Source organism: Mya arenaria, chromosome 6 (assembly GCF_026914265.1).
Source record: "Mya arenaria isolate MELC-2E11 chromosome 6, ASM2691426v1".
Lineage (NCBI taxonomy): Eukaryota > Metazoa > Mollusca > Bivalvia > Myida > Myidae > Mya > Mya arenaria.
In genome coordinates this window covers 82,277,739-82,349,827 of record NC_069127.1, presented here as the reverse complement: position 1 = coordinate 82,349,827, position 72,089 = coordinate 82,277,739, and the positions used below count along the sequence as shown (strand labels likewise).

The window sequence follows — 72,089 nt, the reverse complement described above, 5'->3', positions numbered from 1 at the left end:
GTATGAACGCAATAGGGCTGGTCAAAGTGCGCGTGACTTCTTCTTTGGACTCCACATATTTTGACCAGCCCAATTGCGTTCATACCCCCGATAATGAAATCAAACCCGAAATTAATTCCTTAATAAACCTACAAATGTATCATATCAAACCAAACAATATCGTACTGTGTAGTATCCATGCCCTTCAATCTCAATTTAATTTAATGTAAGCAATTTTTATTTTGAATAGTTGTTCTTTGTCCGACATAACAAAACTTAGTAAGTAATACATGAAAACTTACACAATGGAAGATGGTTTAAGAAATGCTTCACTGTTTTAAAGATATGTTTCATCATAATGATGATCGTGTTTGCCTACTGGGCTTGTCCCTGTGATTTTCATTGTATTATTATTGAAAAAAGTATAGATAATCTTGTAAATACTATAATGTTGTTTATTGTCGGCTGCGTACCATTGCAGATGTAAAGAGATACGTCAACTTAATAGGACCAAAGTTTAACTTATATTCGAAAGGGCCTACAAAGACACAATACATAATCCCGAGATTACACAAATATCGCTCGTTTATAGAAGCCCTCCACCATGGCTAGGCTATTAATTAACACCTTACTCCGTCTCTGTTGGGCTGAGAATTTAACAATGTCAACTATTGCAACACTCAAAAGTCTGAATATCAGTTCTACACATTGAACAACAGGAGTCGATTGTGCTGTGTAGTCGTCATCGCTGTCGTTGTCCGCGTTTGTAAAATGGTTTGTCTAGTTTTAACAAATTATTTCTTATTTAATCTTTACCAACTGGTCAACAATCTTAACTGGCATTACTTGTTTCGGTGAAGATCGATAAGGAGCCAGATCGCACTACGTTCTCTTGATTTGTGGTCCTTTAATTGGTCCTTTTATGAGTTCAACTAAGTTTGATTATCATGTTTTTTTCACAGTTTTATTGATAATGAACTCGGTAAAAACAAGTTCACTGATGTTTGTTTTTATCCTAATTACCGATTATCCAAGAGAAAGCTGATAATACAGAGGTTGTCAGGGAGGCATGTTGTGTTATGTAGAACGCAAGTTTGCAAACATCTATCTACGAGATCTGTAGAGCAGTGGAAAAATTGTCAATAGTTGATTACCCCAGATATACATATATTTCTTTTAGCCATGTATTGCTTAAGGTCTTGCAATTTCTGATTACACGGCTTAATTAATTTGTTTGCTTAGGTCACGGATGTACATGCATGAATACGAATCATGACGTTAAAATTTCAATTGATTGATATCATGTCTTATACTCAAAAGTTTAAACACCAAGTTAAATGTAAATAATGATAATAATGTGTATAGTATACAAATATAAAAGTAATAATATAATGTCAAGTCAAGTCGAATAAGTCAAGTCAAGTCATGTCAAATGCACATCCCTGAATCTTTAATGTCACTTTATGCTGCAACATGAGTAATGCATCTACACAAAACAGCAAACATGCAGATATAGTACACTGCAATTGAATTGACGTGATATGGCAATGTGAATAAGGTATATTATAGCACATAAACAACAACACAGTTAAGGTACGCCCTCCATCTACCATTGATGCAAAAATGCTATTGATAAAACTTCATTTGAAAATTGCATACGGATAGGTTTGACTATTTTTAAAGTTTGCACCGAGTACTGTTTTATATATACATTATGTAATTTAAGAAACACATCAAATAGTTGCTATTCAAACATTTAAAACTTTGATTAAACCCTCCTGTAATATATCATATCATAATAGTAGCTCCATTAAGGTGTAATTCAAAATACGAGACGAGAAAGAATACGAACAATAAAAAAATGTATCAAATATGTTTCTCTGTATAGTGTTTCTTTAAATTCAACCCATTAAAACTAATCTGTTGATAGGTTGACATCAATTTCTCACACTAACGTAAGCGTAGCAGGTTCGTTTAGCCAAGTAACTTGCGTACACTTGATTTTCCAAACAGAACGCGGTTTGTTGTAATTATCATTTTTGTTTTAAATAATTTCCTTTGACAGTCTCAAAACTCTTTAAAAGGAGAATATTTGACTATTATAATGATAAAAAAACAAAATATAATGAGCTTGGCTTAAAGCAAGATTGTTTAAGAATTTGTGTCGGGCCTTCAATGATTGCAATACTGTGAGAATCAACTACAAACTGTCCATTAAGGAAGTCGTCGTTTGCAATAAGATCAAAACCTAGCACACTCCTACTTTCCTGGAATATCTTACATAAAAATCTCAGTAGTACAATGACAATGCAAATGTTGCTACACCTGGTGCGGGTTTTCCCCGGATTGTCAATATATGTGATGTCAAAGTAAACATTTCACTGACTAACAATCATAACTTTTCATTACCAAATTTTGTGTTTAACATTTCAAATGATGAGTACAGCACGGGGAACATAATCATTATAATGAGGTTTCTCAAATATTTAATGGATGTTCCAGGAAAATATACCGCGAGTAATTAAAATGCAAAGGAGTATTTTATCTTACAGTTCTAAACAACGTCTTTCAGAAGGTCAATTTATGTATATACGAGGTTTCTAGTATCAGTAATTTCAAATGCATATAACCTCAAAATGTACCACATTGAAAACAATATCGTACTGTGTATTATTCACGCCATTTAGCCTCATTATAATTTAATGTCAACATATTAATTGTTTAACACCTTACTCCATCTCTGTTAGGCTGAGAATTTTAACAATATTAAATACAGCACAACTTATCATGGCCACAGCACGGCACTCAAAAATCTGAATATCAACACCATAATTCGAACAACAGGGATCGAGTGCGCTGTGGAGTTTTCCGCGGTTTTAAATTTGTTTGTCTGGTTTTATCTTTACCAAACTGGAAAACAATCTTAACTGGCATTATTTAATTCGATGAAGATCGATAAGTGGCCAGATCAGACTAAGTACTCTTGAGTTGTGGTCCTTTTATTGGCAATATAAAACGAATTTCCTTTGCCCACGCTCTTTTATTACTTTCCCAAAGTACATAATATCTTGTGGTGCAACTTCTTTAGCATGTTACAAGTGAAGTGTCATTACAACAGAGCTGATAAGTCTGACTACTCGTAAATAGCCAGTATCATATTTTAGCTTATACAACTATCGTCATATATATACATAAACGGAAATCATGACCGATTTAAATTAACAAGTTCTTTCATGACTGCTAGTTTAACCATGCTAAATTAACAGGTATTATAAGGGGTCTTATTAAGATGCTCCAAGGATAAAATGTGTCGGACACTGACCGAAGCATATGAATGTCCTGTTAAGTGTACTATTGTAAAGTTGTATCCCATATAAAAGGTAATGAATTTTTTGTTCAAAGCAAAACAAACTGCATCATCATCATCATCATCATCATCATCATTATTATCATTATAATTATTGACATTATTACCACCAAATGCCTTATGGCGATCCAAACATGAAATATGACAAAATAATACACTTTAATATAAAGAAAAAAACGCGCAGACTAATATTGACATTACATGAAAAAAAGCCGCCGCAATCAGGATCTAACTCATATCACCGGATTGCCGGTGTAGCATTAAATAATTACCCCGTCCATTGGTCAGTTTTAATGTTAAAAATTGACCCCGACTAGTTTTCAAATTAAAATTATGTTTTAACGGTGCAATAAGGTTAAGATAAATGTTACATATCGACTATCCGTCTAATATCAACACCTCGGAAGAACCAGCGACCTCTGCAAGCCGTTGAAAACTGAACATTGTGATTTTTGATCTGTTGTGGGTTGTGGGGTCATTTTAAACGGTGTAATAAGTTTATGATAAACGTTAGGTATAGACTTTTCGTATGAGATCAACACTCCACAGTTTCACAAGAAGGAAACTGCGACCTCTGCGAGCTTATGGGGTATGGCGGCTCTACAGAGAATCTCTCGATTCCTCGTTTTAAGCTTTGTTGAAAAGACGCCCCAATCCACATATATATCTGTAAAAATTTAATTCCTTTTACAAGAATGTATTCGATTTGAAAGAAACAAATATTTAAATAGTCACGTATTATTTAAACAAAAAATGACAGAAAAAGGAATACATTTCATGTAGCATCCGTTGATACTCAGGTTGTTTCTGTATAACATTGTAATATACAAGGGGGATCAGAAGTGTATGTTGAACTAATTTTGATTATCATTTATTTTTACAGTTTCATTAATAATGCACAGGTTAAAAACAAATTCACTGACGTTTGTTTTTAGCCTAATTAACGATTATCCAAGACAACGCTGATTATTCAAAGGTTGTCAGGGAGGCATGTTGAGTTGCGAGAAACGCGAGTTTGCAAACATCTATCTACGAGATCAGTAAAGCACTAGAAAATTGGCCTGTAAGTGATTACACAAGATAAGGCTTTCCAGCATAGCCAAATATTTGGATCTATTTATCAGTGGTGGAAGAAATACATAGATCAATTTTAGCAATATATTGCTTAAAGGCCTAGTTTAAGGAATGTTTGGCACGACAATCCCCTGCTGTGTATCTCCTGCTAATTGCACTGGTGTCACAGTAGGGGTCATTTTCCTGTGTATTTTTTTTTTTTGCTCGGGGCCATTTAGGGTCCATTTCTTTAATAAAACCTCAAAAACTGCTTAGCAGGTTACTCAGATCAAAGATCTGATACGACAATTATGCAATTAGATTAAGATCAATACACAGAAGTTGTGTACTATACACATTTTTATTATTATTATTTATTTATTGATTATTGTTTTTATGGCGGGGTCACTTATAGAAGGATAAAACTAGACCTTTATGTTCTCGCAACTTCGAATTATCAGGTTTAATTAAACTGTTGGCGTAGGTAACGGGTGTACATGCATGAACACAAATCATGATGTGAATAAGTAAACCGATTAATAGCATGTGTCATACTCTAATAAAGTGTAAACACCAGTTTTGAATTAAATAGGTAAGTCACGACTGTAGGTTTAATATTTAATATAAACTATAATATGTATGGTATACTGATATAATAATAATAATAATAATAATAATAATAATAATAATAATAATAATAATATAATATCCACTCAAGTCAAGTCAACTCATGACATAACAAGTGCACTTCATTGAATCTTTCATGTCACGTTATGCTGCAACAAAAGCAATGGATCTACACATATACAGTACACTACACTTGAATTTACGTGATATGGCAATGCAAATAAGGTATACATAGCAAATAAACACCAATACAGTTTAGATACGCCATCCATCATGAAAACGCTGCTACTGATGAAAACATGCTACTGGTACAGAAACAGCCAAAAGTTTAAACATAAACCCTGTTCTATGGCGTAAAACACATAAACAAAAAATCACAAACAAGAAGCATGGAACAACAGTATAAAACTCCACAAACTGCCCAAGTTACAAAATGTTATGTTTGACTATTTCTAAAGATTGCACAGACATTTTTTTTCTTTACATAATGTTACTTACGCAATAAGTAAATAAAATTGCTATATACTCATTGTAAAACTTTATTTTAAACCTCCCTTTAATATATCATATCATAATAGTTGCGCCATTCAGGTGTTATTCAAAATGTAATCTATGCAAAAATAATTCTGTGGTCAATCACTACAAATTATATATATAAATAATCTCAGTGTTAATATCTATAACGCACAAATACATCTTTGCATGCTTATGCTGGATGGCTTTCCTAAAACGGGGAAAATAAATGTTCGTAACTTGTTGTTAATAATTATGTAAACAGATTTGTTTACATGCTGTTCCAGTAGTTTCATTCAGCTCGGCCCTTTTCCATCGTTAACAACCTTGAATGTATATGGACTATAAAAATGTATAAACTATTTTTCTCTGTATCGTTTTCTATAAAATAATGTTTTTGAAATTTAACCTTTAAGTTCTGATTTGTTGACAGTTTAACCCCAATTTATCATCCTATCGTAAGCGTAGTAGGTTCAATAAGCCAAGTTGCACTTAATTTGCCAAAGAACGTTTTTTTGTTGTAATTATCATTATTAATATTTTTCAAATAATTACCTACCACATCAAACATTATGAGCTTAGCTTGAAGCAAATATTATTTGAGAAGTTTTCGCCTGACCTTCAATGATTGCAATACTGTGGGGATCAACAGCAAACTGTCCATTTAGGGTATCATCGTTTATAAACAGATGAAAACCTAGCACACTCCTACTTTCATGGAATATCTTATATAAAAACCTCAATAATACAATGACAATGCAAATTAGGCTACACCTGGTGCATGTTTTCCCAGGATTATCAATATATGTGATGTCAAAGTAAACATTTCACTGACTAACATTCATAACTTCTCATCATCAAATCTTGTGTTTAACATTTCAACTGATGAGTACAGCTTGTGGCACTTTACCATTATAATGAGGTTTCTCAAATACTTAATGGATATTCCAGAAAAATATTCCGCGAGTAATAAAGATGCAAAGGAGTATTTTTTCTTACAGTTCTAAACAACGTCTTTCAGAAGGTCAATATATGTTTCTAGTATCAGTCATTTCAAATGCTCATAACCTCAAAATGTAACACATTTAAAACAATATCGTACTGTGTATTATTCACGCCATTTAGCCTCATTATAATTTAATGTCAACCAAATAATTGATTAACACCTTACTCCATCTCTGTTAGGCTGAGAATTTTAACAATATCAAATACAGCACAACTTTTAATGGCCACAGCACGGCACTCAAAAATTTGAATATCAACACCATAATTCGAACAACAGGGATCGAATGCACTGTGGAGTTTTCCGCGGTTTTAAAATTGTTTGTCTGGTTTTATTAGAATTATTTCTGCTTTTATCTTTACCAAACTGGAAAACAATCTTAACTGGCATAATTTAATTCGATGAATTATGTTTTAACGGTGAAATAAGGTTAAGATAAACGTTACATATCGACTATTGGGAAGAACAAGCGACCCCTGCAAGCCATTGAAAACTGAACATTGTGAATTTCGATCTGTTGTGGGTTGTTGGGTCATTTTAAACGGTGCAATAAGTTTATGATAAACGTAAGACTACTTGTGTAAGATCAACAACCCACAGTGTCACAAGAAAGAAACAGCAACCTCTGCAAGCTTAGGGGATATGGCTTCTGTACAGAGAACCTCTAGTTACATCGTTTTAAGCCTTGTTAAAAAAAACATCTCAATCCACATAACTATAAGGACTTATTTCGTTTTACAAGAATTTATTTGATTTGAAAGATACAATTATTTAAATAGTCACGTTTTTCTAAAACAAAAATGACAGAAAAAAATCCATGTTGTATCCGTTGACACCCAGGTTGTTTCTGTAAAGCATTGTAATATACAAGCGAGATAAGATATATGTTCAACTAAGTTTGATGATCATGTGTGTTTTAACAGTTTTATTAATAATGAACAGGGTGAAAACAAGTTCACCGATGTTTGTTTTTATCCTAATTACCGATTATCCAATACAAAGATGAGGATACAAAGGTGTCAGGGAGGCATGTTCAGTTGCGAGAAACGCGAGTTGGCAAACATCTATCTACGAGATCAGTAAAGCACTGGAAAATTGGTCTGTAAGTGATTACCCAAGATAATAAGTATCTACCATGGCAACTCGTGTAGGACATGTTAATCCAAACTCGGACGAAGGGTGTATTACGGAAACGATGTTTACCAACATACTGTTTTATACTATTTTTCTGCAATCATATAGTAAAATAATGATAATAAATACACACGAGGTGATGATATTCATCTTCTATGTCCCTACTATTACAACATAAACAATATCGTTCGTTACGAGGTATATTATTTCGTGCATAACAACCTGTTTTTATTTAACGGGTGTGCAGAAACTCTCTATCTAAAGTATAAACGTATATTCTTTTGAACTAAATCTAAATATAGTTCATAATCAATGGAAGTTTAAAAAAATCTTTACATATCCAAAACAGAACTGTTACTAATATTACCATACCATTCCTGTTTAAATGTATCTATAATTCTATATTAAAATTCGTTTATAAATACATGATCAATATGTTGGTTATTAAATACAAATGCAAAACCATAATCATTTAACAGTCTTTTAACCTTAGAAACCAAGTTAATACAACCCTTATTACAGTCATCAATGGCCTGTTTATACACGGACTTTATTATAATGTTATTACTGTTGTAAATCTTAAACCAGTATCTTATAATTCTAACGTATATATTAATGTATAGAGGATATCTACCTAGTTCTACATACACTTTAGCATTACATGTGTTTATTTTAACCTGTAACAATCGCTTACCAAATCTAAAATGCATACATTCTATTTCTTTTGACTTACTAAAACCCCAAATTTCACAGGCATGATTCAATATTGAGCCAACAAAAGAATCAAATAATTGACAAAATATTTTACGTTTAAGTTCGTATTGTTTTCATTTATATAATAAAGTATTCATAGCCTTAAGGCTTTTCCAACCAAATGCTCTTGATTCAATGTAAACTTCCAGTGTAATTTATCACAGTACCTAAATAATTAAAATTATCAACAACATCGATATTATGGCCATTATATGTCCAATGCTCATTACGACGTATTCCACCCCGTTTACGAAAAACCATTATTTTTGTCTTTGATGTATTTACATTTAATTCCCATGCTTTGCTATACGAGTAAAGAGTGTTAAAATAGTTTTGAACTTCCTCGGTCAAAGTCAAAGTCAAACACTGTTCATATCAGAAAAAAATGGCAAATGAGGTCAAATACAAAACATATATACATGACGCCAGATACATTGTTAAATTCAAACTACAATTCATATGATACCCAATACGGGTATCGGAGAGTCATTCACATGAAATCAGAAAACATGATTGGCAAATCACAATGAATAAGGTTGTATCAACAGTATATATATAACCTTTAAATCACTTGTACATAATAAAAAGATTCTCTCATAATTGTGTGGCTAATTTGAACATTCGTTTGGAAAAATAATATATGTTCCATATGGGTACAGTTTTATCTTAAGGCTATCCAGCATAGCCAAATATTTGGATCTATTTTTCTCCCACCTCAGATAAGTAGATCCAAGAATTTGACCATGCTAGAAATTCTTTTCTCCCACCTTGGATAAGTTGATCTAGTAATTTAACGATGCTAGAAATTCTTATCTTGCCCACGGGCGAAGATAAAATACCCGTATGGAACTCCTTTTTAATGGTGTCTGTAGCATCATGGAAACCTAGTCTTGTGGCAATATTTAGAACGCTAATTAATTATTTCTCGCTTCAAATGTCACCATAAAACAGTTTTCACGCACTTTTCAAGAAAAAATGCTTCACTCTCCTTAGAACTATTTAAAGACCGATTAGACTATTAACATAATCTGAATCACTGCGCGCATATCCATGACAACCACGAATTATCGCATATCCTTACGCAATTATTTTCACTTAGCACAAAAGAGTTCCAGCAAAAAATACATTTTTACTTATTTTTTTTTTTAACTGAGGTGGGAGAAAACGCATCTACCATAGCCGTTCGTGTTAGATAGGTTAATCCCGACCCTCGCGCAAAACAGCCTACGCTCGGGTCGGAATGAACCTATCTTACACTCTCGGCCATTGAAGATACTTATAATTTTGCCCACAGGCAAAGATAAAAACAAGTACCCGTATGGAACTCCTTTTTTCTTGTCATCACACAACTACCTTCCTTGTTGAGGGCCTTCTTCTGTAGATATATTGAAACCTTGTATTGTGGCAATATTTAAAGTCTAAATTAATTATTTCTCGCTTCAAATGGAACCATAAGGAAGTTTTCTTGCTGCATTAAAAGTCATAATGCTGCTCAAAACTATTTAAAAACTTACAAAAACTGACTACTTACATATATTCTGAATCACTGCGCGCATACCCATGACAACCACGAATTATCACAAATGTATACGCACATTATTTTCACTACGCACAAAAAAGTTCAAGCGAATATATAATTTTTAATACATTTAATCTTTACTTTGTTTAACTGAGGTGGGAGAAAAAGCATCTCCCATAGCCGCTCGTGTAAGATAGGTTCAACCCAACCCTCGCGCAAGGTGTTTTGCGGAAACTCGGAAAACCTCGTTTCCGCAAAACACCCTACGCTCGGGTTGAGATGTACCTATCTTACGCTGTCGACCATGGAAGATACTTATAATCAGGGGTGGGAGAAATACATAGATCAATTTTAGCCATATATTGCTTAAGTTCTCGCAACTTCGGATTTTCAGGTTTAATTAAACTGTTGGCGTAGGTAACGGGTGTACATGCATGAGTACGAATCATGATGTCCAGTCAAGTCAAGTCGAATAAGTCAAGTCAACACATTTCATAACAATTGCACTTCATTGAATCTTTCATGCCACGTTATGCTGCAAAATAAGCAATGCATCTACACATATACAGTACACTACACTTGAATTGACGTGATATGGCAATGCAAATAAGGTATACATAGCAAATAAACAACAATACAGTTAATGTACGCTATCCAACATGAAAACAACAAAAAATGCTACTGGTAAAGAATCATCTTAAATTTACAAAACGTTAAAGGAGCTGTACTCCGTATGATAAAATAGCGAACAAAAAGAAGAAAAGTGTCGAAAACTGACATAAACTTGGCATCGATGTGTACAATGCATTGAAACTTACTAACATTTACATAGTTTACAATTTATTTAAGTTTAGCAGTTATTTCGTATTTTTCCATTAAAAAAAAACTAGGTATGTCGACAGGTAGAATTTATTCCTTATGCGTGATTGGCTAGTCGGTGTTATCGAGTGATATTACCGAAGTAGGTGTATAGCTTAATTATGTCACCAAATTAGAATAAGCTGTCGTAGCTCAGTCGATACGACGCTGGACTGCAATTTTGGCGACATGGGTTCGAACCCGGTCTCCGACACATTTTTTTTTACATTTTGGTACTTTTTTTTACAATTATGATATCAAAGCATTCTATTAGATAATTGTCCTGAGATTCGTTACAGCAAAAAAACTTTTTTGGTGCCAATCTGGTGTACAGTCCCTTTAAGTTTGAATATTTTTCAAGTTTGGAGCAAAAGCTTTTGATGTTTATATGTACATTATGTTATTCAAGAAACGAATATAATTGCTATATGATTGTAGTAAATATTTGCTTTTAACCTCCCTTTAACATATCATATCATAATAGTTGCGTCATAAAGCTGTATTCAAAATTGTAATCCATGCAAAAATAATAATTATAATGGTTAATCATTATAAATTATTCATAAAAATAATCTCAATGTTAATATCTAAAATCTTTGCATCATTATAATGGATATCTTTCCTAAAACGGGGAAAAGGAACATTCGTAGCTTGTTCTTAATAATGTTATGATAAAGACAGATATGTATATATTTTGTCACAGTATTTTTCAGCCTTCAACATATTTATTACATGTTATGAGTCTAAACATTTTGCTATCCAAAAAGTCAAGTCAAATATGAAAAAGTATACGAACAATAAAAAATGTATCAAACAATTTTCTCTGTATCATTTTTTTTTATCAATTATGTCTTTAAAATAAACCTTTAAATTCTGACTAGATGACAGTTTGTCCCATATTTATCGAACCATCTGAAGTGAAGCAAGTCCATTTAGCCATGAAACTTGCTTACGCGTGATTGTTTTTCAAACAAAACGTGGTTTGTTGTAATTATCACTATTACTCTTATTATTATTTTAGATAATTTCCTTTGACGTGCTCAAAACTCTTAAAAATGAGAAGATTTCACAGTTGATATCAAAGCAAACATAACGAGCTTAGCTTAAAGCTAAGATTGTTTGAGAAGTTTGTGCCTGGCCTTCAATGATTGCAATACTGTGAGAATCAACTACAAACTCTCCATTTAGGGAACCATCATTTGCAAACAGATCAAATCCTAGCACACTCCTACTTTCCTGGAATATCTCAAGTCTCAATAGTACAATGACAATGCAAATCATGCTACACCTGGTGCGTGTTTTCCCCGGATTGTCAATTTGTGTGATGTCATTGTAAACATTTCACTGACTAGATATCATAACTTCTCATAACCAAATCTTGTAATTAGCATTTCGACTGATGTGTACAGCATAGGGAACATAATCATTATAATGAGATTCCATGAAAGCTTAATGGATATTCCAGGAAAATGTTTTGCGAGTAATTAAGTTGCAAAGAAGTATTTGTTTCTTTTTACAATTCTACATAACTTCTTTCTAAACGTCAATATATGTTTCTAGTACGAGTTACTAATTTCAACTGCACATAACCTCAGATTGAAACATTAAAAACAATATCGTTCTGTGTATGATTCATACACTTCAGTTTTATCATAATTTAATATCAACATATTTATTGGAGGAATATCGGTGCTTTGTCCCGCATAACAACACTAACATGGTACAGATTGAAACTTGGATAACAACGGAAGACGGTGTACGAAATGTTTCCATTTTTGTTTAAAGATATGTTTCATCATCTTAATGAATGTGCTTGACTACTTGGATTTTTGCTGTAGTTTCCATTGCATTATTTTTGAAAAAGTATAGATAATCCTGTATGTGCAATGATTTAGTTTTGTTTTATGTCGTCAGCGTAAGAATTGCATACGTATAGAAAATTTACAATGGAATTAACTAGACGACAACTTTACTGAACAGAGACCAAAGTTTAACAAGCTCTCAAGGGATCATGCAAGGACGCAACACATCAGGCTGTGATTTCACAAATATCCAAAATCGCTTGTTTGAAAAGCACTCCAACATGGCTAGTGTGTGATTCAACACCTTACGTTGTCTCTATTAGGCTAGGAAATTTAACAATAGCAAGTAACAAAGTGATTTGTTTACATAGATTGTTTTCACGCATTCTTAGAATATTCTTATCACATTGGATATAAATACGATGAGGAGCAGTTAGAAAGTACAATACATCCAAAGAAATCTCGTGTCACCTGCCTTTGTTAAGCAGTTCTTTGTAATACAGACAACTGATTATATAAGACTATTCACAAAGCTACCTTACTTGTTGTCTGGTCAAATTCTATAGATACCTGGTACCATTCCTCGTACAGTGGTTCTGGAAGCATTAGATAACGTCATTCTGCTCCAATACTGACAATATGCGACAATTATGGCATTTATGGCGGATTGGCACTAATACGGATCATGGGTGCGAAAAAATGCAAACATATATACTTTTCAGTACTTGGTTTTACTTATATGACAAGTTTGTCAACATTTGATTTGGATTTAATTCAATAGAATAGTTATATGTGAAAGAACTATCCATTTGATAATTGTCATCGGACACGCATTCCCAATTTCTAACAGTACTTACGCGAAAAAATACAGAAACAAGCTCAGTAGCCAAAAGTTTAAACATAAACCCCATTTAATGACACAGGGTAAACGCCAAAGCAAAGAACACACACAAAAAATACAAACAAGAAACATGGAACAACAGCACAGAAATCCACAAACAAAACAGTGCATATACTTATACTATAACAAAATAGGTATGTTTTTCAAGGATTGTTAGGTACCGCCTTGGAACGGTGGGTAAACTGTAAATTTACTGGGGTTTTAACCAGTTCACGGGCACGAACCTCACTCTTATCCCATACGAAAGCAGAAGTGCAGTTCTTTAACCGAGTAACATAACAATAAAACAATGGAACCTACAGGGACAAGCCAAGAAGCTAACTAAACCAAGATCTTGTTTAAAGTTATCAATGCAAAACAATAAGAAAGAAAAGGCACAAAGCTTCAAACACAACAAACATTAAAACCATATTTGCTCACGGTCAGTGGAAAAAAACTCACGGTCCGTGGAAAACAACTCACGGTCCATGGAAAACAACTCACGATCAGTGGAAAACAACTCACGGTCCGTGGAAAACAAATCACGGTTAGTGGAATACAAATCACGGTTAGTGGAATACAATTTTGCAAACTTATGACCGTCGATCAAACATTATTCACTATGTAAAGTTACAGCCCAATGTAATGGTTACAAAACATTATCAAATTTCCCATACATTATATAGTGAACTGACCCATTTGCACCCGAAATGAAACTGATATCGAGTGTCAGCATATATGTTAAGTATATTCACTTTTGTACTTAAAATATAACTACGTTAAAACAAATTACGTTTCTTATAAGACAAATACAATTGGTTGAATGTTACCCATTTGATGAAGTGACAAAACAATGCGGTAAAAAAGAGATCAAATTGATCTATCAAATGACAGACCATCTACTATCAAAACCTATAATGATGGAAAGAAGCTAACGGTTTGAGATGGCATAACCATGCTTTGATTCACTGTCAGACACTTCCTAACAACTCTGAGTTAAATGAATCTCAAAGCTAGATAGTATAGAAGGGCAAAAATATTTAGTCGCCTCGAAGATTAACCCTCTCTCTCTCTCTCTCTCTCTCTCTCTCTCTCTCTCTCTTCCTGATTTTAACTTGAATAAGGTGAAGCATTGTTTGAATGTACCTAAATTCATTATAATATATGCTTATTCAAATTTATTCTAACTTATTATCTTACTTTTATAAGACATTTTAGGCAGCTCTAACAAAAACATATGTTTAAATGAAAATGGCTGCCATAGGACTAAACCGTCTGCGAGTTTGAGCTTCTATTTCAAAGGAACCACCAAACCTGTCCCATCGAGAAAAAGTAGTTTCACCGTGGAATGTTTACTGCGGCCTAACTTTAAACAGTGTGTCAAAACATAATAATGTTGACAAGTTGCAGATAACGGTGTATTTCATTTATAATTTAAGTTATATTTACACAATTATGTAGAAACCAACAAAAACACAGAATCAGTGCAATGTTACATAGCTAACGTTCATAAAAGACATGCAAAGTGTTTCTTTGTGATTGTGTTAGTATGATGATAAACAGTATTTGCTTCTCGTGCAAATATTATCTGCATAAATCGTATTAAACTATCCTTACAGGTAAAAACAAATGTGATAAAATGTCCTTGAAAGATGCTTATGAATTATTGACGACAGAAGCAAAACTATCACTGAGTCCTTGTCTTTCCTTATGTAGAATTGACAAACACTAGTACCATCGGTCAAAACATTCTGTCAATCATCAGTATTAAATCATTTTTCGCGTCCTTGTATCATTGACAACGAAACATTGCTATTATGCTGCCAATAGATGTAAAGAAAACATATAAAAGCAAAACATTCTTTCAATTTCAATTATGCATGTAACTTTTGAAATTATTAAACAATGTTAACTTCAGGAAAAGAAGCTACGGAGGAGTAAATAAAGTAAAATGTATTATTTCTATTGTGATCATATGGTATCGGGGGCATAAGTGTGTCAACATGTCATGTCATGCACAACTCAACAAGCCTACATCATGACTTCGTCCGTACGATTTACTATTCTCCTAGTACAGTGTGTCAATACTACGTGATACATTGCGTCATAAATGCTACTTGGGAAGGTAAAGATCTGCGTAATGACATTACTAGTAATAAAACACTTTCTCAATGTAGTTTGGACGACTTTAAATTTCAAATCTACTTCCTATGAACTATCTGTATAAAACTCAGTGAAAAAGAATTAAGATCTATCACGTTATGATCTGTCCCAGTGTTGTGAATAAATGTCAGGAGGTAATGTCGCAATTGAAACATTGCAAAGGTACGAAGGAAGCTCGTTAAACCGAGGGCTCTTGATTGGTCTGCAATTAGTTTAAAACGTTTCCGCATACTGGTTGTTTGTAAGATGACGTCATCATAATTGGTTAGTTTCTGAAGATGTTTACCTTTCAATGTAGCAAAAGTTTACGGACATTCACTGTTATGCAGTTGTATGATATTTTCATATTTATTGTGAGGTAGTTTCAGATTGTTTCTGTTTTTTTTTTTCTTATTTCATTTTAGAAAGGGTTTTTATTAAGCATCGGGACAGACTTTTGCCGGATGATAACTTATACATGTGAACGACTTGTTCTCTGACACGTTATTCTAAGCACCTGTGTTATAGCATTTTCGATACTTTTTCATTAACTCAATACATCAGAAACATTCCTTGTTACTGAACAAATTTATCAAATATTGGGTTGAAAAGAGTTATAATTGCTCAATTAACTTCTGCGAGTGTTTAAGCTATTCTGATGGAGCCCAATTAATTATTTGAAATGAGAGAGAACATATTTCTTGGTTTTCATTATTCAACTGTCTGCCTTATTATGCAAAACATTCATTATTATCATTCAATTACTCAGAAAACATTACTACGTAAATTAATAATGTCATAAATGTCTAGAATCTCGAAAAGACAAAAATTCAAATTAACAACGATATAAAAAACAATTTGTTATGCAGAAACGCAATTATCAAACGTACTCGATTTTCCAAAGCATTCTGTGTTTCGTCAACAATAAGTAATCTTTTCAATTCAATAATTGGCCTACACTATTTAAAAGAACGGCGTTTTTTCCAACACTAGTTTGAGACATTTCCCTGGTTTATTTCTGTAGTCAGCGGCTGAGGATTTGCTCCAAATGTGAGTATATTTGTAGTTGGAGTGATCACCAGAATTAGCTACACAGACCAACTGTTGGTCTCCGACAGCACTAGCCAAAATAATGCGCGTATAGCGAACGTTTAGATTTTAATTTTCTTCCCTAAACGCCAAAACAAAGATCGCCAAAAAATGAAGCGGCTGTTTATATGGACTACTACAGCACGTGTTATTATCTAAGGGTTTCTTGAGCCATGTGGATACTGTACTGGTCATATGAGCTCTTCTCTTTCAATCTGCGGACAATTTGGAAAGTGTATATGCCAGGTATTACAGATGTGCGAGATAAACGTGTACCTAATGCCTCTTTCTTGATGAAGACTAGCATGATGAGAAATAGTGTGGTTTCGTCCGAAGTCTTCAAACATTTACATGGTGTGGTATATCTCTTGAATGTGATGTTGCAGATTCTGCCAACTGTCCATTTTCATGTTTAACGCAGTACCGCTATAACACCGTGTTATATGAAGTGCACTGTATCAATATATAATCTATCACATATTGACCAAGTTTCCGCAAAACACCGTGCGCGAGGGTCGTGATGAACCTATCTTACACGAGCGGCTATGGTAGATGCTTTTTCTCCCACCTCAGTTAAACAAAATTAAGTAAAAAATATTTTTTTGCTGGAACTCTTTTGTGCTTAGTGAAACTAATTGCGTATGGATATGCGAGTATTCATGGTTGTCATGGAATGTGCGCACTGATAAAAATATGTTAATAGTCAAATCGGTCTTTAAATAGTTCTAAATAGAGTGAAGCATTATTTCTTGAAAGGTGCGTAAAAACTGTTATATGGTGACATCTGAAGCGATAAATAACTTATTAGCCTTCTAAATATTGCCACAAGACAAGGTTTCCTTGATGCTACAGACGACAGTCTTCAACAATGGAGGTAATTACAATGTGGTTACCATTAAAAAGGAGTTCCATACGCGCATTTTATCTTCGCCCGTTGGCTAACTTAATTTTGTTTAACTGAGGTGGGAGAAAAAAGCATCTACCATAGCCGCTCGTGTAAGATAGGTTCATCCCAACCCTCTCCCATGGAAGATTCTTATAATCTTTTTAAAGGCATTAGGATCATGTCCGAACAAATATAAAATATCATCATCGGTTAAAATTGGGGGTAACTGCCATAGCATGGTTATAAGAAACTAAGTAAGAACGATGTCTAAGTTGATTGATTTCATTAACTTGTAATCAAAACATAAACACTTTAAAAATAAAGCTTAAACAATAAATACATACATAATCATACAAAATTGTACAAGCTAAAGAACTATTTGTACTAGAATGGTTCATATTCAAGAAAACTACACATAAGGCGGTAGTTGGGATTAAGTACAGAAGTCATTTGTGATGTTGTTTTCACTGTTTGGCACGTTCTGGTTTTTTTGTAATTAAGTAACACCCTATATTATTTCTTTTCAAAATATGATCTTGCATTTTAAAAAGTTTAAATCCTTAAGATGTAACCCATTTTCTCTGACATATTCGATACACATCTAATGTTTGAACATTATAGTTATATGCTAGTAAATTCGTGACTTTAATCACGTTTCTCGATTATTATTACCTTGCATCATTTTTATTTTGTCTACAAGAATGACTTAAACAAACGGTACATTTCGCTATATTATATTCTAAACAGTTTTTGTATTTATATATACACTGCCTTGTAAAATCTATTTTTGCCCCAGGTATGCCTCGACGCTGTCGTCCATGTTTTCCATAAAGGGGATGTTTGAAGGAGGGGTCATTTTCCCCGTGTACACGCTCTTGTAAGAATGGTCCCGAAACGTGGTCAGGTCCAGGTGACCTTGCCGAACATCGATTCACTCCAAAAGCAGCGGTTCCATCTGACATATCTCCGGATACGGGTAGTCGGCTGCCTCCACAAGATGTTTGATTACTCTCGCCTGGAAGCGAACAATATCATGCTCATTCTTGCACTCATTGGCTAACTGGTGCCACTCGTCTGCGCTCTTCTGCATTTCCTCTCGTGAAACTGGCTCCTGCTTAAAATCGCCCCGAATAAACCTGAAACAATTATGTTAATTTACAAAGACATACACTTGTATTTTCCTTGCATAGTAAAAGGAAATATAAAGAGACTATCTCTGAATTGGCAAATCAATTCATTATGAATGCGCATATTTAAATAAAAACGTATAGGACTCTCATCCATTAACCAAGCCGAAATTGATTTAGTGTTCATAATTTAGTGATACTGTTGAGATTATTTGCAAGAATACTACAATAATCTTCGTTATGTCATGGTACCTGCAAGTCCAGTAAGCAAGGGCCTCACAATACGTGAAAGTATGGAACTGCTCAAGTACTCCAATGTAAAACAAATTGTTGTTTCCCTCCTTATGGAAGAGCGTTCCATTGTACAGTCCTGCTGGGTAAGGATGGGTCTCATCGTCAATTCGGAATCGGCTTTCCAAAAACGGAAAGTGGTTGCGGTATCCTGTTGCAAAAATAACGGCGTCAATCTCAACTGAGCTCCTATCTACGAAATGAGCCGTGTTGTTCCAAAGTGTTCAACCATTGGTTTTTCAACGATGCTGTTTGGGATATTGCATGACGCACTTTTTGGCTGCCGTCTAAAGGCGAGAGTTACGTTCTGGGCTCCAAATTTGATTAGCTGGGTAGGAATGTCTTCACCGGAATAAGCAGCACCAATGACCAGAACCCTCTGCCCATGGAAGTGCCGAGCACTCCGTAAATCGTGAGAATGAATAACCCGGCCACCAAAGCTTTCAATTCCTGGAAACGTTGGTGTATTAGGGAAGCTGTAGATTCCCGAAGCTACAATGACGTGGGTAAAGGTTTCTTCTCTTGTTTCCTTTTTGGCCACGTCTTCCACTGTGACAATGGACGTCTTCGTTTCATTTTCATACTTCACGTATCTTACTGCAGTATTGAACTTGATGTAGTCCTTTAATTTACCACCTGCACCCTTGGACCATTTACCTGCAATGCAGAAGTAACTATATACTCAGCTTATGTGATGAACCTATTGTTTGCAATAGAAACCTAAATAAATGAGAACAGTATTTCTTAAGTCCAATGGTTATTAACATCTATCACGCTCAAATTACATTGTAAGTTTGTAAGTTGATGTTATTTCGCGATGGTTGTAACCAATACCATTTCATATTAAATGAAGTTATAACAGTTTTTTTCAGACCGATTTGATTTTTTTTTCTACTATTAATGATCTAATAATCATAAATGCGTTGGAGTGACTCCCCCCCCCCCCCCACTAAAATCGAGGAATGAATCGGAAAGGGTTTAAACGAAAGTAAATATAAACAGATACAATTTTCACCCATAAACGACCTTCTTGTTGCATGTACGAGCAAAATGACTTTGTTCTTAGGTGCAAATTCAAAGGCATGTTATTGTTGTGTACATATGCAAAGTGACTTTGTTGTTGTGTACATATGCAAAGTGACCTTGTTGTTGTGTACATATGCAAAGTGACTTTGTTGTGTACATATGCAAAGTGACCTTGTTGTTGTGTACATATGCAAAGTGACCTTGTTGTGTGCATATGTAAAGTGACGTTGTTGTGTGCATATGCTAAGTGACCTTGTTGTTGTGTACATATACAAAGTGACATTGTTGTGTACATATGCAAAGTGACCTTGTTGTTGTGTACATATGCAAAGTGACCTTGTTGTTGTGTACATATGCAAAGTGACCTTGTTGTTGTGTACATATGCAAAGTGACCTTGTTGTTGTGTGCATATGCAAAGTGACCTTGTTGTTGTGTACATATGCAAAGTGACCTTGTTGTGTACATATGCAAAGTGACCTTGTCGTTGTGTGCATATGCAAAGTGACCTTGTTGTTGTGTACATACGCAAAGTGACCTTGTTGTTGTGTACATATGCAAAGTGACCTTGTTGTTGTGTGCATATGCAAAGTGACCTTGTTGTTGTTTACATATGCAAAGTGACCTTGTTGTTGTGTACATATGCAAAGTGACCTTGTTGTGTGCATATGCAAAGTGACCTTGTTGTGTGCATATGCAAAGTGACCTTGTTGTTGTGTACATATGCAAAGTGACCTTGTTGTTGTGTACATATGCAAAGTGACCTTGTTGTTGTGTACATATACAAAGTGACCTTGTTGTTGTGTACATATACAAAGTGACCTTGTTGTTGTGTACATATGCAAAGTGACCTTGTTGTTGTGTACATATACAAAGTAACCTTGTTGTTGTGTACATATGTAAAGTGACCTTGTTGTTGTGTATATATGCAAAGTGACCTTGTTGTTGTGTACATATGCAAAGTGACCTTGTTGTTGTGTACATATACAAAGTAACCTTGTTGTTGTGTACATATACAAAGTAACCTTGTTGTTGTGTACATATGCAAAGTGACCTTGTTGTTGTGTACATATACAAAGTAACCTTGTTGTTGTGTACATATACAAAGTAACCTTGTTGTTGTGTACATATGTAAAGTAACCTTGTTGTTGTGTACATATACAAAGTAACCTTGTTGTTGTGTACATATGCAAAGTGACCTTGTTGTTGTGTACATATACAAAGTAACCTTGTTGTTGTGTACATATACAAATTGACCTTGTTGTTGTGTACATATACAAAGTGACCTTGTTGTTGTGTACGTATACAAAGTAACCTTGTTGTTGTGTACATATACAAAGTGACCTTGTTGTGTACATATGCAAAGTGACCTTGTTGTGTGCATATGCAAAGTGACCTTGTTGTGTGCATATGCAAAGTGACCTTGTTGTTTGCATATGCAAAGTGACCTTGTTGTGTACATATGCAAAGTGACCTTGTTGTGTACATATGCAAAGTGACCTTGTTGTGTGCATATGCAAATTGACCTTGTTGTTGTGTGCATGTGCAATGTAACCTTGCTGTCGCGTAGATGTTCAAAATTTTATATACTTGAGAAACCACATTTAGAATGTTGTTTTACAACTTCTTTCTGAATGTCAAAACTGCTTCTAGTAAATAGGTCAGAAATTGTTCACATAAACTATATCTATAGCTATACTTATGTAAACCAAAACTGTCGACAGTATCACAGTTTTATTGATGTCATAATTAAAAAAGATTGAATTTAAAACCTTTTTGCAAAATTCATTTTTTATGTTCTGAACATATTTCTTAATATATGCATGCAGGAGTAATTTTTCGCATTAAGTATAACACATAAAAAAAAGATACATACGACTGAAATGCCAGCATACCTTCTACATAATCTCTGATAATCTGCCTGGGTGCATACGAAGGGGTCAAACGACCGAAATGACTTTAAATTAGTTTGAATTCAGTCTATACATACCATTCATGTATTGCAGTTATATTATAAAGACAGCTACTGGCTCTAGCGGACCCCCCCCCCCCCCCCCCCCCCACGCTAACCCCATACAACTTTACTTTTTATTTTAATATTGCAGAAAAGTAATAAAATACGCCCTAAATGCACCCTTTCGGACGAGAAACTGTAAAAATGATTCACGGAGGAGAACTCATACCCCCAACAATTAAACACCAAATCAATTTCAGGGAGGGGCACATATCAAAAGGTTATACACCAAGTTACGGATCCGCCACAGAAAAGATAATATTTATTACTTTCGAAGCCGTTTCTGTGTAGAAACCAGTATTAGTTTTCTTTTTGTGATCCCTTGAGAACGTTGCCCCTATGGGCTCGAGCCCAAACTCTTTCGGGTGAAAGACAGTAAAGGTACTACTCAAATAAATGTTGTTGTTTAGTAAGACAATTGATGCTTTAATCACAATACATTATATCTTAATGGGATTACATAATTATTTTATACAGCCTCATCTGTTTTCCAGTTAAAGTTCCAGAGTCCACCCCAGGTTTCCTGCTTCTCAAAGCAGACGACATCGTCCGCAACGCCGAGACCGACGCAATGCCACAATGCGGACATTTCCGAGTGACCGGCCCCGATGATACAAATTCTTCTCTCAGACATAGCACTTCGGTTTTATAAAATGTTAAAACTATTAAGATGCTTATTCAATTTCGAATAAGAACTGGTACCTTTGTGTTTTTCAGTACTGAACTACTATCAATAACGGTCATAACCTTAAGATGATGTTTAAAATTGTGTCAAACAAAACCACGCTCTACTTCATATACACGCCTGCTAAACGCCACCTCCACTACTTATCGGTGATGCAAAAAAAATGAACTGTCAACACGTCCGTGGTGCAGGTATGCCCTTTGTTTATATGTCCACACTTGATATCTCATCTGATATTTTTATCAAATGGATATATTTCGAAAATCGGAGAATACGGTGCCGTGTAAAAACACCTATACTACATATTGACGACGATTTCGTTGCATTATTGGCAACGGGCATTTGTTGGCCAATGGCTATCACTATCACTACAGCACTGACACTAATCTACCCACAAAGATTCGTTTTACAAGTAAAAACCTTCAATTAACATTGGGTGCAAAAATAAATTCCTATTGCGCACCACCCCGACATTCCGACATATTTGACTTCACTTTGAGGACTTGGGGTCTTAAAGAGGCTGTTGTTTGGTCAAATATACCAGCACACACCGTACTGTTTTCCGTAACTGGCTTGATGTTTGTTTAATGTATTTCGCATAGTCTATCGATTCCGCTAAACAACCATTTTAAAAGTTCATGGTTAACATGGCACAATAGTGTATTCCTTCCAAAAGCTTTAAATCATATCAACTTTCAGTGCAAGTCATACAGCGCCGCCACTATTCCACAACGCCATCACTAGAACAACAACGCCACCACTTTTATAACTATATGCATACTTCTTTTTTTAGAAAAGTTAATAAGTTTTGATGTGTATCGGCGTAAGCACTATAAATAACAGTCACACGATTATACACAAGTCCGAATCGGGAAAAAAATTCTGGCACCATAGTTTGCCCAATAATGAATCGAACACATGGACAACCTCTGGTATAGGTGTTTTTACACGGAACCACTTTTTTCCATTTTCGAAATTTGTCTATTTAACAAAAACATATCAGACAAAATATAAGTCATACTCACTTGTGTACATATAAACAAGGACACAGCTGTACCAAAGAAGTGTTTCTACAACTCAATTTTGCAGCAACGATAAAAGGTGGAGCTGGCGTTTAGTAGGCATGGAATACAAATCGTGAACTAGATAAGTTTTTGACCTTAAACTCTTAAAGTAGTGCTTGTTTCGTAACTTTATTTACAGCTTCAGTGTAGTAGGTCAGTGACTTTAAACATTTGTTTGGAAACATAATGATAAAACGACATTTGACACCAAATTCTATTTAAACGTTTATATACAAACACCTTTAATTGATTGTTTTTAATTTTCATTAACCGTTTGTTTGTGTTATTGTTTAAGTAAGTATTGCGTAGGACTAGTGCTTTTCTCTTGAGGGGATATAACGAATATAGAAATTAATATATCACGTCATTTTATTTTTTAAATTATTTAAAGAAAGAAGCACTAAATCTAAACTATTTGTTGAAACTAATCGTAAAAGATCGGACCAGAGGTTTTTTTCGGGGGCTAATTTATTTAAATTTCTGTTGTTTGAATTATGCTATTTTTTTTATTTATTTCAACATATCTACATTAAACACTTATAAAGTAAAGAGTCTTCTATTCTTTAAAAGAAAAAGGTAAAGAGCAATCCTTTGCAAAAAGTCAGAGAGTGAAAGTTCGATTTACGAGAAGAATATACTCCAAACGTAATGTTAAGTGCGTTATGTGGCCGTCACAACCTGGTCAGCGTTCTATGACGTTTGAAGAAACGTTGATAATCGTCCGTAGACGCTGGTATAGCGTAAGAAGAGCGTTGTGTAAACGCTGGTGAACGCTGGAATTGTCGGTGATCGGCGGAGAACGCTGGTCCGAAAATAAAGTTTTGAACATGCACAAATGTTTTCATGGGTACACATATATCTGACGCTCTGATGTAAACCATTACATACTTAAGAAACCACATTCAGAATGTTGTTACAAAATGTTCAGAAGGTTACAACGTTTAATTTTAAACGCTGGATAACGTTCGTGGAACATTGTACTAATGTTCGTTTAACGTTGCACGCGTTCCGCTATTGTAAGTAAGTCGTTACCCAAGCGTTACTTGGTTGTTATTTGTTCTCACAATTTTTTTCTTGGCAGTGATCGCTCACTGGCGACCTGCCAACGAGCACTGGACGGATCCCTAGCGCACACATCGTGGGGATAACGTCAAACGTCGTTAGTCACACGTTAACCACACGCTCAACACGCTCATAAAATGCTGCCCAGTGCGTTATGGTATGACGGCACCTACACTGTCAATGTTTCACAGCTTCTGCCTACGCCGTGTATTCTTAGGTAATATAACGGAGAGTGCTACTCAACCAGTCGTACTCTGTCTAGTAAAGAATGTGAGTACAATACTCTTTATATGCCTACGCAATTCATCATGGTATTATGCCTCATTAAATGTTTCAAATGTCTCCTCATAAACCAGCAGGTGGCCATCTCAATGGAATGTACTAGATATTATTCCATTAGTAAATTAGAGTTACTAACAGAAAGGTACAGTGATAATAACCAAAGTGCCTTACTGTAAGGAAGCTAGCACGTGTGTCCTGTGATCAAGTTCACCTTAACGTTTACTCAAACGTACACGTGCAAGTCTTATGCTGTGATTGTAAGTAGAAAGAGCCACTTTATATAATCGATTCCTATCATGTAACATTGGACTTACATATGCTGTATTATTTAGTAGACACATAGAATTCCTTTGCTATGCGCATGCGATTTCTTTATTCCTAGATATAACTTTGATTTAAATAAAACGAAATCTTTAAAATGTAGTTTCATGGACTGGAAAAGAAAGCGGGACGGACGGACGGGACAGACGGACGTGACGACGCGCGCAGAAACTAATCATACAGTCAAACTCCGGTAAAAAATCGAAGGCGGGGCTCTTTAAGCAACGTAGACTTCCCTTTCTTTCATTTAAATTAAAAATGAAAAGTTATCTTTGTTTTAAGTTCTCATTTTAAGCAATATGTTGCCTTCCGACGTAACATATATGACGTAATTTATCACGTGGTATACACACACTGCCACTGGACACTATTCTTTTTCAGTTCAAAGCAGGTTACTTAAAACTTGTGATACATTTCTCCAAAAGTTCTCCATTAACTAGCCCATGATTTGTGTCAGGCATGTGACAATAACTCTCCTTACATCAACATTCTAAATATGTGTCTCGATGTTTTTTTTCGATAACAAACAGTTGATGGTGGAATAACTTTCTTCAACATCGATGACACTTGACAGTTTTTAATTCAACGTGTCACGTAGCGATTGACAAATGAGATTGTACTATCGTTATAACATTTGCTTACATGAGAGAGACATCATTTATACTGTCTACACCAAGGAATGTAGTCTGCAAGATATATGTGATCATTATCAAGGCATTCAATCTGAAGATATTATTTTTCTGCACCAGCGACAGCCATTGAGCCAACATGCAGTTTGCAAAATTCATAAGTAGTCGTAAATAGTTTGAGTTATGTAGGTATTACGATATGGAAAATATTCATTGAATATTTGTTACTTTTATAGAGGTATATATATATCACAATATATGAGCATTTTGTCAAACGAGTACCTATGAAAAATTACCCTGTAGGGTTACTAGTTTCGAAAATATTATAATATTTTCCGATACTTTTAAACATAAATCCATTCGAATATGTATCTAAGTTCATTGCGTTTACCAATTTTATAAAAATGATTACATTTACTGTTGTTGTTGTTGTTTTCCAATAAATGACAACACATAATGACGGGTAAGATCCGTCTATAACAGTGATACTTATGATATTATATTTGATAGTTTGTTAAAGTCTCATCAATACAACATATATACATCACATAATAAATATACCTTAAAAACATGCATTGCCACTCAGTGCATGAGTTATAAGAGACTATAACACACACAAAATAATACTATACATTACTTATACAACATATAAAATCGATATATACAAATACAACACATAGTATTGCACACATATTGGATTGCATATATCTATTTACAAGTAAGAAACTAGAAACCAATGCTAATCTTGTTTTAAAACTTAGGTAAATCAAACAAAATAAAATACTGAAAACATTAACGCGCATAATCGTGCATACTTAAGAAATGGGTGTAAAAATTCGACTATCAACCCGGTAAGACCGTCGATGAACTGATAAGCATTTATTTCTAGCTATACGTAAAGTACCACAATAATTTAAGTTTTAAAATAACAACAGCATTACTTACACAAATTAATCATCGTATAATTAAGAATATCGCTGCAGATTTTGGCACTAAGTCTTGACAACATGTAATTTGCTAAAATATAAGACAACTTATCTATTTCGGACATACTTTGAAATGATGGATTAATTGTGTTCGCCTTTTCTAACAATTGCATTCGTATATTATTATACAATTTACTATAGAACAACGCATGAATTTCTGATTCAACAGAGTTGTAAAATGGGCAAAGACGATCATTTAGGGCAAGTTTTTCATATCGGCCCGTTTCCACTCGAATAGGGGCTACCCCGAATCTAAATTTACTTAACGCTGCCCTATGTTTTGGTGGCATAATCAATTTACAATAATTTTCAACAGAATAATTAATTTTATACTTGCAATACTTTCTGAACTTATTTCCACCCCTCGCACGTATAACTTTTGGTCTATTTAAAAAATCGTGCCAATCATTGACATACGCTGACATCATTTTATCATATAATTGGCCAACAACGGTGGATTTTGGTACATTGTCATTCATATTAGTATACATATCTAAGTCAAGGCTTAACATTTTCTTATTTACAGAATAAAAAGATTTGTATGCACTACATGCTTTGCCCAAAGAAGTATTCGTTTATTGATACGTGACACAGGTGTATTACACAGCCTAGACCAATGTCCGATTATAAACTTTCACTGACGGATAATCGGTGGTACCCATGCCATTTCACCTGAAACAGCATCATTAGGTGTGTATTTCCCAACGCCGAAAAAGAAACGCATGACTCTATTATGCACGGCCTTTATGCAGGAAAACGATTTTACACCCCAGATAAATGCACCGTAACATTTATTCGGCCAAACAATAGAGTCATATAACTTAGTGTATGCGTCATACGGCATACAACCAACAATATTTATGCAAAAAGCTACAGAAACATGCTCAGTAGCAAAAAGTTTAAACATAAACCCGGTTTAGTTGCACTGGGCAAACGCCAAAGACATAGAACACAAAATCACAAACAAGAAACATAGAACAGCACAAAACTCTACAAACAGCACAGTGCATAAATAATATATATATATATATATATATATATATATATATATATATATATATATATATATATATATATATATATATATATATATATATATATATATATATATATATATATATATAATAGGTATGCTTATCAAGAATTGAAGGTACCGCCTTGGAACGGTCAGTAAATTTACTGGGGGTTTAAATCAGTTTATGTGCACAAACCTCACTCTTATCCCAACAATCCTTAATAAAGATAAAACGCAAAAGGTAAATCTTATCAAAGTATGCATTGACTTGAGGAAACTTATCAATAAAACAAATAATAATAAAAAACGAAAAGGTAAACCCCAAGAACTTCTATGATTAGAGATCCCAACTCTATATGCAGACGGAGGGAAACAATTATTCAGAGCTCTATGATCACACAGTTTTAAACCTTTTATTTTATAAGGCAGACTGTGTGTGATGTTTTTGGTTTCTAACGATGACTGCATCGTATCTTTGAAAAGTATTTGCATTAGGTGCTCTGAATTGTTTCAAGCTGGCTCATTTTCAAGCTGACCAAGAATGAACCTAGAAAAGATTCGATACATATTGTTAGATATGTGCTGTACTAAATATTCAAACGAAAATGACCGAAAAGGAAATGAGCATTGAAACAAAACAACTGAAGATATACGCTAAATAAATTAAGTTCAAACATTGTTTGTTTCATCGTGTGCAATGTATTACTTGCATGTCCAATATGCGAGGGACTCGAATAAGCAAAATGAATGGACTTGTGCTTGAGCTCCAACATAGAACAGATTATTGTGACCCTCGTTAAGGAAAAGTGTTCCATTATACAGCCCAGCAGGGTACAAAGAAGTTCCCTCATCTATTCGAAACCGTCCCTGCAAGAACGGAAAATGGTTGCGGTAGCCAGTTGTAAAAATAACAGCGTCATACTCCATGGAACTGCCATCTTTAAAGAAAACCTTACTGCTTTCGAAATATTCCACATTCGGTTTTTCCAAAATAGATTCGGGAATAACGCAAGTGGAGCTTTTTGGCTTAGTTCTGTATGCGAGAGTAACATGTGTTGCTCCAAACTTAAGAAGCTGTGTAGCGATAGATTCACCGGAGTAACCAGCCCCAATCAACAGAACTCTCTGATTCGTAAAGTGTCAAGCATTTCTGAAGTCGTGCGAATGAATTACCCTTCGAGGAAAATTTTCGATTCCGGGAAAAACTGGCAAATTTGGGAAGCTGAAAATACCCGAAGCAATTATAACGTGGGTAAATACTTCTTCCCTAGTTTCTTTGCTAGAAAGATCTTCAACTGTAACAATAATTTTCTACGTGTCGTCAAGATATTTTATATATTTTACCGTCGTGTTGAACTTGTCGTCTTTCAATCTACTTTTTGCACATTTCGACCATCTCCCTAAATACCATGATACATAAAGATTTTAAAATTAGTAGCGTTAGGAGGCACTCATGCGACACCGATTCAAACGATCGATATAACTTATCGATTGAGCCAAAACAGAACTATCAAAGAATACACTAAACACAATTTCTAAACGTTCATTCAATGTTCTATTAAAATATGTGAATAAAATAAGAAAATCGCAAAACTTGTTTAATACACCAGTTTGACGCATTTATTGAAAACATTTTAATAAAAATTAATTTCATTGGAACTATTGATTTATTTAAAAAAAAATGTTAAAGTTAGTCACTCATTAAATCGAAAGTCACAAAGAACTGTTCTGGAGAACGTGTTAAATTCAGTAGCTTGTGTGTCCACCATTTGCAGCAATAACTGCAAGGCACCTTGACCTCATTAAAACCACATATCTGTGTATGTAGTTCTGTGGGATAATGTCCCACATCCGACGAATATCACGCCTGAGTTCGTCGGCATTGTGTTGTTGGGGCAAAGCCCTAACTTTTCTCTTTAACAAGTCCCACACATTTTCTATTGGATTCAGATCTGAGCTTTTTGCCGGAACATCTATAACACGAATGTTGTTTGTTGCCAGCATATTCTTAGTTCCCCGTGCAACATGACAAGGCGCATTGTCTTGCAACAACATCATGCCTCGATTAGCTTGGATGTGCGGTATCAATACAGGTTGAATAATGCCGTTCTGATACCTCAGTGCATTTAAATTACCAAGGATAGGGACAATTGAAGTCTTTGTGTGCATGGAAATTCCTGCCTAGACCATCACAGAACCACCACCGAACTGGTCTGCGTCAATAAAACAACATTCCCTGTTTCGCTCTCCCCTCCGTCGGTAAATGCGGACGCGCCCGTCTGACCCACGGAGCTTCAGTCTGGTTTCATCCACAAAAATGACATTAGCCCAGTCAGCTCTAGTCAACCGTTGATTCCGTCTCGCCCATGCTAGCCGTGCTGCTCTGTGTCTCGCAGTAAGGACAGGAACCTTCCGTGGTCGACGGGCGCGAATACCGACGGCCCGGAGCCGGTTGCGGACGGTCTGTGGGCAAATTGCCCGGTTGTGCGTGCCAACGGTCCGCCGTGCCGTTGACGTAGCCGGAGTGAAACGGTTGTATAGGTGACAAAGAACCATATATCTATCTTGGTGTCGAGATTTTTCTTTATAAAATCGATAGAGTACTAGGCATAACGATGTAGTTTCAATTTTCGAGTCGATACATTGAGTAGTTTTCAATTTAATGAATTTTGTTCAGTGTATATATTACCCTCCATGTAGTCTCTGACCATCACCCGGGGTCCATACGAAGGTGTGAGTTTACCATTGTGATCTTCGAACGTGTAGTCGGGAAATTCATGGAACTCTTTCCCTCCAATAATCCACAGATACTTGTACATGCTGGCATGAACAGGTTCACCATTCTCATCAACACCTGCAATATGTAACACAATTGAATCTGCGAGGGTACACACAGCACTCAATACGCTGGCACGAACAGGTTCACCATTCTCATCAACTCCTGCAATATTTAACACAATATAATCTGCGAGGGTACACACAGCAGTCAACATGCTGGCATGAACCGGCTCACCATTCTCATCAACGCCTGCAATATGTAACACAATATAATCTGCTGGGACACGCACAGCAGTCAAAATGCTGGCATGAACCGGCTCACCATTCTCATCAACGCCTGCAATATGTAACACAATGGAATCTACTGGGACACGCACAGTAGTCATCATGCTGGCATGAACAGGCTCACCATTCTCATCAACATCTGCAATATGTAACACCGGAGCCCGGAAAATAAACATTTCTGTTTTAGTGAAATTGATAAAGTATAATAATTGGATTTTCTACAAGTCTCGCTGTTACTTATTTAGGATAGTTATGTGTATTTAATATTAAAGTCATGGTTTTAATATAAAATTTCTTAATTTAACAATTTACTTAAAATGTTCAACGATTAAGTCAACACCTACAAATGTAAGAGTGCTTTATATTGACAATTATGCTCAGCGTGCTTCACATTGACTTTTATGCCCAGTGCTTTATATTGAACGTTATTTTCAATGCATTACATTAACAATTATGGTCAGTGCTTTACATAGGAAGTGATGGTCATTGCTTTACATTGGAAGTAATATTCATTGCTTTGCATTGACAGTTATGCTCATTGGTTTACATTGACAATTATGCTCAGTGCTTCACATTGACAGTTATGCTCAGTGCTTTGCATTGGAAGTTATGCTCAGTGCTTTACATTGACAGTTATGCTCAGTGCTTTACATTGACATTTATGCTCGTTGCTTGACATCGGCAGTTATGCTCAATGCTTTACATCGACAGTTATGCTCAGCGCTTTACATTGACAGTTAAGCTCAGTGATTCACATGAACAGTTATGCTCATTGCTTTACATTGACAATTAAGCTCAGTGCTTCACATTGAAAGTTATGCTCAGTGTTTTACACAGACAGTTATGCTCAATGTTTTACATTGGCAGCTATGCTCAGTGCTTTACATAGACAATTATGCTCAGTGCTTCACATTGACAGTTATGCTTAGTGTTTTGCATTGGAAGTTATGCTCAGTGCTTTACATTGACAATTATGCTAAGTGGTTTACATTGACGGTTATACTCAGTGGTTAACATTGACAAATATGCTCAGTGCTTCACATTGACAGTTATTGTCAGTGCTTCACATTGACAGTTATGCTCAGTGCTTTACATTGGCATTTATGCTCATTGTTTGACATCGGCAGTTATGCTCAATGCTTCTCATCGACAGTTAAGCTCAGTGCTTCACATTGACAGTTAGGCTCAGTGCTTTACACAGACAGTTATGCTCAATGTTTTACATTGGCAGTTATACTCAGTGCTTCACATTGACAGTTAGGCTCAGTGCTTTACACAGACAGCTATGCTCAATGTTTTACATTGGCAGTTATGCTCAGTGCTTCACATTGACAGTTAGGCTCAGTGCTTTACACAGACAGTTATGCTCAATGTTTTACATAGGCAGTTATGCCCAGTGCTTTATATTGACAATTATGCTCAGTGCTTCACATTGACAGTTATGCTCATTGCTTTATATTGACAGTTATCCTCAGTGCTTCACATTGAAAGTTATGCTCAGTGTTTTACACAGACAGTTATGCTCAATGTTTTAAATTGGCAGCTATGCTCAGTGCTTAACATAGACAATTATGCTCAGTGCTTCACATTGACAGTTATGCTCAGTGTTTTGAATTGGAAGTTATGCTCAGTGGTTAACATTGACAAATATTCTCATTGCTTCACATTGACAGTTATGGTCAGTGCTTCACATTGACAGTTATGCTCAGTGGTTAACATTGACAGTTATACTCAGTGCTTCACATTGACAGTTATGCTTAGTTGTTTATATTGACAGTTATGTTCAATCCTTTACATAGACAGTTATGCTAAGTGGTTTACATTGACAGTTATGCTCAGTGATTTACATTGACAGTTATGTTCAGTGGTTTACATTGGCAGTTATGCTCAGTGGTTTACATTGACAGTTATGCTCAGTGGTTTACATTGACAGTAATGTTTAGTGGTTTACATTGACAGTTATGCTCAGTGGTTTACATTGACAGTAATGTTTAGTGGGTTACATTGACAGTTATGCTCAGTGGTTTACATTGACAGTAATGTTTAGTGGTTTACATTGACAGTTATGCTCAGTGGTTTACATTGACAGTTATGCTCTGTGGTTTACATTGACAGTTATGCTCAGTGCTTTACATTGACAATTATGCTAAGTGGTTTACATTGACAGTTATGCTCAGTGGTTAACATTGACAAATATTCTCATTGCTTCACATTGACAGTTATGGTCAGTGCTTCACATTAACAGTTATGCTCAGTAGTTAACACTGACAGTTGTACTCAGTGCTTCACATTGACAGTTATGCTTAGTTGTTTATATTGACAGTTATGCTCAATGCTTTACATAGACAGTTATGCTAAGTGGTTTACATTGACAGTTATGCTCAGTGATTTACATTGACAGCTATGTTCAGTGGTTTACATTGGCAGTTATGCTCAGTGGTTTACATTGACAGTTATGCTCAGTGGTTTACATTGACAGTAATGTTTAGTGGTTTACATTTACAGTTATGCTCAGTGGTTTACATTGACAGTAATGTTTAGTGGGTTACATTGACAGTTATGCTCAGTGGTTTACATTGACAGTAATGTTTAGTGGTTTACATTGACAGTTATGCTCAGTGGTTTACATTGACAGTTATGCTCTGTGGTTTACATTGACAGTTATGCTCAGTGGTTTACATTGACAGTTATGCTCAGTGGTTTACATTGACAGTTATGCTCAGTGGTTTACATTGACATTTATTCTCAATGATTGACAGCGGTACCCAATGCATAATATTGATATTATTGTTCAGTGCGTTGTAATGACAGATATATTTGATACTCATAATTGTGTCAATAATGATTTGTGCTTTTGACAGTTTGACGATACAGTTGGTAAATAGATGTGAACCTATAGATTATTTTTTCTCATATAATGTGGACCTATACTATATGTAATGTGCTTTCTGTCAAGATAAGAAATTCCTAACCACAGGCAGGTTCGAAAGCCGGCAACGAGTCTTGCTGAGTTGCCAGCCACGCAAATTGCCCGAAAGTCGGATTTGTCGAGCTGGACATATAACACATGATAAGTATTTTTCGTGTTTACCTGAAATGTTCCCTTTGTGTAAAAGTGGACATAGAAAACGCTTTTTTTAAACAAAAGCGCATGCTTTTTTGTTTACTGATTTCATGATAGGTAATTATTTTAGCTGAATTGATTTAGCTGAACGTCGAATAATCCCTTTTAAAAAAAACATCGCCCTTTTAAATACATGTTTTTAATCTTGCAGAAGTCTTATCTTAATTACAGCGTTTGAAAACAATATATATTCAATTCCCTATAAAAATTAAAAAAGTTATTATTTCATTTTCATAAAGTATAAAATAAGATGAATACAAGGCGTTTTGTACGTGTTTCAGCGGTCGTGTGCGACGCCAGATGGGATTTTCCAGAACGACCAGATCCACTGTCTTGTGCGCAAAACAACCGTGATATTGCAGCCTCAACGGTATTTCACTGTCAGAACCATACTGCCTTGTACTAAACGTACCCTGACATATCATAACATACTTCGATGCCTAGGTAATTCATTATGATCCTATGTCTCATTATATGTCTTCTCATCAACCAGCAGGTGGCTAGTTGAAAGGAATCTAGGTGCCATAACTCCATTGTTTCACTGTTAGTGAATTAGATTTATTAACATACTGTAATGTAATGTTCACCAACCCGAATACCTTTGTCTAACAAAGAACAAGCATACTTGAGGTTGATATTTCGACAATAAATCACAGAGATGTCACTTTTTGTAACTTTAAGTCACTAAACGGGAATTATAAATATGCAAATAACTTGTGCAAGAAGTGATTTGCATTAAATGCAGCAGCGACGTCAAACAAAATCCACTGGTACAGAAAAGAAACAGAAATTAAATTGTGCGAATTATGAACAAGCAGTGTCTTGGTTTAAATATTATTTATTTCGAATTTAGCAAAAGGAATCGGACTATGGAAGTCGACTTCCAAATATCCACTTCGTGTCATCACTATTGTATTGTTTTACATGTATGTTGAACATATATCACAACATTTTACCATGTTGTGTGCACGTGTACTTTTGTGGAGAAGAATTGCCCGTACAATGGGGTATGCAGTGTATATATATGTTACCATTCTAAAGAACAGTTTATTAAATATTGAGTTTGAATGTACTTTTGCAGACGTGCACTTTCTGTTTATTTCTATCGTTTTGTATAGCTATTTTCCACAAGAGTGCTTAAAATGATGAATTAACTATGAATCTGTACTTTATATTGTTAGCGTCTTGTTTTGTATCGATATAGTGGTTTAGCATGCTCTGCTTCTCCTGGTACTATCATTATTATTTGCATTTGCTAGGTATTTTCTAATACTATGTTCAAAATACATTTATTATAAACTATTCAATATGTTTTCATGAGGAAGTTTTTAACAGAACAGAACAGAACATTAATTGTTAACTTGAACATATACAGTTCATCGTTATTACAATAACATAACACATGGCATGGCAATAGTTGATTAATGCGAGAGTGCATTATATATATATATATATATATATATATATATATATATATATATATATATATATATATATATATATATATATATATATATATATATATATATACATATTATATATATAAATACATATATTAATATATATTTCAACATGTTAAAATCAATAAAGTTAAGCATTAGTATTCAAAGCATTATATCGTAGCTAAGAAGCATGTTTGCAATACAAAGCTAGTTTTCGTAGACATGCAGCATTTTCCGAGTTTATAATTGAATGAATTTAAACATGCTTGGTCTTGCGTAATAAAATTTAGTTATGTTTTGTGTCCTAATATCATTATATTGTGGACAAATCAAAACAAAGTGATATTCGTCAATATCATTATGAACACATAAAACACATTTACGTTCATTTCTTTCAATATTAACATATCTGCCTCTTTCAACATTTAACACATGAGAGGATGTCTATTGTCTAGTAACATACAGAGGGTACCGTCCTAGTTCACCATATATTGCAGAGTTACTAGTGCTTATTTTTACACCAAGAAGTCTTTTCAGAAATTTTCTATGAACTCTTTCTATATTTTCAGCTCTATAAAAGGCCCCATACTTCACAAGAATAGCACAAAATTGATGACACAAATGAGTCGAATAGACCAAAATAAGTATAATAATAAACAAATAAGTATTGAATACTCAAACATTATACATGGCTTCTGATTGTGTCCACTGATTATCAAATATAGTTTTCTACAGCCACCAAGTCCCTATTTCTGCCCTAGGTAAGCCCTTAAGACTGTCGTCCGTGTTTTCCATGAAAGACTTTGGCTGCGGTGGAGTCATTTTTCCTGTGTAAAAGCTCTTGAAGGTATGATCTCGGAACGTGAGGAGATTTGTTTGAAAAATTTCAAACTAAATACCTCTTCCAGCAGTTGTATAAAGAGATTGTAAAGTCCCCAAAATTGTGTCCATTATTTGAACACAATTTGTTAAGGATTTAGGGTCTTTCATAATCACCTGAATAGTTTAAAATGTAAGTTAATATTTTTAATGTACCTTATTATATTGTGACAAAATGAACAAGGCAATCTGAAGGATAGCAATATTCCCTGCTGAATTAAGGGAAGTTGAATAGATAACTGATGCTGAAAAAGGGAACAGTCTTTCCTGGAGTTTCAAAGTTATGTAGCACAGTAGCATACACCAAATACAACGTACTTGACTAAAATCTCAAAACTGTACTGTGACCTTGACCTTTAGATTGCCAGGTTGAATCATATGTTCTGTACATCATCTCAATGAGGTAAAGATTTGACCATAGTATCATGAAATTCCTAAGGAGTGAAATTATAGCGATGACACAAAGTGCATGGCTCAAACCATAACCATACTGGTGACCTAGACCTTTAGCAAATCAGGTTGAAACATAAGTTATGTACATTGTCTTAATGTTGTGAACATTTGACAAAAGTATCATGTATTTTTTTATAAGGGGTTTCAATGTTATGGAGCAGACACAGAATGAAAGGACAAAAATGAACCTTTAAATAACACTGGTGACCTTGAGCTGGCCAGGTTGAAACATAGGTTCTGCACATCATCCTAATGAGGTGAACCTATGACCAAAGGTTCATGAAATTCCTTCCACAGTTTATAAAGTTATGGAGTGGACACAAAATAAAAGGGCCGAACCTTTGAACAGCACTGCCTATAGCGGGGGATAATTAAAAGAACAAAATAAGGCCTTGACACTAAAAAAAATCTGGTTTTATTTACTGACACAGTTTTCATTTTGCTAAAATAATAGTCTAACACATCTATTATTTTAATATCAAACTGCATTTAAAGTTGGTAACCAACATAAACATACTGAAACACACATAGAGGAAATACTTTGACCAAAAGTTAAAATAATATTCTGTCTTAGTCCTTGATTTAAGTGTTAGTAAATCAAGATTTGTTGTTCTCTCTTGCAGGAAACTATAAAACGGTTTTATATAAATAATCAGAAAATATAAAATAGTAATAATAATAATACATACATACAAACATATGGTATACATCTGTTGGTCTGTCAATTACTTTTCTGTACTTGTGGTTCAGCACTGGATGAACAACTAAACAGAAGACTGATAGTGCTGGTACATCTTCTATGAGAATCCTCTGAACCAGCCAGGAGTAGCATTTTCTGTTGAATCAAAAAGCTTTATTTAGAACGATGAAGATTCTGCATTTCAACTGACTGTTTATTATATTCTCTGTATAATTATTAACAGTCAGTTAATATACATAGATATATCAAGCCATGGAATTACACTATTACATGTCTCACAAATTATGAGAAAATATTAAAGATTTTACATAAACATGAATATTACAGGGCATGCTCTGCCATTTTACACATATGCTTAAGTTTCATCAATTTGGCTAAAGAAATTTCAATTTTGCTACAGGATTTATAACCCATGTCAAGCTCTTTTGATAACATTTTGTACAAAATCAGAAAATCTAATTAGGCTTAAAGAAATTTTCAGTCAGGATATTAAGACATATAAAGATTCAGGAGAGATTATGAAATATTCAGCTGAGTTTTTTTATTTTATTTATGTATTGTATTTTTATAGTATTAATGTTTTGCCAATATAATTTCCCTTTAGTTCACACTGTGCAACAAACCTCAATGATGCATGTTCCTCTTTCGACAAGAAGAAAGTCTTTGGGTCAGGTCCACCAGCAGAAACTGCCTTTGGTTCGATGCTGGGGTCCTGGAGGTCTCTGGGGTGAAATCTGTCTATAATGACAGACCAATGTGTGTAGTGAAAATCTCTGTTCCCACCATCCAACCTCACCTGTAAGGAAATACAATATTAGTGTGTACATTTAATACAAGGTGTGTTAAAAGGATTTGGACCATTGTCAGCAGTATTTCAGTAATATAGACAGTTGACCTACTCACATTTTTTATTGGTATTAGTGGTAAGCTCAGCCGACCAAGAACATACATGTAACCAGTGCTTAAACCAATACATGTGCCTTTATTGAAAACTGCTTTTCCTGAAGCAAAGGTGCATGTATTCTCCGAAAAATATCCTCCGAAATCATGACATAAATTATTCACACACAAATCATATAGCCAAACTAGGGTGGAAGCATATTTATTCAGTTGCAATCTAAATGTATATAATGTATATAATACATTATTAGTATAGAATCAATGCAGAGGTTACAGCAGGTGATACTTATCAGTGCCTGCTAAAGTTTACATGTAGCATACATCATATAAACATGCCTAATAATTATTTATATTGCTAAAAAGAAAATATATATGCACAGCTATAAAGGCAATGGTATTATTTTTGTTGTTTTTCTAATTATCATTTTTCTAATTTTTTGTTTACTAACCTGATTAGCTTTAATCCTTCCATCAATGTTGTCCACGGTTATCTTCAATGTTTCTCCTTGATTGAGAACAGCGATGACTTCCTTTCCATTAATTTTTCCAAGTTCATCCAACAGGGTCAGCTTGGTTTGTTCAGGGACGCTTAGACCCATGGTGTGCATTAGCCCAAGTAACTAAAATACAACAAAATAAATAAATTGTCATATTAAAATAACTATATTTATAATGCCAAACAAACAACAAAATATTTCCAGATGTTTTTTTTCAAATAAATGACCAAAAATATTGCAAAAACTTTGTATTTTTATATGCAGTACAACTGTATAAAATAAAAATAAATATATTTATTTTTTGTCTGAAATTTTGCTTTTAAAGTATTGCATTATGATTTATATTAAAAATATTTAAAAAATATGTTTATATAGTACTTACACCATTCCCTGCATTATATCTGATACATGAGGCAGCAACACATTTTTGGAATGCTATCAGCTGGCAGTTTCTGGAGTACATGGCCATAACATACATAGCTTGGATGACGTAGCTTTCTTCTGGCATTTTTAGCTGAACTGGGCATGCCATGAACATCAGAAAGTCCAAAGCTCTAGGGCAACGCTCATGCATCTCTAACAGTATGTCCCGAAAGAATGTCTCTACCTTAATGTCTGTTACTTTTGACCTAAGGACACTTGGCTGTTTTAAGCTACAAATTTGGTCCATTTCAACTGATATTTTGAGCACAATAATCTGCCATAGTCTTTCAAATACTAAAGGAATGCTAACGATTGCTTCTAACATTTCTTCTGCTGAAATAATACCCTGTGACATGTTATTAACAGCTTGCTCTAACAATTCCTTTGACCCCTTGGATATCAGTAATGGACACAAAACATTCTTCTTATGTGAATGATATGGATTTAAGTTGCCAGGTGATTTGTCCCTTAAATTATTTGCTGCATATGTATGCTCAGCTTGGCTGGTGGTATTTATTGGTGCACTGTATAAATGATCACTTGTCGCATTTTGTTCTGAAGGAGCTTCTAAACTTACAGTTTCTAAAGGGCATTCTTTTTCTGTGTTGATCTTTAACATTTGCTTCACACTTTTTCGAGGTTTGACTGGAGTTAGTCTGTTTCGTACAAACTTCTTTACTACTGGTGAAACAGAATGTAAAATCATACGCTTTCTCCTCTCCTGAATTAACTTGTTATCTGCCAAGTTTTTCTTTAGGACAGTTTTAATCGTGAACACTTTTTCCAAATTTTTCATACATGCTTCACACATTACAAATCTGTCATTGCTCAACTCCTGTAAATCACACTCTAAAACTTCAAAATGCTCTTTAAACATGATGTTTCGCATAGCAACATTTCTCAGATTTCTTAAATGTCCTTGTGCTTGGCTGTTACATGTTAAACAATGTCGTACAACCTTTACTGGAGGATCCATATTTGTGCGTTTTCATTTTTCACGAGATTCTTATCAATATGACGTTTATATATAATACTACATCTAAATAAAATACAATAAAAGAACAGTTAAATAAATTAAATATTATCAATATCTGCAGTAGATCACACAAACGGCGTTTAAATTGAATTGTTTTTCACTTTACAATTTTATAATTTTGACACTTCCGTGTTTAAGCCGCCATCTTGAAAAAGTAGTGCGTTCCCATCATGCTAAGAGTGCTTTCACACAGGTCAGTAAGACCGGTGTGGTGTGTACACAATGCGCACAAGACTGTTGGTATTGTTAACATATACCTGAACAAATCATGAATGGCTGCATGACCTGACTAAACAGAAGCCTAGTCAGGACAGAAAACACGAGCCTACTGAATTCCAATAATAAAAAAATAAACATGGGTTCAGAGTAAAGTTAGTATGTAAATATATATTTTTTCAGTGTTTCAGTGAAATTTGCATCAGTGTGTTTTTCTTCTGTTGAGATCAAGAAATGGTTCCCAGCGATGAGGAACCAGTTCCTGATTTGCCATTGTGAGGCCAATATGCAATAGCTGTGTGACAAATGGGTAAAAAACATGCAGTCAGCAATGCGCTTAAAGCAACCCAAAAAAGAGTGAAATTAAACTTGAATAACTTGAATGTTGTCATTACATTTATTTCCTGTGACATTCATATATTTTGCAGTGAAAACATGCTTATTTTCTCATGATTATATTTATTTCAAATTGGTAGGAGGGAACTTCACACTGATAACTTTCATGTTTTAATGTCAGATCAAATCTCATGTACATAACACAAACGAGCGTGTGAACATATCAAAATATTATGATATCTTGTACATTGTATGTTGTGAAAGATTTTTTTATCATAATTAACGAGATATATTAAATCATTTATTCATTTTCAAACATCATGTATTTTTATCACCTCACAATAATTGGAATTGCATATAGATTTACCATTATTCCTCCGTTCGTGCGAGCGTGCATCAGTGTGTGGTTCCGTACGAACCTGTGTCGCTTAAAACTCCAAATTTAAATAACATCGAGCCATGAAATCTTGGCGGAATATTATTTAGTTGATAACAGTTTTGCAGCTGGGGTTTTGTTTCCCGCTACAATTGGTGAAATAAGAGTAATGGCCCAGTGATTAGCATTTCTGCACTCGTGTCGCTCAAAAATACAAAATTGTATAACCTAGAGTCATGAAACCCTAGGAGATTATGATTTTTTCTGGGGATTTGTTTGCCACTGCACATAGTATATCAAGAGTTGGGGCCCTTAGTTAACTTGTTTCACTTGTGTCGCTCATAACCTCAAAACCTTGAGTTATACATTCATGAGTTTTTGTCAGGCGTACGTTTCTTTTACTGTATGTAAGTAAACACTATGAACTTGTCCAAGTTATTTTCTTATAGATTTGTTTTACCCTTATGCAATGCTACATTCACGCAATATCAAAATCTTATAACACATCACCATGCAAATTTAATTGCAATTTTATAATCAAAGATAGGATAACAAGAAATCAAATTTATTAGGTTAAATCAATATATTTGGAACCTCACATTAATCTATTTTTAAAGCACCATTTTACCTGAAATTTCAACTGCTTGCTGTATATATGTAAAATCTTGTGACAGAAGTTCTGGAATGCAGATTTAACAATTGAAATAAGATATTAAAAGTTTTATTTTCATTCTTGAATCTTTTGCATAGTTTGTATTGTCTTTGCGTTTTAAAAACATCGTCTTAAACAAACCCAAACAAAATGAAGCCATATAAACGTTCTATAACTGTTTTAAAAACGTCAGAAGCATTTCAAGTATAAAAAAATATATATCAAACTAACTTAAAGAAGTTTAAATTAAGGGAACTTGAATTAAGAATCTTAAAGGCAATTGAATACTTAATAAAGGAGGGACGACATATTTGTGCTTATTATAATCGTATGTATCCTATTTCATCTACTTTCAAGAGGATATTACAATCCCTCAATGGTTTCATTTGATTGTTGAATATGAAGTGTCGCGAAGCCGGTGAAGGGGCGGGGGGGAGGGGGGCGGGGGGAGTTCTGGTTAAATAATATTTTTGTACTTATCGGTACTTCAAAAATCAAAAGTCACGTGATTGCTTGCTTTCGAATAAATTACTTTTGAAATTAATTTATTTTTCCTAATTCATACATTTGTAATATTAAGGCAATAACAATTAAAAGTCAGGATTTAAAAGAAATGCACCAGCGTTGAGCTTAAATTTCTTTCGGTCAACTTAAGATTGTAAAGCACTTGTTTTATTTATAGAAAAGCATCCACATTGTTATTATGTAAGTTGTTTACTACATATGTCCTGCCCAGCAAATGATTGATGTGTTACTGCAGTTATCGTTCATATGGCTTCTGATTGTTTTTCATCCATCTGCATCCACCAAGGCATTATTTCCGCCCGAGGTAGCCTTGGAAACTATCATCCATGTTTTCCATGCACGGCTTTCACTGCGGTGAAGCCATTTCCCCCATGTACACGTTTTTTAAAGAATGAACCCGGAACTCGGCGGACAGCGACCAACTCAAGGTGCACTTTTATGAGACTGATGCTCATTCAGCCTCGCCTGGAAGCGAATCGCAGCTGACTCCGTGGTTATCGCGTTTGCTAATAGCGCCACCCATCACGCTCTTTTACATGTCTTTCTGTGACACCGGCTCGTTTATTGTTTACCAAGAATAAACTTAGATAAATAAAGATGTTTTTATTTGTTGCACTAAATTTTCAAAAGACACTGAATGCAAATAAAATTAACATTTATTCCAAATAAAACACCATGAAATGAATAAAAAACCAACACAATGCAAAGTCGTATACTGTATTTTACCTGTTAGTCATATAAAATTCAATTTTCCGCCCAAGGAAGATTGCTTCTCAAAGCTGATGCCGCATCTCCGAGACCAACGAAATGCATCAAAGTCGACCCTCCTGAGGAACCGGCCCCGACAATGCAAATTCTTCTGGCAGAAATTTAAATCTCTAAATGTATGAAAAAATAACCAAATGTTTACAATCCGACCAATTCCATTTAGCACATCTGTTATTTGTGCATGAGCACTAAAAAACGGCCTATAATTATATCCCTGTCTTGTCAATGATATATATACAAAACAAATATTAACACCAAAAACAAATTGTTAACATATGTTAAAATCTTCGTAATGCAGGATTAAGTGTGTGTTATTATATAGAGGTTTTGCCTACATTATAATAAAACGGCAGTTGTATACATACTACTGTAATGCTGTCTAGGTCTATAATGAGCTCCAACTTTAATGCACTATTCCAGTGAGCTTGAACCAAATACTATATATCAATTAAGTAGAAATGCCGATATCTTTTTAATGCACATAGCACCAACTCACTGACTGTCAATGTTCATTTAATCGTTCCAAAATGCTTCTATATCAAAACATACATTGTTGCCATCATTATGTACCATAGTCACAATCCTTTGAAAGTGATCACGACTTGGCTATCTAAAGGATATTGCTAAAAAACATATGTTTACTATCGGTTTCTGCGATTGAATGCTGAAGGAGTTTTGTCAGAAATCAGGTCGAATTTTCCTTCAGAAAAAAGATCAAATATTTCCTCGCTAAATATGTTGAACTGTTAAACGTTCAGTATGGTGACAAGAGCAGATAGCTGGTTTAACGAGATGACAGTATCACTTTTGAACTTGATGAAGTAAGTTTGGTTCATATGGCACACACAAAGATTTTATTTCGGAAGGAAAACAAGGCCCATAACATCAAATATCATGTAGAAATTTATCGTCGGAAACCACCGACACACTACTGCTCTATGCTTCGTTGTGTGCTGTAAGCGAGTTGGCATGGACAATCTCATAATCATGAGTAATTAATGAGACAGCTTCATTCTTCCCGCAAGGGAACCTCTGCGGAAATCTGAAATGACTGTCACATATGCACATACACTCATACTAATGTTTTGCCGTAGAAAGGTATTCTGGCGAAAATTCGAAATAAACTCGTTCCGTCTGATGACTAAACTTTTAAACCAGCCACTTAGACTACTCGAATAGGAAGATAAGTGACACAACATAAAATAAACTCGTTCCGCCTGATGACTAAACTTTTAAACCAGCCACTTTGACTACTCGAATAGGAAGATAACTGACACAACATGGTTATAAAAGAGAATTTAATTGTCACATTTTCTTTAAAGAAGAGTTATCTTTCCTGCCTCATGCATATTTATACAAACGTGATTTTGTCAGTCCAACGGTATGTGTTAAGAGTTATGGAAGAAAGTACCGTGTTTGCCGACGATGGTTGAAATCTGGAATGATCTCAAATTGTCTGGAATATACATACATACATACATATATATATATATATATAAACATTGATTTGAAGCGAGGCGACAATTGGATAAGAAATGAAGGAGTTAGCAAGCATTCAATGTGAAATTGGTCAAACTTTGTCAATTAAGGCACTATACGTTACACTAAAACGAATATTGTCATGTGGTTGTTTATTGAATGCAGATGAAATATTATGCTTCAAAACATAGTAACCGTAGCTGGTAATGTTTGGAAAAGAAATTATTCAATTTAAGAGCGTACAGAGTATATTGAGCAGATTTTGACAGTTCAGGAGGTCTTATTCCAGAATGAGTATTACGATTTGGCTGTCAAACCAACTTCAGTTTGGATATTATACATATAAAGAGTGTGACTAATGTTTGCGGCGATTCAATAAGAAGTAACAGAGCAGACAAACGAGTTTCGTCTAATTTTATAACATTATAATTCATCTGCGGAAACCAAGGCATTATGTTTGGCCGAGGTAAGCCTCAAGACTGTCGTCCGTGTTTTCCATATAAGGCTTTGGCTGCGGTGGAATCATTTTTCCCGTGTACACGCTTCTGAACGAATGATTCTTGTACGTGACGAGATTCCGTTCCCCTTGGCGGATACTGATCAAGTCTAGGAGCGATTGTTCAATTCGGCAAATTTCTGGGTACGGGTAGTCGGCTGCTTTCACGAGATACTCTATAAGCCTCGCCTGGAAGCGAATCGCATCGAACACCGAGGTTATCGCGTTTGCCATTTTGTGCCACTCCTCGGCGCTCTTTAACATTTCGTTCTATGCAACCGGCTCATTTCCAGCTGACCAAGAATGAACCTTGAAAACGGAACATTTGTTAAGCATAATGGTGCACTGATTATTAAACCAAACAACGGATGCAAATATACTGACCCTTGTGTCTTTAGTTTTCATTGTTTTATTGGAACTTTGAATAAATAAATACATATAAAATACAATTTAAAATCATAATACTACCATTAAGTTACTACGGACATCTGAAGGTTGTAATTGATCGAATGCAACACATTTCCTGCATGTCCAGTATGCAAGGGCCTCGAAATATGTAAATGTATGGATCTGTGATTCTATTCCAACATAGAACAAATTGTTGTGACCCTCCTTTAAGAACAGTGTTCCATTATACAGCCCAGCAGGGTAAAAAGAAATAACCTCGTCGACTCGAAACCGACTCCCAGGAAAGGAAAGTGGTTGCGGTAGCCAGTTGTGAAAATAACAGCGTCAAACTCCATCGAACTGCCATCATTAAAGAAAGCCAGGCTGTTTTCGAAGTATTTTACGTTTGGACTTTCATGAATAGTATCGGGAATGGCACAAGAAGCGCTTTTTGGTGCAGTTCTGTAAGCGAGCATGACAGTTTTGGCTCCAAACTTAAGAAGCAATTGATTCACCGGAGTAACCAGCCCCAATCAAAAGAACGCTCTGGTTGGTGAAGTGTCGAGCGTGCCTAAAGTCGTGCGAGTGAAGTACTTTTCCGGGAATACCTTCGATTCAAGGAAAGAGTGGCATATTTGGGAAGCTGAAAATACCCGAAGCAACTACAACGTGGGTAAAAAATTCCTCCCTAGTTTCTTTGTTGGAAAAGTCTTCAACTGTTACAATAAACTTCTTTTTGTCGTCAAGATACTTTACGTTCTTGACCGCCGTGTTGAACTTGATGTAGTCTTTCAATGTACCGTTTGCACCTTTCGACCATTTACCTATAATTAAACGGATCATCTAGAGAGAGGTGATCTGTTAGGCTCAAAACACAGTGGTAGTTGTTTGTGGAAGACTTTTTGAAAACTTAACGCAAAACCAACAAACAGGAGCAATACTTGATGGGAATTCAGTATAGACAAGCGAAACAGAGATGCAAAAACGTATATGTGTTACCCTCTATGTAGTCTCTTATGATCGCTCGGGGTCCAAACGAGGGTGAAAGTTTGCCAAAGTGATCTTCAAACGTATAGTCGGCATTTTCGTGTTTCTCTTTCTGTGCAATAATCCACAGATTCTTGTACATTCCAGTATGGACCGGCTCACCATTCTCATCGACACCTAAGAGTTTTTTTTAAATCAATACTGTTAACATCGATATTAAACGTGTTTTAACAGAAAGGACAAGGTACCAGCCAATGTATCTTTTTTCAAATAGACTCGACATGTCTCACCTGTTGTCCAGTTGAATTTTGATGACAATGATGGAAATTCTTTTGTTGGACATTTTGAGTCTCAAATGACCATATAAATATATTCCATTATGCACATTTAATCCGATTTCATTTAATTTTGAGGTACCAGTAAAAAAGGTTAGAATTTGTTTAAAAAGACTCAACCTGTCAAACCTGTTTTCCAGTTGTTCCAAAGTCCACCCCAGGTAGCTTGCTTCTCAAAGCAGACGACATCGTCCGCATTCCCTAGACCGACAAAATGCCACAATGTCGACATTCCCGAGGGGCCGGCCCCAATGATGCAAATTCTTCTGTCAGGCTATGATCAAGTTCATATTTACTATTGTGATATATAATTATCAAGAATGACATCTCATATATCTTGAATGTTACCATATAGTATCATTTTTAGTTCTACACATATTACAAGTTATCATACCATAACATTTTATTCGCTAAGACATCATTATAAGCATTCAACACGCGGAATCATCAAATAGAACGAAAATAACAAGACCATTATTTAATGACTTCTTATTAATCAAAGGATTTTAATATGCAAAAGTTTAACATTCTGTTTAATGCCCCATACCAACAACTGTTTACCAGATGTTTCGTTTCTCTGTCTTTTAAGTAGCTTAACCTAATTGTAATATTACAGACTGGTTCAAAACTAATTCATTTACAAAAAGTGTTAGGTCACGATTTCATGGTTTACTTTTCCTATATTAAATGTTAGATACATTCTCATACTTTCTAATAAATTTAAGTAGGTAGGACCTTAGTATGTCGTCTAAATTCGCGACAATATATAGGTGTCTCTTATGTCGTCGGTTGAGACGCTGGTTTAACCTTAAGGTACATGACCACGTTTCTCCCAAAAATACGAATGTCGGCCGATTTTAACGAAACTTGGAACAAACAATCGTCAATAACTCTACTTTAACGAGGCGTATTTATTTATTTTTTAAATTCCGTTGTTTGTTGGTTTACAGCGCCACCTAGCGGACACGTACTATTTGGCGCAAACGTTGCTGAAACCGTAAAAAAACATAATTTTACGGTTTTTTTTATTTAAAAAAAATCCTTATAGATGGCTTTTCGTCATAAAACTTAAAATTAATAATTTTCTTCTTAAATACTAGTACTAAAATTATAGTATTTAAGAAGAAAATTATTAATTTTAAGTTTTATGACGAAAAGCCATCTATAAGGATTTGCCAAAAATAGATACCCATCGGTGAATGTGACGTATTTATTTCGAAAACGAACTCGGGTAGGGTATGTTTTTATCATTTCATAGGAAATGGAATAGAATAATGAATATAAGTATGTAAAAAAAAAAAATTGACGGTGAGGTTAATTGCTGAAAGATATAAGTATTAAAAGAAAATTGATAGAGTTAGCGTGATTTCAACGCCACCGTCAACGTCAATATAAAACACGTCAAGTTAGTGACGCCATGGGTTTGTTTGATGCATGAGAATAGTTGTGGAGTGAAACGTTATATTCGTCCATAAATGATGGAATATGTATCTTTTTATTGTTTAATCTAATATTTGCCAGTATCAGAACTAAGTAGAATATCAGAAAATAATAAGAAAAATAGTAAGAAAGTCAAATTCTTGCTACCTGAAAAATATCTACAGAATTGAAACAATTATTTACGGCTTGTATGGAATGGTTCGTCAAAAGCGATGGAACCCTTTCTTACATCTACCTGTTTACAGGAAGTGAAACAAAAGGGGTTGAACATCGAACGGTTAACAATGGACGGGGATTCAACCACTTGTACTCGCGTCAAGCCGTCTTCATTTCCAGACCTTAAAAAATCAAATGATAAAAATCATATTGTCAAAAATTTCGAAAATTGTATAAGCTGAATCAAAACACAAAACATTATCAAACAATTACAGTGCCCAAATTCAGAATTGCTTTTCCTATAGAATAAGTCAAAATAAGGGCAACACACATGGAATAAAGACCAGTTTAAAAGCCCTGTCAGCCCACGTGCTCAATGAACACTCTTCATGCAGCCCAACCTGGTGAAAGTCTCTAAGTACGAGAATTACCGGCAGGCGCACATACTGCAGGGTACCGAATTGAAAAAAAAGATTTCCAGAACGTGATGCACGGGTACGCACTATAAATGTCTCATAGTTATAATGATAATCAGTTTCGTAAAACGAAGTTTATTTAAACCTGAAATGTTTTATGTTAATTTTAGCCATCAAGACTCGTGATTTTTTTTTTAATTTTGAATCGACAGTATTTAATCTAATAATTAAAGTGACTCGCTCAAATATCGTCTTTGAGGAATATTGTTTTCTGCGTTTGTGTGCCAGGTGGCGTTTTATATGCACGAGTGGTTCATAGGCACTAGTATTTCGTGCGTATATAAATGTAAAGGCATTCAGCGCTGGGAAGCCGATACGCTCACATCGACACAATTGATTGTAAAATTGTACAAGCAAATGTTTAAGGTGCAATTTCATCATATGAATGATCTTTTTGTTCTGACTTGTGACAGGAATCATATAAATGATATGCATTTTATACCTAAGTGTTAAGGAGCTTATGGGCGATGAGGCCCGACATCTAGTAGTACGAGACAAATCCTGTAAATCTGGATGACAAACAGGCAGAGGTTTCTGAGTTTCCCCCAGAAGGAGGGGTTTTTCTCAGTTTTTCCTCGGCCAGTCGACCACGTCTGTAAGCTCCATTTTTGTCAGGCATGTTGTTAATAAGACATACTTTGCTCATGTTGCAAGTTCATGCTGTATGTGTTAATCGGTTTCCCAAATCTCTTCACTGAGACTTCCAAAATTATGCCATTGAAAAGTATTGATTTTTGTTGTTTTCTATAGGATAGGAGGTTATAGAATGGTATTAAGGGAACCACAGTTTTCATTAGCGTTAATAACGCGATTGAAAAATTATCACGGCTGTGGTGTTGCGTGATTGACACTTCGTCACGTGATGTTATCAATGTATCCTTAACAGATCAACATATCCAACATTTGTTAAAGTTCCGGTGGCCGTGTGGACTAAGCGTATGTTTTCGTCTTGACTAATCTGGCTTGGGTTCGAACCCCACTAAACCAAAATACTTTTTTATGCTATAACTGTATTATTTTTTTTCTGCAATATCGATATCATAGAGTAAAATAATGATAACAAAAGAGTTTTCAGATGCTATACCGGGAAAACTAACTTTTTGTCGAAAAAAACCAGCGAGTCACTTAAGGTCGCATTGATGATTAAATATCAAATTACAATATGCCTGCAATGATTAAATTTTCAGGTACACAAATGAGTGTATGCTGGAAAATCTAGCCCATTTGCAAGTTCTAACGCAAACGAGAACATGAATCACATGGTTGCAAGGAATGCGCCAAAATATGTCACGTATTTAGAGTCAGAGAACCTCGACTTCCGGGTGTCCGTTGCGGTAGCGGAGAAAAACGGTTATAATAACTGTATAGGAACTTCTAGTGGATGCATATCCGGCGCCCGCCCCCAAATCCCACCATGTCAACATGTTGTAAAGATGATGCAAATAATTACAACACAATCGCTGATTCAGGTGGCGGGGGGGGGGGGCAACCGTCGCCCCCCCCCCCCCACCCCCTTTCCCCAAACTCAAACTTTTATGTCAATATTGGAAAGAACAAGTAATGACATGTTCAAGAGGTAGTACCACCAAACACCGCTGCCACACTTAAAACAAAACAAAGTCGATTATGAGAGAGGGGCGCAATTCAAAAGGTTACACCCCCAGTTACGACACCTCTTACGTGTAACCCTGGAACCGCCCCTGCAACATTTCAAAATAATTTCAGCAAAACTGCATGGATGTTAGAAGCAGTCTATAATTTATACCGCAATTTTTGTCTTAGCTTGCAAATTAAATATAATTTATCTATTCTAAAGCATGCAAACATGCCTGCTCTTCTAAAACAATGATATATTTGCTGTTTTTGTTCATAAATTATTAATTTGAAGCAATTTCCAACATTTTTTCAAAAAAGTCGATCAAGCGATTAAGCGGCCTAACTTATTTCAATTTTAACTTTGGAATACATTGCTTCACATTAAAGTCCCTTTACAATAACAATAGCGAAAGCAAATGTTGCGCAGATATTAGCTCGCGCATTCATTAACCAACTAAATTTAACTTTGTAACAGTGTTTATGGTCACAATGTCTAATTTCAATTTAATCGCCAAAGGAAATAAGTCATAATCTAGATATTTTGCAACATTTAAGCATTCTGTTGTTTTAATCCGAAACTCTAGACGCAAGACGTTAGTGAATTCGAGCACAGAGTAATGCCCCTTTAACATAATATATTTATTTATTTTACTCTTGTCTTTTAAGTTCTTGTTTCTTTTCTGACCGCAAACACTGTTGGCTTTAAAATTTGAATAAGCGTTGCGATTTCAATGTTTAACAATCCAATTCCGGGTCAGAATACTAAGTCAAATACAAATGTATCAATACAGTTTGTCTGTTGCACAGTCAAATGTTTGAATTGGATTAAAAGGAATTATGTAAATAGGGACCCTGGATTTTGTTTCTCACTGTTGATATCCATCTTATGCAACCATTATCTCTATAACAGTATTAACTGATCGGGAAGGAGCTCGGAGTGGTGCAGGTCTGCATTTTACGACGTCGGATTTGTGTGTCGAAGCCTCCCTCACTTCATATGTTCATCGGTTAGATCTTTGTTGTAATAACTCCGACACGTTCTGTGAATTATGAACGACTCACCATCAGTGTAAAGATGCCATATACCGACACAAAAAAACATTTGTATAAGCACGATTCTCAAATATAGTGTTACAATGATACCATACAGGCATTAGGCTGTATCCGATCGCACCATACACTTACAAACAAATAAACTTGATTGCGATTATGGCTCCAGGAAATAAGAGAAAAAAACACTTTGTGTTCGCTATAATAAAGTTGATTTGGCTGCTTTACTGGAGTACATAAAGGTCATGTATAAGGTTTCTTGTTTAATCATAAACTAGGTCCCTCTACAGCAGCACAACGGTGTGAGACTTTATTTGGCTTCATTTATTCTTGAAACTAGATTGTTCATCTAGCGATGGATATTATTTAAAAGTTGTCAAAGCGGTCTTACTTTGTACTAAGAATGATCAATATGTGCTTAAATGATTACATTTTAGGACTGGATTAAATAATTTTATTGTCCTTATCTTTGACCGGCTGTAAACTGAAGGAAGACATTTTCCTATTTTGTCGCACAAAGAAATCAATGCTATATCCATTATAATCACCTTTGCTAATTCATTGCATGTATGGTATTGCATTTGAATTAAACAACAGAAACAGAACGGACATCTTTGTCGCGATAATAAACCGCCTAAACATTTAAGTGAAAGATTTAAGTCGCTCAATTGTGCCCAGACTAGCAAGCAGATATTTTGTACGCTAGACAGAATTAGTGCTGGCAAGGAAGTAACGAGTTCAAAATACATTCAATCAACTAAGAATTCTGTGTGCTTTAAAAACAAATTCAGAAGGCGTGTTTCTAAGAATATTTAAAGTTGAATATAGCTATGGATAATTTGAGAAAATAAAATAGACTTTTAATATAAGATTTAAACGAGTTGCTAATATAGTACACTCATCACTCCAATGGTGTATTTTCCCTAGTCGTTCACGAACCATAACCCATGCAATAGTTTATAATGATGACTGATATTTCTTTCAAGGTCATGTTTTGCACGTCTTGTTCGACCACCACGACGCTGAAGGCAACAAAACCATGCCAACATCTCAATGTTTTTCCGTCAGGAAACGGAGAGTTATACCAGTCGACGCATAGTTGTACAGTTAATGTAAATGGCAATGTGTTTAATGCATCCAATGGCAGTGATGGACGCGTACCATTATTGTGATTCAACAATTTCACCCATTGATGATGACAAGACATCAACTCTCAAAACGTTGATTAATAAAAACATAGCAAAATCCATAAATAACACAAAAGAATGCCAACTGAACATAAATTCACTCAAATGATATGTAGTTTTTTCCGTGATTGCAATTTATAAGCAAGAAAAATCATCAACTGCTGCAAATTGAATGTCAATTTCTTCTGAGCATATCGCTTTGATTTCGAATAAATAACAGTATGGAATTTAGGTGCAATAAGTGCGTAAATTACCTGTAAGCATGCGTTCACAAACTTGCTTCCTATTTGATTGTCCATCAACATGTCTACATAACCTGGACGTTGTGGTCATCACGAACAAACAGGCGATTCGTGGCAATGCATTTGGAAAAGGTTTACAGAAATCAAAAAATGTGGTAAATAGTACTCGTTCCTTGCACCCTCAAACAGAGTTGAAGTTGAGGGTGTTGTTGTTCTAGATATGTTGATAAATTGACAGCATGAACACGAAATATGTCTGTGCTTCAAATGTGTGTCAACTGTTGCCAGGAAAGTAAAACATTGACCATTAGAAGGCTCATTAATAAAAAAACAACAATACAATCCATAAACAACACTCCAGTATGAAATATGAGCATGATTTCGTTCCAATGATATGCAGTTGTCTCAGTGATAGCAATTACTGGGCAAAACCAGCGGGATTGAAACGGTATTAGCAACTACAAAATGAATGTTGATGGCTTCTGAGATTTTTTTGTATTGGAACATGGGATTTGGGTGCATCAATTACCTTAATTTACGCCAAGCTTGCATAATCAAACCTAGATTTTGGTTATTGTTTGACCGCTCGTCTAACATGTCCACAGAGCTTGGACATTGCAGTGGTCATGAATAAAGTGGCGTTTTGGGGGAAAATGTTTATAGAAGAAAAATGATTAGCTAAACAACCACAATAAGACACAAGTTGATAACGCTACTCAAAAATACAAAACACATCACAACAGTATCAAACTATCTTCACTGGTTAATATTGGGGTAACCGCACACTCGGTGAACACTTATTAAGAATTCATTGTGAGTTTAAAAAAAATAACTCATCTCTTCTTTCAGATAAATGAACGCGTCGGTACACAACAATCAATATATCATTGTTTTAATTGTGTGTGACTTTCTGAAAGTTAACGTAGTTTCAAATGATCCCTCTATTCTGAGATCAAGATGTGGCAGTATGAACTCACGCACAGTTGATGTCTCAAAGTGAAATATCCGAGGGGATAACAAGACTAATTTTAGTCATTGCCTATAACGATCATTACATTACATTTACTATAAACGACAAGATCCTGTTCGACATAGTAAATTGGTTTCCCGGAGAGTGATCAGTGCTCTTGGGCATAACAAATTCTACATATTTATTTGCATTTAGATGCAATTAGAGCCAAATAATCCAATTGCAAGAGAGGTTGTCACATAAACCCTTCTTTGTGAATCTGAAATATTGCTTATTTCAGAAGCGGAATTTGGAAAGAAATTAAACTGTTATCCGGAAAACCATAACTTTTTAATAATAAAATATCTGGTTATTTCTTACGTAAATCATTACAGCACGTGCGTAGCGAGACGTATATAAATGTGTATGCCGCTATTGTAGGGTCCAGGTATACTCTATTTAAGGGCCTTTTTTGGAATAATTAAGACAAGGAGGTCAGCATGACCTCGACTTGTATGTCTACATGTACGTTGAACTATATTCTTAATATGATTTATAATTCAACGATATGACGAGCAAGTAAAGCAAGCGAAAACTATTGAAATTCAACCGAAAAAGTGATAATTGTATTCATCAGCAAATGGCGATTAAGTTAAACGTTAAGAGATACATACAGCATTGGAAACCACGGGCACGAAAACAAAAGTCAAAACTTATCTCGTTCAAAGACACAAGGACATAAGACAACAAACTCGTATGAACTAAATGTATTCAAAAACTGCAAATTATCTTTATATTAATTTGAACATTTTGAAATTTCAAACAAACAACTGTGTATGTTTTTTTCAAAAGAGTATTTTGAAGTTCGATAAATTTGTAGTACATAGACTTCAACCAGCTTATAGTTTGTCGCTGAAGTTCCTGTCAGTACATGACTTATGAGACGATAGTAGATCGCAGTAAATCTTTAATCATTCACCAATCATTTAATATGCTTTGCATTTCAGCTATTAGATACTGTGATATAATCTTTTTATAAGTTATTAATATTTTTCATAAATGCATTATATAGAAAGAAGTTGAAGGTTTATCTCTCAAAATTTATGTTTGTTATACATGTGTATGTATTGAACTTGAATAAGAGTGTCACTTTAAGTGTGACGTTGCGGCCTTATATATGAATTGACTTAGTCATATACACCAATACACTGAATACTATGCACAAAGTCCATAGCTCTGATATGCCTGTTTGAAGCGATAAGCTATAAATATTCTGCACGACCAGTCTTTTGCTTTGTGGATCCAACGTCAAGCAGTAAGACATCATTCCAGGTGTTGTAGTTTCGATTCTCACTCACAAAAGTAACCATCTTCCGGGAGAGATGTTAAATGGGCGTTCCGTTTGGCAGTGTTATACACTGCTGCACGTGTAAGACCCAGAACATCTCTAATTAAGGCTACAACCCAACATGACTAATACACTCACTGGTGTCGCCGATGGATGAATCCCAGTGGCGTCGGAAAATAAAGGTTAACCAGTATTTCGTCCTCTACTTTTCGAATGTATAGTACAATATCCTCTTCTTATCTGCCATACTTGGGCGCCTATGTCATTATGCTATTATGTTTCAATATGCTTTTATGTTTCATAATGTATTACCATCATCAAACAGCAAATAAGTCGTTAGCAAATGATTATTCCAATGCAATTACAATAACCAACGTTCCTTGTTTTTGAAAAAAGGACAAACAAAAAAATATGCGCTCTATGATCATGTTCATATTTTCTATTGGGATATGTGATTGTTTAGAAAGACATCTCGTGTTACTGGAATGTAACTATAAGATCTCACGATAAAAAAGTGCCGGTTATCACGTTTCTTCATATTCCTTGCTAAGACTTAATCAGATGTGTTCAACATGAAAAATCACTCAACAGGACAGTAATCACAATATCACATTATAGTTACTTCAAAGATGACCAGTAAAAGCGTTTTTATATACAAGATTTATATAATGACTTAGAACGTAAGCTTCTTACAAGATATTTTGTTTATTTAACTTTTTAGAAGTCAAAACTAATTTTAATATTGCTCAGTAGTTCAAAACTTCCCACTTTAATGATTTACTCTTCATATTTTCAATGTCAGATTAAGGAGGGTACCATTATATCGGAATTTATAAAAAATACCAATTTATGGTTTAACAAGATTGTCTCAAAGTCAGTAACTATGGCACGATATATCAATATTGCATTTTTATATACGTATACATGAAAGGCGATGAAATGCAATTAAATCTATTTAACTAATGACAAAACAGACAGACAATCGTAAGTTTATATGAATGACACGAAGTGAGAAGCTTTGGTGTTATTTGTATAATGGTGTCGTGTAATAAATATAATGTTGTGGTGATATGAGTATACCGCTGTGGTGATATACTGCTGTGGTGATATACTGCTGTGGTGATATACTGCAGTGGTGATATACCGCTGTGGTGATATACCGCTGTGGTGATATACTGCTGTGGTGATATACTGCTGTGGTGATATACTGCTGTGGTGATATACCGCTGTGGTGATATACCGCTGTGGTGATATACTGCTGTGGTGATATACTGCAGTGGTGATATACTGCTGTGGTGATATACCGCTGTGGTGATATACCGCTGTGGTGATATACTGCTGTTGTGATATACTGCTGTGGTGATATACTGCAGTGGTGATATACCGCTGTGGTGATATACCGCTGTGGTGATATACTGCTGTGGTGATATACTGCTGTGGTGATATACCGCTGTGGTGATATACTGCAGTGGTGATATACCGCTGTGGTGATATACCGCTGTGGTGATATACTGCTGTGGTGATATACTGCAGTGGTGATATACTGCAGTGGTGATATACCGCTGTGGTGATATACCGCTGTGGTGATATACTGCTGTGGTGATATACTGCTGTGGTGATATACTGCAGTGGTGATATACTGCAGTGGTGATATACCGCTGTGGTGATATACCGCTGTGGTGATATACTGCTGTGGTGATATACTGCTGTGGTGATATACTGCAGTGGTGATATACCGCTGTGGTGATATACCGCTGTGGTGATATACTGCAGTGGTGATATACCGCTGTGGTGATATACCGCTGTGGTGATATACTGCTGTGGTGATATACTGCAGTGGTGATATACTGCAGTGGTGATATACTGCTGTGGTGATATACCGCTGTGGTAATATACTGCTGTGGTGATATACTGCTGTGGTGATATACTGCAGTGGTGATATACTGCTGTGGTGATATACCGCTGTGGTGATATACTGCAGTGGTGATATACTGCAGTGGTGATATACTGCAGTGGTGATATACTGCTGTGGTGATATACTGCTGTGGTGATATACTGCAGTGGTGATATACTGCTGTGGTGATATACCGCTGTGGTGATATACTGCTGTGGTGATATACTGCAGTGGTGATATACTGCAGTGGTGATATACTGCTGTGGTGATATACTGCAGTGGTGATATGAGTATAATGCTGTGGTGATATGAGTATACTGCTGTGGTGATATGAGTATAATGCTGTGGTGATATGAGTATAATGCTGTGGTGATATGAGTATAATGCTGTGGTGATATGAGTATACTGCTGTGGTGATATGAGTATACCGCTGTGGTGATATGAGTATACCGCTGTGGTGATATGAGTATAATGCTGTGGTGATATGAGTATAATGCTGTGGTGATATGAGTATACTGCTGTGGTGATATACTGCTGTGGTGATATGAGTATAATGCTGTGGTGATATGAGTATACTGCTGTGGTGATATACTGCTGTGGTGATATGAGTATACTGCTGTGGTGATATACTGCTGTGGTGATATGAGTATCATGCTGTGGCGATATACTGCTGTGGTGATATGAGTATCATGCTGTGGTGATATACTGCTGTGTGGTGATATGAGTATACTGCTGTGGTGATATACTGCTGTGGTGATATGAGTATAATGCTGTGGTGATATGAGTGTAATGCTTTTGTGATTAAGTAAAATGTTGTTTCACAACTGTTTACATACTCTGGAGCACGTTTGCATTTGGTCCGCGTAATTCACAAACGACTCTGACTCCTGTTGCATAGGAAGTTTAATGTTTTCAAAATTGTGTTTCTGTTTACAACAACAGATATTCTCTAGCTTTGTAATTAATACAAGTAGCTAACCCTGAGTCTGATTGTGTCGTCTAAATTAGCGGCAGTATAGGTTTTCCTAATGTAGTCAGTTGATATGTCGAGTAAACCTTATGGAGACAAAAAACATTTTTAAGTTATCATCCAACCATGATTAAACCTGGCGGCAGTGTCTGCTGGTGTTATTTCCTGGAACAATTTTAAAGTTGGAATAAATTGCTGCAGAGTTTAGACCTTATACAATAATAATAGTATAAGCAAATGTTGTGCAGATAGTAACTTATGTATTCATCATCCAATTAAAATTAAACTAAAATTGACACTGTTTATGGTCACAATGTCCAATTCCAGGTTTTTCGTCAAATAAATGCCCCCCCCCCCCCCCAAAAAAAAAAAACGAGTTATGTCCCCTTTACATGAAATATGTATGCTATTTCACATTTTTCTTTTATTTTCTTGCTGTTTTTCTGTCTGCAATAACTGTTGGTTTTAAAAGCTGAATAAGCGTTGCGATTTCAAAGTTGAACAATCCAATTCCGCGAAATTCCATTTTTTATAAGCCTGTAACTCTCAGAATACTAAGATAAATACTAATGTATCCATACAGTGTGTATGTTGCACAGTAAAAAGCTTACCTGAGAAATAGGTTTTATAATTCAACAACTGCTACAAGAAAATAAGTAGCCACCAAAAACCAAAGACATTCGACGCAATAGGTTATAACGATGGATCCCAAAACTGGATGTATGCAACTGTAAACTCTCTGTATTAACATAAACTGGTTTAGCTTGTTTCAAGAAACTGCCGTTATGTGCTAAAAAAAGTTTCATGCATTTCATGAGGATATGATTTTTTTTTTAATATCTCAAGCGGACACTGACAGCTTTGAAATTAAAACAACATACGATCCTGTTTTATCTATATTAAATCTTCTAAATTCGTGCTATCAAGAATACGTCTGCTTTTATTAGACTGAAATCTGACAGTCTAATTAAATGACGAAAAAGAAATTGTCTGCAAAGGTATAGGTGGAACTTGATGCCCAATTTAATTTGTAGTAACCATGATGGCTCTAAGGTACATTTAGTCTATAGAAATGTTAAGGCAATTGCCAAATAATCGTGGTCTTTCGAAGTGGACACGATACTGGTTTCTACCAAGAAGAAGGGCCAATTAGTGATTCATACCAAACTTGTCTTAGCTTATTAGGTGTTTCGCTATTATCAAGTTTTAAAAGTAAGTTTAAAAGTAGTTCTACAATCTCATAATGGCATTTATGAGGTTTCTTGTTAAATCATAAACTAGTTCCCTCTACAGCAGCACAAGAGTGTGAGTCTTTATTTGGCTTCATTTATTCTTGAAGCTTCTTTGTTCAGTCAGGGAACGTTGTCATAATGGTTTAACTTTGTAATGGGAATGATCAATATGTAGTTGAGTGGTTGCATTCTTGGACTAGATAACGCTATTTTATTGTCCTTATCTACGACCGGCCGTAAACTGGAGGAAGACATCTTCCTATCTGGCCACAAAAAGAAATCAATATTAAATCAATTAAAGTTACGTCTGCTAATTGATAGCATGCATGGTAATGTTTTTGAATTAGAGAACAAAAACAGTACAGAACTCCTGGTCTCAGTAATAAACCGGCTTAACATGGAGAGAAAAATCGAAGACGCTCAATTTCTCCCAGATTAGCAAACCACATTTCGTATGCTAGACACTTTTAGAGAAATCTATTTTGACAAGGAAGTAACTTGTGCAAACAAACATTCAGTGAACTTAGAATTCTGTGTGCTTTAAAAGGTTAAGGGAAATTCAAAAAACATGTTTCTAAGAAGTATTTAAAGATTAAGATAACTAATACAGTGTGTGTATACCACGTGCTAAATTGCGTCATAAATGCTACGTCGGAAGGCAGTTTCTTTATTTGAAAAAACACACGCTTTAAACAAAGATGACTTCACAATTTCTTCACCATTTTAAATGAAACATAGCTCAGTCTACGCCGCTTACGGAGCCTCACCTTTGGTCTTTTACCAGAATTTGATTGCGAGTTGAGTTTCTTAAAACATTTCGACAAACCTTCTCACATTACGGCCGTCTGACGGAGCACTGTCAAAACATTGTGGAAACAGGTTTGTCGAAGTGTTTGATGAAACTAATGACTTCATCAAATTTCGGAAATAAAACAAATGCGGGGCTCTTTAAGCGGCATAGACTGCCCTTTGTTTCATTTAAAATGGTGTTGTAAATGAAAAGTTATCTTTGATTTAAGTTTTCATTTTAGGCAAATCTTTGCCTTCCGACGTAGCATATATGACGTAATTTATCACGTGGTATACACACACTGTAATAGCTTGTTTGAGGCAATAATAGACTTAAATAAATTTAAACAACTTGCTTATACATTTTTATGATACACTGATAACAACACAGCAACTTTATATTCCTAACACCTAAGCTAACCAATGGTGTTTTGTCCCAAGTCAAACACAATACATAACCCTGTAAAAAGTAACAAATGTGTCGTGTGACTTACAAATGTTTCAATAAATATCTTGAATGATTTCAGAGTTGTGCACGTCTTGTTCGACCACCACGACACAGAAGGCAACAAAACCCAACCTCTGAATGTTTTCCTTCAGAAACGGAGAGGAAAACCAGTCGACGCATACTTTTCCAGTTAATGCAAATGTCAATGTTTTTGATGCATCAAGTGGCTTTGATGGACGCAAACTATTCTTTTACCTAAAATATGGTACCCAGTGATGATGACAAGACATCACCTCTCAGAAAGTTGATTAATAAAAACATCACAAAACCCATCATCAACACTTAAAGAATGACATCTGTACACAACAAATTCACTCGAATGATAGGCAGTTGTTTCACTGATTCCAATTTATGAGAAAAAAAAGTCATTAGGTGCTGCAAATTGAATGTTAATTTCTTCCGAGCATATTGTTGTGATTAAGATAAAAAAAAATAGTATGTGATATTTGAGTGCATAAAGTGCGTCAATTCGCTTCAACTTTGCGTTAACAATATAATTCCAGATTGTCTGTCCATCTTTATGTCAACCGAACCTAGACATTGCAGTAATCACGAACTTAATGGTATTTCAAGGTTATGAATGTTGAAACTGTAAACAGAAAACAAATTATATAATAAACATGGTCCGATCCTTGTTCCCTTCAACAAAGTTGAAGTTTTGCTGTTGTGATGTCCTGGACGAATTTGATAAATCTTACAAGATGAACGCGAAATCTTTTTCGCTCAACTTTGTGTTCATTGTTGCCAGGATGGCAATGACAAACCAATTATCCTTAGAAAGCTCATAGATCAAAACATTAATAACAATCCACAACATTCCAGTATGCAATACAAACATGATTTTATTCTAATGGTGTGTAGTTGTCTAAATAATAGCAATTACCAAGCAAAAACAAGGGATTGCAACGGTCATTAGTTGCTGCAAATGGAATTTTGATTACGCCTGAGAATATTTTGTTTTCTTTTAAAATAAAAACAAACATTGGCTTGAGCGCATTAGGTGCATTACGTGCGCTAAGCTTCTTCATGCTCGCGTATACATCCCCAAATTTGCTTCCAGTTTGACTGTCCATTTAGACGTCCGCAGACCATGGACATTGCAGTGGTCACGGGCAAAGTGGCGTGTTTGGAAAACGTTCAAAGAAGATAAACGGTATTTTATCCTTATACCATCGAATTAACATTTATTCGTCAAATTAGATTGTTTTATTGTTGGCAACAATAAACATTAAAGATGTATCGTACTTTTAATATACTAGTATACCGTTTGCTAATTTTACAACTCATATTTTTCTATATAAGTATTAGATAAAGCGTAATATATTTCATTAATTGTACTTTCCTTAACCGTGCTTTAGTAAAAGTTTGGTATAATAAGTTTAATAATATAAATTGCATGCTACCAGGTGTTATAATAATGAACTTATATACGGAGTGGCGTTCTTGGTTACCTTAAATGGAACGATAGTATAAACATGGCTGTAGTTGTGCTGCTGGGCTCTCCTACAAGTACACATTGCGTTTAAATGTTTTTATTTCTTTGTTTCTTGCTAATATTAGAATGACAATTTATCTATTTTAATAACCTATTTACAGGAGCATTTTCCGCACTGGATAGTCTATTGGTCAATTTTCTTGAATAAAGAAATAAACAAAAGGATTAAGTTAGCCTTTAAGCAAAGCTAAGTAAAGCCCAGTCGCACTGAACTCATGTACTGTCACAGAGCGTCCCGGACTAAAATTTGGCGGATCCGAGGTCAGCTCCGTGTTGGAACCGCGTTGGGTGCGGTATTATCTGGGACTGTCCTGGATGGTCTGTCATGTTTAAGATCTTAAAACTGTTTAAAATTGCTGTTGCCATACGGGATCGTTTGTGAAGATTTTTCAATCCGGGGTAGTATGGGACGGTTCGTTTAGCGATCGTGTTGGCTCCGGGGAGTTCCGTAGTGGTACCTTGTTGATCCTGGGCGATCCTTGGCGGATCGGCATGTCATATTGGGACACGGATCACGCCGGAGCACTTAAGACCAAGCACGGATGAATGCCGTGGTGGTTCCGGGGTAACCTGCGATGGCTCTGTGTTGGTTCTGTGTGGATCTGTGTTCATACGCTGTGGTGCCGTGTTGGGTCCAGGCTGATGACGATGTTTTGCGACCGCCGAGAGACTGTCGTCTCATTTTCTCAAAAGATCATCCGGATCTCTTAACCCGAGGTGTTTTGTGTTAATCCGGGGTGCTCCGTGTTATGTCCGAATTTGGTTTGACCGTAGCTTTAACCAGACTGTTGTCAAACACAATTTTAATCTACAAGTTAACATCGATCAATATGAACATATATTTGTTGACAACCAACGTTACAATGTAAGGTGTTTCGAAATACGAATTTTGCCTACATGTCATATATATATATACCGTTACTAGCGGTTTAAGAAAAAATAAACATCATTTTTTATCTTAAATTTAAAAATCTGCGATCTATTTTTTTGTCAGCAGACTTTACTAGACTAAAGTAATCGTTTATGTTTGCCCTATTTAGTGGTTCAAAAATGCATCGGCTTTACAGTTTGAAAACTTAGAATGTATTGTGTCATCGGCTGTGGTCTTGTGCTGCTATTTCCATTAGATTATTAGTAAAATTTAGCAAAATAATGGAAATTGGATTGAAAAATAACAAAGATTCTGTTCAACTATCAAAATGTCGCCATTGGTAAATGTTTGTAATGAACCCTTAGTAAGAATTCACTATGGACTTTAAACAAACTACGGTACCTCTTTTTCTTTCTGATATATTATTATTATAGTTGATAAGAATCTGTCTAATTCATGGTGGCTCTCTGGTGATGATAATTGAACTTCGTGTCGAATGTCCTCTCAATTCCGAGAGTAGAATGTGGTAGTATGGATTCACGCACTTTCGGTGTCTAAAAGTGATAAATCCGACGGGACACCAAGACAACTTTCAGTCATTGCATTTAATGATCATTGCATTTTTTATAAATAGCAGGCGCTATAAATGACTGGTCCACGCGGTTCGACAAAGATTAATGGTTTTCGGAGTGTGTTCATGTTAAATAATTTTGTATTTAGTTGCCAAAAGATCCAAATGAACCAATTACAAGAGATAATATTTCACATTTCGTTTCGGAATACCAATTATTTCAGAATCAGAATCCGGATAACGGCTTAAATTTGAACTGGATTACGAAAAAGTTCATGCAGAAACTCCAATCTAGGTCGTACCTGAAATAGAGCTGCACCGATTGACATAAAGCTTGATTCGATTCGATTTGGATATCAAACATGCCAATTTGATTATTTTCGATTTGATCTTATTGCTGCTATGTAATATTTTTAAATTTAATATGTAGATATAAAGGTTGGTAAATTATGAAAAACTAGGACAGTGTTTCACCAAGAACAAATTGTAATTTACAAAACCTTATGTTTACAATTGAAAGTTAAATAACAAAAAAGTTGATGCATAGCATCAAGTCGGCGCAATGAAATAAGAAGAAAAACGTGCATGCAGATAACCAAAAATGGTTATTATTTCAATGATAATATTACGTTGGGTGTATATATGCTCGAAGGACTTTATGGTTAATAATATTGTTACAATAGTTTAAGCCCGGAATTATATAATCGGTTTTTTTTTCAAAGCTAATCCTCTGGTTAAAACTAAATTATACCAAAAATATATATACGTTTTTTTCGGAAGAAATACAGTCAATGGACTAATACATAGAGTTCAATAGCATGAAATTCACCTTTTATTTGTACCAGCATGTTATGTGAATTCCTTGCTTTATATATTGTATAAGTTTTTGTTACACATTTCACTCATACGAGTATAAAGAACGGGGATAAAAAACTATATATCACGAGGGAATTATCTGGAGTTCATTCCTTCGAATGACATTTATAAAACAAACAATTAAGCTTAATGTTAATTTGTCAAAACTCGGCATTTTTGCTGTCGCCAAGGGAGATTACTGCGTAGGAGATTTACAAACATAAAGGATATTGTAATAGTACCGTGTAACCTTCATCTATTTGGGCGGAAGTTGGTATCAATCGGAACATCTCGGCCTGTATCTATCTCGGAGATGGCCGAGTTGTTATGATTGAGTTGGTATTTAAAATCAAAATTTTCAATATGATAAGCAGGGCTATTATAATTTAAGGTTTCTTTATCAATTAAAGTGTACAGTTTTATATAACATAATAAACTTCATATCTTATCATGCAACGTGGAAACAATTGAAAGCATTGTCCTGCAATTTATGAACTAATCCCTTAGTTGGAATATTTCTAATTTATAAAAGTAATATCAAATATAAAGACAAATCGTAACATATTTCTTGTATAACGGACATGTGTTTCTCAGTTTTTACCGGGCCTGGAAATTTCTATTTTATCCACACCGGGTAAGACGACCCACAAGCATCTACTCGCCATTTCAGAAAAATATTAAAATAAAAATACAATGTAAAATAAAAAACCTAAAAACAGCGACGTCAATCAGATACTTACGTTCCTGGTATGGTTAGCCTGCATGTGAACTATAATCGACAATGACGATTGAATTCCACGAACAATAATGTTATTATGATTTACATATTAAGGGTATGACGAGTGTGCGAAGCGAGCGAAAACCATTGTGAATTCGAGCGAAAGTGTATTCATATGGCACTCTTATAAGTCCATATATATAGAGTTTTGCATGTGAAGTTTTTGTATGAACTTCAGGCTTATTTTGGTTATTTCTAAGAAGTGCATGGAATTACATTGCCACAAATGCTACATAACGTACATAAAATGCACCAAAAGGACCAGAAACGTCTCCGTGGCCCAGTGGTTAAGGCGTCCGTCTACGGAGCGGGAGATCGTGGGTTCGATACCTTGCTGCGTCATACCGAAATACGTTAAACGTTGGTACAAGAAGCTCCCTTGCTTGGCGCTTGGCATTTAAACGGTAGTGCTTGGAAAAGTGGTGTACTTAGTACTGGTTTAACCTAGGAAAGTTGTACCCCATGTATCGGTGCTTTACACCGAGCACGTAAAAGAACCAAGGGGTCTTTTCGAAAAAGAGCTAGGGAATCACACCCGGACTTCCTTGTATCCCATCACTATATCTTCCGCGTGCTGTCTCTTCAGCAAAAACAAAGGACCCCGTTGGAAATAAGTGCTTGCACTTTCACGGGTTATGCTTGACCGCATGGTCTAAAAAAATAAAAACATACATACATACAAAGATAATACACGGAATATCAGTTAAAGGCCGCGTAGATTTCCTACGTATTTTGCTCCTTTGATTTGTGTAAACGCTGTAAATTTGTACAATTAAGCATTATCAAAAACTACATAAATAACAAGAAATACGTGACTAGCGCTGGTTCCTAGACATTGGAAGTCAAAGGTCCGAAAACCTTGGAACATGCCCTTTCCCCTGAACTAAACAACATAGGTTTAGCTGTGCTACTGGAAGTTTGGGTTTTTTCCTCCAAATATATTTTGTATACATTCTTCGAAAATGTTGCCATATTGAGGACTCATTTGTAAATGAATATCACATTATGACTTTCATTTGTGCTTGCGTGTTTTGTTGTGGAATCCGAATCAATATTTATATGGAAAAAAGTTTGCTCTATCATTAGAATCCGGCGTACCTAGCCTCAGCATCCGGAAAACTGCCCAAATGGCACATAACTGGTGTGCGTGTTCGTTTGTGTGTGTGTGTGGGTGGGGGGGGGGGGGTGACCCCATTAAGGGAAATGGTGTATATTCTTCAATCCTCAAAATTTGAGAAAAGATCATAGAATGAAAAAAACACGTGTTTTATTGCCTCCTTTGGCATTATTGCCTCCTTTGGTAATCATAAACAACGAAAGATAATCAGAAAGTGCTAGAAGAAGATTGGTTCTGATTGGCAGTGAAGTATATTAACATATAAATAATATTTATCTACCCATTTGCTTATTCACTAAGTTCATTTAAATGAATAATCAGATTGGAATCTCCAGAAAAATCATCTCGCTTAGGGAGTCTTGTAGAAGTCATATTTATTGCAAAACTGTGCTGGAATTAACTTGCACGAATTAATGAGTAGATATATATACACAAGGTCTCTCTCTCTCACTCTCGCGCAGCTAGCCGGATAATCGCTACCATCTCGACACCAACCATGTATTCGATTTATCCAGCTCTGTGTCATATTACGTATTATATAATCGTTATTCCCACATGCATACCATTAACATGACTTATCGTAAAACGTCAAATAAACTACTTTTAACCTACATCAGTGCATTCAACATGAACAATTTTGGAAATGTACACCAAATTAAAAGTGTACGCAGTTTATAAATATATTTATATATATAATTGTCACATTCATCGAATCTTTCAACTCTTTCACCAGGCTAATTTCAACCGCTGCAAGACAATTAAACTATCTGCGAACGACTTCTATTATCATTCTCCACCCAGTCCCACCATCATTCGTCATAAGCAGATTAATATTCGTCGCAGTCGTGTTATTGTTTGTACAGATCGAGTTGTATAGATTATTATAGTATATACTTCATCAAAACAGAGCGCAGTCATTCTGTTTAAAGTTGTTTTCCTGCTCACAATTTTCAACCGGGGCTGATCAGCTTTGTTAGAAGACAAGTGGTTCTTATACGTTAATGCATGTACATATGATACGGGCATGTTTTGAACACTACAAATAATTTTAAAGCTTAACTATTTTTGAAAAGTAAAAGCCGGGGATATCAACAGGTTAATCCGGCAGGCCTTTATCTGGCCGTCGAAGATGTGATAGCAGGATAAACGTCCTTACGTCATTGCGTTTCTGACATAGGGTATATTGGTCCTGACGTCATTATGTTATTTGCATATGTTATGTGTGTCCTTATGGCATTGTTTTATTTGCATATGTTATGTGTGTCCTTACATCATTGTGTTATTTGCATATGTTATGTGTGTCCTTATGTCATTGTGTTATTTGCATATGTTATGTGTGTCCTTATGTCATTGTGTTATTTGCATATATGTTATGTGTGTCCTTATGTCATTGTGTTATTTGCATATGTTATGTGTGTCCTTATGTCATTGTGTTATTTGCATATGTTATGTGTGTCCTTACGTCATTGTGTTATTTGCATATGTTATGTGTATCCTTACGTCATTGTGTTATTTGCATATGTTATGTGTGTCCTTACGTCATTATGTTATTTGCATATGTAATGTGTGTCCTTATGTCATTGTGTTATTTGCATATGTTATGTGTGTCCTTACGTCATTGTGTTATTTGCATATGTTATGTGTGTCCTTATGTCATTGTGTTATTTGCATATGTTATGTGTGTCCTTACGTCATTATGTTATTTGCATATGTTATGTGTGTCCTTATGTCATTGTGTTATTTGCATATGTTATGTGTGTCCTTACGTCATTGTGTTATTTGCATATGTTATGTGTGTCCTTATGTCATTGTGTTATTTGCATATGTTATGTGTGTCCTTACATCATTGTGTTATTTGCATATGTAATGTGTGTCCTTACGTCATTGTGTTATTTGCATATGTTATGTGTGTCCTTACATCATTGTGTTATTTGCATATGTAATGTGTGTCCTTACGTCATTGTGTTATTTGCATATGTTATGTGTGTCTTTATGGCATTGTGTTATTTGCATATGTTATGTGTGTCCTTACGTCATTGTGTTATTTGCATATGTTATGTGTGTCCTTACGTCATTGTGTTATTTGCATATGTTATGTGTGTCCTTACGTCATTGTGTTATTTGCATATGTTATGTGTGTCCTTATGTCATTGTGTTATTTGCATATGTTATGTGTGTCGTTATGGCATTGTGTTATTTGCATATGTTATGTGTGTCCTTACGTCATTGTGTTATTTGCATATGTTATGTGTGTCCTTACGTCATTGTGTTATTTGCATATGTTATGTGTGTCCTTATGTCATTGTGTTATTTGCATATGTTATGTGTGTCCTTACATCATTGTGTTATTTGCATATGTTATGTGTGTCCTTATGGCATTGTGTTATTTGCATATGTTATGTGTGTCCTTACATCATTGTGTTATTTGCATATGTTATGTGTGTCCTTATGTCATTGTGTTATTTGCATATGTTATGTGTGTCCTTATGTCATTGTGTTATTTGCATATGTTATGTGTGTCCTTACGTCATTGTGTTATTTGCATATGTTATGTGTGTCCTTATGTCATTGTGTTATTTGCATATGTTATGTGTGTCCTTATGTCATTGTGTTATTTGCATATGTTATGTGTGTCCTTATGTCATTGTGTTATTTGCATATGTTATGTGTGTCCTTATGTCATTGTGTTATTTGCATATGATATGTGTGTCCTTACGTCATTGTGTTATTTGCATATGTTATGTGTGTCCTTACGTCATTGTGTTATTTGCATATGTTATGTGTGTCCTTATGTCATTGTGTTATTTGCATATGTTATGTGTGTCCTTATGTCATTGTGTTATTTGCATATGTTATGTGTGTCCTTACATCATTGTGTTATTTGCATATGTAATATGTGCCCTTACGTCATTGTGTTATTTGCATATGTTATGTGTATCCTTACGTCATTGTGTTATTTGCATATGTAATATGTGCCCTTACGTCATTGTGTTATTTGCATATGTTATGTGTATCCTTACGTCATTGTGTTATTTGCATATGTAATATGTGCCCTTACGTCATTGTGTTATTTGCATATGTTATGTGTATCCTTACGTCATTGTGTTATTTGCATATGTTATGTGTATCCTTACGTCATTGTGTTATTTGCATATGTTATGTATATCCTTACGTCATTGTGTTATTTGCATATGTAATATGTGCCCTTACGTCATTGTGTTATTTGCATATGTTATGTGTATCCTTACGTCATTGTGTTATTTGCATATGTAATATGTGCCCTTACGTCATTATGTTATTTGCATATGTAATATGTGCCCTTACGTCATTGTGTTATTTGCATATGTAATATGTGCCCTTACGTCATTATGTTATTTGCATATGTTATGTGTATCCTTATGTCATTGTGTTATTTGCATATGTTATGTGTATCCTTACGTCATTATGTTATTTGCATATGTTATATGTGCCCTTACGTCATTGTGTTATTTGCATATGTTATGTGTGTCCTTACGTCATTGTGTTATTTGCATATGTTATGTGTATCCTTACGTCATTATGTTATTTGCATATGTAATATGTGCCCTTACGTCATTGTGTTATTTGCATATGTTATGTGTGTCCTTACGTCATTGTGTTATTTGCATATGTTATGTGTATCCTTACGTCATTATGTTATTTGCATATGGTATGTGTATCCTTACGTCATTATGTTATTTGCATATGTTATGTGTATCCTTACGTCATTGTGTTATTTGCATATGTAATTTGTGCCCTTACGTCATTGTGTTATTTGCATATGTTATGTGTATCCTTACGTCATTGTGTTATTTGCATATGTAATATGTGCCCTTACGTCATTGTGTTATTTGCATATGTTATGTGTATCCTTACGTCATTGTGTTATTTGCATATGTTATGTGTATCCTTACGTCATTGTGTTATTTGCATATGTAAAATGTGCCCTTACGTCATTGTGTTATTTGCATATGTAATTTGTGTCCTTATGTCATTGCGGTTTTGACCTGTGATATGTTTGGCCTGACATCACGATTTTTTTACCAATGGTGACTGTGACATTGATTCATTGCCTTCTGCACATATATTTTATGTGTCCATAAGTCATAAAAGAATGCTATTTGGTATGTTTTTTATTACGTTATTGAGGTTTGGACATATGATATGTGTGTCAACATGTCATTGAGATTTGAACATATTTTATGTGTGTCATTACGGCCTTGAGGTTTTGGCATATGATGTTCAGTTGTCACGTCTTTCCGTTTTAAACACAAAGTATGTTTTTCGTTACGTCATTCTGTTTGAGTCATATTGTATATGTGTCGTTTTAGACATATGGTATTTTATCGTTAGGTCATTCCGTTTTAGACATATGGTATGTGTTTCGTTACGTCATTGTGTTTTAGACATATGGTATGTGTTTCGTGACGTCATTTAGTTTAAGACAAATGGTATGTGTTTCGTGACGTCATTGTGTTTAAGACAAATGGTATGTGTTTCGAGACGCGGTGCTAATGTTTATCCCTTTTCAAGAGCAGGATGGGATGACACGTATTCACCTAATATTGATGCCCAATCCACGCCATATCCACGTTTACATAGCGAAATGATAAATTACTTCCTTCTGATTGAGCTGTCCCTTGAATTTTTATGGTCAAACTGTGATATGATTCAAGCTCAAGTACTGAACAGGAAGTTTTTGTGGCCCTACATGTTTAGGTTTATATTAAGATTGGGCGTTCAATAACTTCGTTGAATATACAGAAACAAATAATAAACGAGTGTCACAAGATGAACATTCTAATAAAAATGGAAGTTTAAATTGAAAATTCTGATCACAATGCGTCAAATTCATTTAAATTACAAGTGATACGGTTATAGATGTGAATAAAACTTATCATGCTCAGAAGCATTTAATATCAGTTTCATTTATCATTTTATTCACAATGCTTCAATAAAAATAAAAAGCAGTTACTTTTCAATATAGAAATAAAGGCAATGAATCGATTTTTTTTAAAGTTAGTAAATAGAAATACACCCGATAGTGTTATTTCGAATATATATTTTTTTTGTAATTTAATTAAAATTATTTCACATTAATTTGTAAAATATGTAAATTGGTAAAACTTAAACCAAACCATCTATATATAGTTCCGTTCCGAGTTCGTATTGTTAATTTTCGTTTCGTTAAATAACTTCATTGTTTCGACATTACGTTTCCAACTGAATTACAATGCAGGAGCAACGTTCATTGTCACCAGAACATATTCATTGGCACTACAGCGTTCACAAAATCGCAGATAAAGTCCTAACATTTTTTTTGTAAATAAAAAGCTACATAATTTATATAAGTGAATCACTATGCGGA

General features: G+C 35.0%; 1 protein-coding gene across 1 annotated transcript; it reads right to left on the bottom strand.

Annotated features, from left to right (window-relative positions):
* Positions 1 to 18,536: 18,536 nt before the first annotated feature.
* Positions 18,537 to 40,562, bottom strand: LOC128238094 (uncharacterized). The gene is made up of 9 exons (XM_052953668.1): positions 39,546 to 40,562; positions 39,116 to 39,286; positions 38,390 to 38,562; positions 37,760 to 37,901; positions 36,634 to 36,730; positions 30,795 to 31,307; positions 19,297 to 19,680; positions 18,985 to 19,174; positions 18,537 to 18,741 (listed from the first exon to the last, which is right to left on the bottom strand). The coding sequence occupies exons 1-9, from the start codon at positions 40,560 to 40,562 to the stop codon at positions 18,537 to 18,539; spliced, it is 2,892 nt and encodes a 963-aa protein (XP_052809628.1).
* Between the last annotated feature and the right edge of the window lie 31,527 nt (positions 40,563 to 72,089).

Coding starts and splice junctions, on each gene's coding strand:
- LOC128238094 (XM_052953668.1), bottom strand. CDS start 40,562: ATGGATCCTCCAGTAAAGGTTGTACGACATTGTTTAACATGTAACAGC. Junction 39,287..39,545: donor GATATAATGCAGGGAATGGT/GTAAGTACTATA, acceptor GTTGTATTTTAG/TTACTTGGGCTAATGCACAC. Junction 31,308..36,633: donor TTATACAACTGCTGGAAGAG/GTATTTAGTTTG, acceptor TACATATTGCAG/ATGTTGATGAGAATGGTGAG.